The 72,089-nt window shown below is 36.4% G+C and overlaps 1 long non-coding RNA gene across 1 annotated transcript; it reads left to right on the forward strand.

Moving 5' to 3' along the window:
* The first annotated feature begins 4,363 nt into the window (after positions 1–4,363).
* Positions 4,364–43,778, forward strand: LINC02426 (long intergenic non-protein coding RNA 2426). The gene is made up of 3 exons (NR_110089.1): positions 4,364–4,800; positions 4,893–5,125; positions 43,077–43,778. It is a non-coding gene; the product is annotated as a long intergenic non-protein coding RNA 2426 (long non-coding RNA).
* Positions 43,779–72,089: the final 28,311 nt, after the last annotated feature.

Below are 72,089 nucleotides of genomic sequence, written 5' to 3' on the forward strand. Positions count from 1 at the left end.
AAACAATCTTCAATGAAACAATGTTATTTGAGAACCTGCTGAATAGCTACCTTTGAAACAATTTGTTACATATAAGTATTCAGAAGGAAAAGACTAAGAAACAAAATAATATGAAAATTAGAGGCTCAGGAGAAAGAACATAAAGGAAAGAGACTGAAGTCTTAGTCCCTGGTTTAGTTTTTTCTATTGGACAGCTAAATAACCTTGTCCTAGTCACCTGCGTTCCCTTGGCTTCAGTCTTCTTAGCAGGATAAAGGGGATGTTGGCTTTCATAAAGCAAACTCCAATTCACTCTTTGTATTGTATTGTAAGTGTGTCATTTATTATTTAGTGCCGTCAGGAAAGGAATTAATTGATACATAATGAAGGCACATGCTCAACCTTAGGCAACATTACAATGAAAAGTAAAGGATACATTTTTTTTCCAAAGAGAAATCCACCCATCCTCTGAAATTATCAAATATATTTATGGAAGGGTTACTCCAGTTTATTCTTAAGAAAGAGGAAATTGTGGTTATTCAGATTATAGCTTGTGATGTTCTGCTGTATTTTTCTTTACTAAATTATGCCTTGTCACTTCCTTTAAATATTTAAAAATTTAAATAACTGGGCTATAGTTGGGAAATAATGAAAGGCACTAGGTGACCTAAAATTGTTTAGAATGCATTCATATTCTATTATAAGAACGATAGTAAATCAAAGAAGAGTAACTAAACAAGTTGCCTGGGGCTACTTTAACTTATGCACCAATGGCAGGCACAGGATTCACGTGGTGCTTTGTCTAACTATCATTTTTCTCTTTCTACTCAAAGGCAGATGCAGCAGGATGCACTTAAACATTAGTCTTGTCAAATTGATGCTGGATTTCTCTTCTTTCCTGAAAGCAATTATACTAGCACAATATCATTATTATTGTTGAAGAAGCTGAGACTAGCTCTGTGCTCAAGATGCCAAAATAATTTAGTCACTGCCAATGAATAGTTCAGCATTTTACAAACACGGCTTTACTTGGACTAGTCTGAATCTTTTGAGATTTTTCAGAAATAAAATATAAGCCACTTGCTCAATCAACAAAAGCAATCAAAGAGAAATGAAGTCAAGCTTCAATGCAAATAAAGGTTAGGACAATAGTCATTTGGGGATAGAATAACACGAAGCTCACTACTGAGAATTATTTTAAGAACAAAGAAATGCAATTTAGTCTATTTAGTGGAAGAACACCCTAGCTAGAATTTAATCATGGAAGAAATAAACATACCTGGGCTTAAGTGCTTGAACGGGGTGTTACTCCATCAAACTTCTGGCAATATTTTTTTTTTTTTGAGACAGAGTCTCTCTCTGTCACCCAGGCTGGTGTGCAGTGGTGCAATCTCAGCCCACTGCAACCTCTGCCTCCCAGGGTTCAAGCGATTATCCTGCCTCAGCCTCCCAAGTAGCTGGGATTACAGGCACCCGCCACCATGCCCAGCTAAATTTTGTGTTTTTTGTAGAGACGGGTTTTCACCGTGTTGGCCAGACTGTTCTCAAACTCCTGGCCTCAAATTATCCACCCACCATGGCCTCCCAAAGTGCTGGGATTACAGGCATGATCCACCGCACCTGGCTCTGGCAATGAATTTTTAAAGCTACCTTTTTCCACTCCTGTTATGCTGCCTTCATTCACATACAAATTACAAAGCTTCTACTACATGCCGGTGCTTGCTGGTCATGTGGAGGATGAGGCACCTACTTTGGAAGGCTGAAAATTGTTGTGACAAAGTTATGCATAGAGTGCTAAGAGACAAGAGGAGTAACGTCTGGCCAAATTCAGAAAAATCAAAGTGAGTGTTGCAGAGGAGGAAATTTTTTGCCAAAGTCCTAAAACATATAGGAGTTAAGCCACATGAAGAAGGGAGCTCAGGCCATTCTTGGGAAGAGGATACCATTTCTGAATGATAGTTTCAGGCAACTACTGGAATACAGGCTACATGTATACGAAGAGTGAGAGAGGAAGTTAACAAGGAAGGTGTCCGATCATTGACAGCCTTGTAGGTTAAGCTGAGAAGCTTAAATTTCATCTTGGGCACTATGGGGAGTCACTGGCAGAATGTAAAGAAGTAGAATAACAAGATTTGCATGTTATAAAATTTTCTTTACATGCAGTTTTATCTATTGATACATTCAACAAATATTTATTAGCATTTACTATAAGAAATGTGCAGGAAAGGAAAATGCGCAATAAGCAATAAAGTCAGGGTCCCTGCCCTCATGGAGTTTATGGTTCCCCCATAGAGACAGGTAATCAATTGTTTATTACTCAAGGAGACCAGCTGGGAATCTATTTATTTCAATAATCATGGTAAGAAGTGAGGAGGGTCACAATTGAGGCAGTAGTAGCAGAAGTAGAAAAGAAAGGATGCATTTTTTTTAAGATAGGAGTAGAAGTAACAAGATTTAGTAATTCTGATGACCAAAACCCAGATATGATATTCTAATAATAACTATGTAGCTGATAAAGAGATTTCACCTACTGAGTGGACATTCTATACCAGGTACTGAAACAAGCACTCTGTTTTACTGAATGCTTGTGGAAACTCTGCAAAAATTATTTGTCAATTTTATCAGAGACTGAGGATGTGATAGATTTCAAAAATGATTTTAACACTTTGCACAATCTCCCATCAAAAGACAGAGCCTATTTCCTCACAAGGCTTGGTCTTGTGGCTTACTTTGATCAATAGGACACAATGGGAATGACATTCTACCAGCTTAGTCCAGCCCTGTCTCGTGGGCCCTTCTTCTGTTGTATCCCCATTACACAGAGCAAGTATAAGTGATAATAAGACCAATAAATAAAACATGGAATGAACCTCATGCATAAAGATTTCCTAAATTTTGTAAAACTTTTCAGGTTCCCCAGAAAAGACCTTACTATTACATAAGTTTTAAATCACATATTCTCTGTTTCTTGGTCCACATCACTCCCTACCTTGCCATCATGACACCTTAATTCCTCAGGAAAACTGATTGCCCATTTGGATCAGGAGAAAATGCTAATGTACATGAACAAATCAAGAAATATCGGCACCTTTTAGGATCCTCTGTTAAGTTCTTGGGGCACAAGCAGTGAACCTCTGATGATGTTTCATAGAAATCTATGAATGTAATTCTATGGACTTGTAATAGTTTACCATAATAACCATGAGCCAAGAATTCTGCTCTTTGGAGCCATTCATGGAATAATACATCAGAGCTAGAAGAGGAATTAAAGAAAATATATTCTAACTCTGTTCTTTTAAAGATGAGAAAACTGAAGTTCAGAAATATTGTCACCAGCCCAAGGTCATACAATTCATTAGTTAGAAAGATGGAATCAAATACAGGTCTTCTAAAAACTCTGACTAATGCTACTGCAATTTAAAAATAGTGCTGCCTCCAATGAATAATTGGTTAATAGCAGGGAAAATCAAAATGGACGCTTTCATCTCCCTAGGAAATTTCAAATCCTACAACATTAAAGTAAAACTAAATGAAAGGAATCTAAACAACGAAAGTACAAGAGAACATATTTTTAAAAATGAAACAGTATTTCCTTAACAAGCTACATTTCAACACTTTTCTTGAAAAGCAAAAATCAATTTTTAGATAGTTCACTAGTGAGGTAAAATTCAGTTGAGACTATTTTTAAGTAAAATTAAACATTCAATAATAGGGTTTAAACACTTTGAAGAAGTTCTTTTTAAAAATGTTGTAGAGGTATAATTAAAGCCTAAAAAAGAAACATTAGAAGTAAAGTGATTGTGATCATTCTCTTTCCCCAGGTAAGATAATCTCCAATAATCATTTTATCCTTAACTAATAGTAACAACTTCTGAAGTTTAAACAATAACTCTTATTTAACCTGCAGTTTGAGAAATACATTTGAACTACCTAAAAATATCATAAATTCAACTTTTTCTAAAGTTCTCTAAATTGTGCATCTAATTGTCTCATTCTCACAATGGCAGTTTTGGTAGTTTTTACAATTAAGGGATAAAAGTTTTCAAGAACTTTTTGAAAGTTACATAGGAGACTTGGAATAAATATAAAAACAGAACAGAGCTGGTGATTCAGTAGCTATATTGTGGGATACCCTTCCAGCCAACACCTTTCTGGGAAGCATCCTCAGACCCAGACTGATGAAGGAGTGGGCAGCCTTCTGTGCAACTTGTGACTTTCCAGCTAGCACAGTTGATGAGAAGAGAAATGAGCATATATTTCAAGATAAGATAATCTTATTTTCTCTCTTGGAAATTTATATTTTGAGATTCAGGGACACGACTTGCTGGCATTGGTTCTTGGAATTATAAGGTATTGTTCAACTGCTGTTAGAACTAGTGTCATAGAAACCTAGATTCACCATGAGTCATCAAGGGACTTAAAGACAGACGTATCTGGAGAAAAAGAGAATAAAGCTGAACATGCAGCCTCCAGCCCCAGAGAAAGACTGAGAGAGAACAGGAGAATAGAACCTTATTAGACACCAGATGTATTTCCAGCAACTGGGTTCCTTGAAATTTCTCTGGTTCATAAGTGCTTCACAGACATAATGGGCTAGTAAATTAGGTCCTTATTTTGGAACAAATTGAGAGATATATTTGGAAGTATGACAGAGATCAAGCTGTCAGCTTTAATTGGAGATAAAAGCTAAGTTGGAGAAGGGCATACTGCTAATAATTCACCCCAGATTTGTCAGATTTACCTACCCCATCACAAGCCCAGTAAAAATCACAGTATAAAGGCAAAGATAATGCATCTCTCTGCAGTCAGGCCAATTTCAAAGTGAGAGAAGAAAGAAATAGGTGATCTATACATATGCAGTGTGTTCTTCCAAATCATCAAATAATAAGTGTTGCCTCTCTTTTTGACACTAGGTCTCCTCCAAGATATTCTTATGTAACTACTCTACTTGTCACCTGGACATCAGGACTTTGGAAAACTTCCCAAGTGTTTCCATTGTGCAGGCTGTCATGAGAATATCCTCTCTCGGGAAGACTTACTAGAGAAAGAAGTAGCCATCACCAATCTTTCAAGCCTTTTGCACTCTTACCTATTGGATTTGAACAACTTATGTAAGGTCATCTTGGGTTATGATTGTCCCTCTCAGGTAAGATGTTAGCATTTTTGTCAGGACTAGTTTGCTTCCAAACCCAAGAGGCTCCAATCAAAATACCAATGACTTCTCCCTGGATTATCTGTGATCCTCTAACTCATAAGGAATATCCCACAAAAAGCTTCACAGCCCATCAAAAAAAAAAAAAAAAAAAAACAACTAACTCTAAGGTTTTCTCAGTCCAAATTATATACCCTTTACTATTTCCCAGCTAAAATTATGTCAACCTGTATTTCATTATATCTCATCAAGTTTTCTGCAATAAGATTAAATAACTTTATGATATACCAATGATAAAATAACAGCAAAAATATACTCCATATTTGATATTAATCCCCTTCCATTATGAATTTCATGGAAAGATTTAAAAATGTTCAAAGAAATTTTACATTTAAGATATAAATATTTTATTTAAGTAAAATAATTTGAAGCCTAAAGAATTTAAAGTTCTTCTCAATTTCTTATTCCATTTCATCTCTGCAAGAAGTCTTGATACTTGAAGCTATAGTATGTTTCACCTGTTATAAAAGCTATGAATGCCATAGCACTAATAAAGTTGAATTTAGCCACAGTCTCTCATGTATCTCATTAAAAAAAGAAATCAAAGATTTCTGGCGGGGTACAGAGGCTCATGCCTGTAATCCCAGCGCTTTGGGAGGCTGAGGCAGATGGATCACCTGAGATTAGGAGTTCAAGACTAGCCTGGCCAACATGGGGAAATCTTGTCTCTACTAAAAATTAGAAAATTAGCTGCGCATGGGGGCGTGCGCCTGTAATCCCAGCTAGTCAGAAGACTGAGGCAAGAAAATCATTTGAACCTGGGAGGCAGAGGTTGCAGTGAGCTGAGATTATGCCACTGCACTCCAGCCTGGGTGACAGAGTGAGACTCCATCTCATAAAAAAAAAAAAAAATTCATGCCATAAAAAATCAAATAATTAATAAAATATATCATAGTTTCATAGCCCTGGACCATTTCTGACTAATTCAGATAACCAGCCAAACCCCAATACCTAGACATTTCTTCATAAAATTTTGTTACAATAACATACTTAGTATTGTCATTAACCAGTAGTTCTCATTCCTAAATGTGTACTATAATTGTCTTATATACTCTTAAAAAATACTAGTATCTTACCCAATAACAGTTAAATCAGCATCTTTGAATGAGGAATTTGTAAAGATGTAATTTTTAAATCTCTCAAGGTTTTTTTAATTATTTTTTAGTAGCCTTAAAAAAGGCAGTTCTAAGTTTACAGGCAGTTGAGTGGAAAGTACAGGGAGTTCCCATATTGCACCAGTGTGGTAACTTTGCTACATTGATGACACAATTTTGATGAATAATTATTAACTAAAGTCTATAGGTGACACATTCACTCTGTGTTGTACATTCCATGGGGCTTAACAAATATATGACATATATCCACCATTACTTACGATACAAAATAGTTTCACTGGCCTTAAATTCCCCTATGCTCCAACAATTCATTCTTTTTTCCCTCCACTGGAACCCCTGGCTGGCAACTACTGACGTTTTCTTTTGTTCTGTCTTCACAGTTTTGCCTTTTCCAGATGAATTACCTAGTTGAAATCATTCTGTATGTAGCCTTTTCAGGTTGGCTTCTTTCACTTAGCAGTATGTATCTCAGGTGTCTTCATGTCTTTTCATGGCTTGAAAGCTCATTTCTTCTTTTTTTTTTTTTTTTTGAGACGGAGTCTCGCTCTGTTGCCCAGGCTGGAGTGCAATGGCGCGATCTCGGCTCACTGCAAGCTCCGCCTCCCGGGTTCACGCCATTCTCCTGCCTCAGCCTCCCGAGTAGCTGGGACTACAGGTGCCCGCCACCATGCCCGGCTAATTTTTTGTATTTTTAGTAGAGATGGGGTTTCACAATGTTAGCCAGGATGGTCTCGATCTCCTGACCTTGTGATCCGCCCACCTCGGCCTCCCAAAGTGCTGGGATTACAGGCGTGAGCCATCGTGCCCGGCCCATTTCTTCTTATTACTGAATAATATTCCAGTGTCTGGATGAACCACAGTTTATTTATCCATTCACCTATTTAGGGACATCTTGGCCCAGGGTATTTTAATGTCCAGCCAGAGTTAACCTCTGCCATAGACCATAGCAGAAACTCAATAGCATCTGAAGGAAGAGGAAATGGGGAAAATCTTTATTTTAGTCATAGTGAGCTGTCAGGCAGTCAGTTGCAGTGCACAGTTAAACACTTGTGTGAAACACAATTGAGTGAAAGTTCTCATTAAGGGGTTAATATTTTTCCATAAGCACCTATCATTTTAGGGGGAAGCCACCTACTCAAACTGTCTTTTCATGCTGCCATTTGAGCTACTGCTGCCTTCTTGCAAAGTCTAGAAATTTACACTGGTAGCAGCTCCAGTCACCATATGCTGTTTTACTCCCTCCCTATCTCACCTCTAAATTTAATTTAATCCCTCTTAATTCCATTTATTTTTTGAGCTCTGTGCTTTCACACTTCCTTGTGAGCAAGCATTTTAGTCCTATGCTTTAATTCAGTCATTTAATAAGGGTAAGCTTAGAAATTTTTGAAATCTGTGGCACAGGAAAGAATTCCCCTAGTCCTCTCATTTATTTGAACTGGAGAATCACCTTCAGCATATTTCTAAGGTAAACTTGTTCTGTTTTTTTTTTTTTTCTTTTTCTGTAACTTGTGACCCCAGAAGCCTAATTTGTACCAGCTTTTGCCATATGCTCCTCAGCTTTTGAAAGTCCCAGATATTGTGAATCATTTGTTTTTGTTGTTTTTGTTTTCAAACAGCTTTACTGAAAATAATTCACGTGCCATACAACTTATTCATTTAGAGTATACCATCTAATATTTTTCAGTCTACTCACTGCTGTGCGGCCATCAGCACAATTAAATTTTAGAACATTTCAACCTCCTAAAAAAAAAAAAACCTTGTTCCCATTAGCAGTCAATCCCTATTCTATACCAACCCTAAGCAACTTACTAATATATTTCATTATTCTGGCCATTTAATACAAATATGTTCTTTTGTGATTAGATTCTTTAACTTAGCATAATGTTTTTAAGAGCAATTGTGCCATAGCATGAATTAATACTTCATTTCTTTTTATTGCCAAATAATATTCCCTTGTATGGATATGCCAGATTGTATTGACACACATTCATCAGTTGATAGACATTTGGGTTATTTCCACTCTTGGGCCACTATGAATAGTATTGTTATGAATAATCATAAACAAGGTTTTGTATGGATATATATTTTCATTTCATTTGCATATATACATTGGAATGGAATTGTGGGTCATATGATAACACTATGTTTAACTTTTGAGAAACTGCCAGACTGTTTTTCATAGTGATTGCACCATCTTACATTCCCACCAGCAGCATGTAAGTGTTCCAATTTCTCCATATCTTTGCTAAAGTTGCTGTTGTCATCTTTTTTATTATAGCCATCCAGTAAGGGTTAATAGCATCTTATTGTGGTTTTGATTTGATTTTCACTAATGATGTAGAACAACTTTTCATATGCTTATTGGTCACATGTATATCTTCTCAGAGAAAATACCTATTCAAATCCTATGACCATTTTAACATTGAGTTACTGTCTTCTTTATTGAATGGTAAAATTCATTTAAATATCTGGATACAAGTTATTTATCAGACATATGTTCTCTCATTCTGTGGTTTTTTTTCCCTTGAGGATATAATTTGAAGCACAAAAGTTTTAAAATAATATGGTTTATTTTGTTTTTTTTCCTGCTTATGTTTTCAGTGTAGTATCTAAGAAAGTTTCCTAACCAATGATCATTAGGATTTACTCCTAAATTTTTTCCCAGGAATTTATAGCTTAATCCCTTATATTTAAGTCTATGATCCATTCTGAGTTTTTATGTTTTTGTTTGTTTGTTTCTTTGTGTTTATTTGTTTTTTGTTTTGCATATGATTTGAGGTAAGGTTCCAACTTTATTCCTTTGAATGTGGTCATTCAGTTTCCCCAGCAGTGTTTGTTGAAATGACTATTTTTTCACTATTTAATTTTCTTGGTACATTTGTCAAAAATAAATTGACCATATGTTTGTAATTATGCCAGTACCACACTGTCTTGATTACTGTAGCTTTGCAGTAAGGGTTGAAATCAGGAAGTATGAGCCAAGATCGTTTGACTATTCTGGGTCTCTTGCATTTCCTCATGAATTTTAACTTCAATTTGTCAATTTCTTCTAAAAAGCCAGCAAGAATTTTGACAGGGATTACATTGAATATTTCCACCAATTTAGGAAGTATTGGCCATCTTAACATTATTAATCTTTCAATCCATAAACATGAGACGTCTTTCCATTTATTTAAGGTTTTTTTTAATATCTTTAAGCAATGTTCTGTATTTTCTAGGGCACAAATCTTATACACCCTTTTGTTATACTTAAATATTTTGTTCTTTTTTTATGTCATTATGGTTGGAAATGTTTTCTTAGTTTCAAATGCATAATTTTCATTGTTAACCTATAGAAATAATTGATTTTTAGAAATTGATCTTTTATTTTTCAGCCTTCACAGGTTTTTAGTGTAATCCTTACAATTTTCTGTATATAAAATAACATGATCTGCAAATAGAGATAGTTTTACCTCCTTCTTTCCAATTTAGATGCCTTTTATTCCCTCTTCTTGCCTAGATGCCTGGGCTGGAAACTCCAATACAATGTTAAATCAAGGTGATGAGGTTGAACATCTGTGTCTGGTTCTTGATCTTAGGGTGAAAATATTCATTCTTTCGCTATTAAGTATGAGGTTAACTGTGGATTTTTTGTAGATGGTCTTTACTAGGTAAAAATGAGTGTTTTATCATGAAATGTAGTTGTAGTACATCAAATGTTTTCGAAATAACTGTATAATATTTTGTCTTTTATTCTGTCAAAATGGCTTATTACATTAATTAATTTTGGATGTTAAATCAACCTGTGTTCCTAGGATAAATCCTACTTGTTCATGTTGTATAATCCTTTTAATATGTTATTGGATTTGGTTTGTTAGTATTTTGATGAGTATTTTTGCAAATATATTCATCAGCGATACTAGGCTGTAGTTTTTTTCTTCTAGTTTTAGTATCAGAGTAATATTGCCCTCATAGGATGAGTTGGAAACTGTTTCCAGCTCTTCTATTTGTTAAAAGAATTTGTGAAGTATTTATAGTAGTTTTTCTTTGAATGTTTGATAGATTTCACCAGGGAAAACATATGGTACTTGGCTTTTCTTTCAGGAAGTTTTAAAATGATCAATTCAATTTTTTGCTTATTATAGACCTATCTGGAATTTCTATTTATTCTAGAGTAAGAGTCAGTACTTTGTGTCTTCCAAGAAATTAATTCGTTTCATGCAACTCATCTTGTTGGTTTATAGTTGTTTGTAATAGCATTCCCTTATAATCTTTTTATTTCAATACAACAATAGTAACATTCCTTTTTCATTCTTGATTTTAGTAATTTCAGACTTCTCTTTGTTTTTTATTCTTGGTTAGTTCAGCTAAAATTTTGTCATTTTTTTTTTTATATTTTTAAAAGCATCAAATAGCTACTCCTGCTTTCCTTTCATTTATAGTTGTGTGATATATCTTCTTCCATCCTATTACTTTCAAACTATGTCTCTTCCAGACAAAGCATTATTGGATCACAGTCTTTAAAATCCAATTTAAAAGTTCTTGGGTTTTGGTGAGATTGTATAACCCACATGCATTTAATATTATTGATATGTTTAGAATTATATCTGCCATTTTGCCTTTTGTTTTCTATGTGTCACATGTCTTTTTTCTTTTTCTACTTTTTTTTATACTAAGCAGCTTATGTTTAATGTAGCAGTTTAATTTTTAGTAAATTTTAAATTATATTTTGAAATATTTATTAGTGGTTCTTCTAGGACTTACAATGTATGTCTTAACTTATGAAAGTCTAATTTAGATTTATACTGATTTTATACCCATAAAATATAGAAACTTTATTCCTATATAGCTACATTCCCTCCTTATATTTTGTGCTATTACTGTCATACATACTACTTCTATAAAGCTTACAAACTGAACAATACATTGTTATAATTATTACTTTATATTATCTTAATTTTTTAAAGAACTAAAGAAATAGAAGCAAATATATATGTATAGAGCTTGTTATATTAACATTCTTATTTACCCTTGCTGTTTCTTTTTATTCCGTCTAGTGGTGTAAGATAACACTTGGTATCATTTGCTTACTCCAATATAACTTTGTTTTCACCCAGTTCCTTTGAACGTTGATTGTCAAATACATGACATTTCTTTGTGTTACATGCCAAATTGTTGTATTATGCAATTGCTTTTTGAATCAGTCAAAAGAAGAAGAGACAAGAGCATGCAATTATGCTATATTTTTCAATTAGCTACATAATTACCTTTATGGGCATTCTTTGTTTTTCTTGTAGCTTTGAATTACTGTCTATTGTCACTTGCTTTCAACCTGAAGAAGTTCCTTTACTATTTATTTTAAGGCAGTTTACTGGCAACAAATTCTCTCAATTTTTGTTTCCCTGGGAATGTCTTATCTTACCCTCATTTTTGAAAGATAGTCTTGCTAGATATAAATTTATTTTTCACTGTTTTTACTTTTAGCTTTTTGAATATGTCATCCCACTACCTTCTGGGCCCTTCTTTCTGATAAGCTGCCAGCTTGATGTAATGATTCCTTTTACTCTTGCACCTTTCAAGATTTTCTCCTTGTCTTTAAGCATTTTGACTGTGATATGTCTGGGTGTTTTTCTCTTTGTACTTATTGTGCTTGGAGTTTGCTGAGGTTCTTGGCTCTGTACGTGAAGATATTTCATCAAATTTAATAAATCTTCAACTTTTATTTCCTTGCTTATTTATTTTGTCCCTTGCTTTCTTCTCCATTGCTAGTCCCATGAAATGTACGTTGGTGTGTTTAATGGTGTCCTACATTTCTCTGAGACTCTGTTAATTTTTATTTATCCTTTATTCTCTCTGTTCCAGATTGCCTGATCTCTATTGATCTGTCTTCAAATTCACTATTCTTTTCTTCTGCTAGCTCATTTCTACTCTGCTAATGAATTTTTCATTTTAGTTATTTTACTTTTAAACTATAGAATTTTAATTTGGTTATTTTTTTAATAGTATCTATCTCCTTATTGGTATTCTATACTTGATAAAATATTGTCATCATACCTTCCTTTAGTTATTTAAGCTTGATTTCTTTCTGTTCTTTGAAAGTATTTGTAATTGCTGCTTTGAAGTTTTTGTCTACTAAGCCCACTATCAGGGACACTTTAAAGACATATTCTATAGCCAATTTTTTCCTTATTTATAAGTCACACTTTCCTATTTCTTGGTATGTCGCATTATATTGTTGAAAACTGAACATTTCAGATAATCTATTTTACCAACCCTGGATACTGATAATTCCTGGAGTTGTATTTCTTATCTGGTCGTTTAAAAATTTGCTTAGTTGCTTGACTGAAATAGTTCTATGCTGTATGTTTCCCTTACAGGGAAAAGATTCTGATATCATTGCTCACATATTCCCCCTTGTTTTTTCTTTAAGCCTGGCCACCCTGGTCAGTATAGCCACTAATTTGTCAAATGTTACATGTAAATCTCTATAGCCAGTTAGATTTTTACTCTTTACCATTAATGTGTGTTTGTGGTTTGGAAATTGCTAGCACAGTTCAGGGATTTTACATGTCTCTGCATATTCAACCAGGAACAATAGCCTAGAGGGTCTCTCTCTGGCAACTCCCGAGAGTGTGCAGTCTTGGGCAAGCACATGTTTTTTGAGAATGCCAGGAATGACTATGATATTATTTAGAATACTGGTTAGGAGTCACCTCTGGGTCAGAGTAGCTCATTATTCTGTCAATGTTCAGTCAGAGGTTGTGTTTACGCCCATTTGCCAGTGAAGCTTCAGACATGTTGATTTGTGTGAGTCTTGGGAGATGTTTTTAAATATACGCCCACATGTAGATTTCATGTTTCTGTCTGGGTAAGCCTATTACACAGGCACAGGCCTCCTCTAGAATTGTCCACATCATAGAAGGGCTTTTATTTGCTGTCTTTTTCTCTGATTGTCTCTGGTAAGCTTCTGGCTACTCTGCCATTTTGTTTGTATCAGACCTACCAATGTCTAAGCTTTGGGACTCAAAATGATGTCATTGTGGTTTTTTCATTATCACAACTGCAAAAGATGGATTATTCCTTTCCTTCTGTTTTTTACTAATAATACCTACTCCTCCTTTGTGAGTGAAATGGCCCATTAAGGCTCGGATATGTAAAGCTACATTCAGAAATTTCTAATTTACAATTCCAGATACAATTTGAGAGGATGAGTTGAAGTTGACTGCTGAAAGAAATCAGGTACAACACAAATAAATGGAAAATCATTCCACGCTTATGGATTAGAAGAATCAATATTGTTAAAATGACCATACTGCCAAAAGCAATTTACAAATTTAACACTATTTCTCTCAAACTATCAAAGTCATTTTTTACAGAATTAGAAAAAAAAATATTCTAAAATGCATATGGAAACAAAAAAGAACCTGAATAGCCAAAGCAATTGTAAGCAAAACGAACAAAGCCGGAGGCATCAGTCTACCCAACTTCTCACTGTACTAAAAGGCTACAGTGACGAAAACAGCATTTTACTTGTACAACAGACACATAGACCAATGGAACAGAATCAAAAATTCAGAAATAAAGTCGCACACCCGCAACCATCTGATCTTCAACATGGCCGACAAATACAAGCAGTGGGAAAAGGACTCCTTAGTCATTAAGTGGTGCCGGGATAACTAGCTAACCATATGCAGAATAATGAAACTGGACCCCTACCTTTCACCATATACAAATTAAATATTTAAATGTAAGACCTCAAAATATAAAAATCCAAGAAGAAAACCTAGGAAATACCCTTCTCAACATCAACCTTGGCAAGGAATTTTTGGCTAAGTCCCCCAAAACAATTGCAACAGAAACAAAAATTTACAAGTTGGACTTAATTAAACTAAAGCGCTTCTGCACAGCAAAAGAACTTATCAAAAGTAAATAGACAACCTTACAGAATGGCAGTAAATATTTGCAATCTGTGCAATATTAGACAGAGGTCTAATATTAAGAATCTAAAAGTCACTTAAACAAACCACCAAACAAAAACCAAATAACCCCATTAAAAAGTTGGCAAAGGACACGAACAGACACTTCTCAAAAGGAGATACAAAAGTGTCCAGCAAACATGAAAAAATGCTTATCATCACTAATCATCAAAAAAATGCAAATCAAAACCACAATGAGATACCATCTCACACCAGTCACAATGGCTATTAATCTAAAATTAAATTTTAATCTAAAATGGCTCTCTGGTGCCATCTGGAAGTAAATTATCTTTGTGAATAAAAGCCTAAGCCTTAGTGTGTAAATTTGGCTGAGAAAGACAATTTAAGCAGGTGAAGAATAATTAATCATCTTAATGTCTAAAAACCTTTTCAAGAAATCCTGAGGTAGGCAGAATTCTAAGATGCCCTCCACCTCAGATTTCTAGGCCCTGGTTTACACACCTTCTCCCAGTTATTCAAACACTAATATATGTGTTGCTGTGAAAAGATTTTGCAGATGTAATTAAAATCTTTATTCAATTGGCTTAAATTAGGAAAATTATCCTAGGTGGGTCTGAGCTAATCAGGTAAATAATTAAAATAAGATGAAGTGCTAGAATTTCCTTTTTAAAGAATGAATAGGCCAGCCACGGTGGCTCATGCCTGTAATCCCAGCACTTTGGGAGGCCGAGGCGGGCAGATCACCTGAGGTCAGGAGGTCAGGACCAGCCTGGCCAACATGGTGAAACCCATCTCTACTAAAATACAAAATAAAAATTAGCCAGGCATAATGGCAGGTGCCTGTAATCCCAGCTACTCAGGAGGCTGAGACAGGAGAATCGCCTGAACCCGAGAGATGGTGTTGCTGTGAGCCGAGACTGCGCCACTGCACTCCAGCCTGGGAGCTGAACGAGACTCCGTCTCAAAAAAAAAAAAAAAAAAAAAATGAATAATATTTTATTGTATGTTCATGGCACATTTTCTGTATCCATTTACCTATCAATAGACACTTAGATTTTTTATCTTGGCAATAGTAAATAATAGTTCAATGAAGAAGAGAGTACTAATATCTCTTTAAGATCTTGACTTCAATATAACCAGAAGTGAGATGGCTGGAGCATATGGTAATTCTTTTATACAATATTTTGAGAAGCCACCATAGTGTTTTTAATAGTGGCTGTACCATTTTTATATTCCCATGAATAGCATACAAGGGTTCCAATTTCTCCACATCCTCACCAACACTTGTTATCTTTTGATTTTGACTAATAGTCATTTCAACAGTTGTAAAGTAATATTTCATTATGGTTTGAATTGTACTGGTACTTAGTGATGTTGAACATTTTTTTCATATATCTGTTGGTAATTTGTATGTCTTTGGAGAATTGTCTATTGAAGCCCTTTGTTTATTTTTTAGTTTAGTTGTGTGGGCTTTTTGTTTGTTTGGTTATTTTGTTCTTGCTGTTGAGTTATAGGAGATTCTTATATGTTTTGGATATTAATCCCTTACCAGATATATGGTTTTCCAACATCGTACCCATTGTGTAGGCTGTCTTTTTACTCTACTGAGTATTTCCTTTACTGTTAGAAGCTTTTTAGTTTGATATATTCCCACTTGTCTAATTTTATTTTATTGCTTGTGCTTTGGGGTTCATATCTAAATCATTGCCAATAAAAATGCCATAAAATTTTTCCCAAAGTTTTCTTCTAGGAGATTTATAGTTTCAGGTTTTACATTTAAGTCTTTAATCGACTTTGAATTAATTTTGGGGTATGGTGTAAGAAAAAGGTTCAGTTTCATTCTTTCCATTGTGGGTATTCACTTTTCCCAACAGCATGCAACATGAATGAACTTGGAGATCATTATGCTAAGTGAAATAAGTCAGTCACAGAAGGACAAATACTGCAAGGTTCCATGCATATGAAGTACCTAAAATAGTTGTACTCTCAGAAACAGAGAGTAGAGTGTTTTTTTCCAGGAGTTGGGGAAAGGGAAAATGAGGAATTGCTGTTTCACAGGTATATAGTTTAATATAGGCAAGATGAATCATTTCTAGAGATACACTGTCCAACATTTCGCTTATAATTAATGATACTGTATTGTGCACTTAAAAATTTGTTGTGTAGGTAGATCTCATGCTAAATGTTCTTATTACAATAAGTAAATACACAATTAAATACAATAAAATAAGATGAAGTATGGTACAGCCATTATGAACAACAGTATAGAGGTTTTTAAAAATAATAATAATAATAAAATTACCATATGACCCAGCAGTCTTGTCTTCTAGGTAAATATCCAAAGAAGATGAAATCGCTACCTTGTAAAGCTACCTGCATTTTCATGTTCATTGTATTATTCACAATAGCCTGGATATAGAAACAATCTAAATGCCCATTGACAGATGAATAAAGAAAAATGGTGTGTATGTGTGTGTGTCTGAGTGGGTCTGTGTGTAACAGGATATTATACAGCCTTTAAAAAGAAAGAGATTATGCCATTTGCCACAACATGAATGTACTTGGAGGACATTATACTAAGTGAAGTAAGCCAGACAGAGAAAGAAAAATATCACATAATCTCGCTTATATGTGGAATATATACATGAGCTCAAATACATGGAGATACAGAGGTAGATAGAAAATGAAAGTTTTTACCACAGGCTGGGCATGGGGAAAGAAATAGAGAGATGAAGATTGAAAGATACAAAATAGCAGGTATGTAGGATAAACAAATCTACAGATCTAATGTATAAAATGAGGACTAAAGTTAATAAAACAATTTCACTGGAGATTTTTGTTAAATAAATAGATTTTAACTTCTCTTGTCATTTAAAAACAGTAGTTATATGAGACGATAGATAGGTTAATCCACTTTACTATAGTAACCACCTTACTTTCTCTACATATTCCATAACATAATGTTATAAATCTCAAATATACACAATAACATTTATTTTAAAAAATAAAGTGAAGTATGAGAGACATGCTCTCCTGTTGGCCTAGAAGAAAATGGAACTTGTCATGAGTTCTACAGCTACAAAAAAATGAATTCTGCCAGAAAATTAAATGAATTTCAAGAGGTCCTCAAGTTGAAGATAAGAATGCAGCCCCAGATAACACTTTGATTCCTAACAGTTTTATTTCAGCTGTATGAGAACTGAGCAGAAAATCCAGCCAATCTATGCCATGACTATTGACCCATGGAAACTGTAAGATAGTAAATTTGTATTTTTTTTTTTGCTACTAAGCTTGTAGAAATATGTTACACAGCAATATAAAACTGATCCACTCTCTTTTCTATAATTGAGTCCTTGTTTCTGTGGTGCCAGATTGCTAAGGGCAGTATTGCAGTATTGTCTGCCTGCAGTTGTTAAGGCTGCTGCTGCAGTTCTACACATGTAAAAAGATCCCCTTGCCTGCATAAAAGTCACTCACCTATATACAAACTGCCACAAGCCTGTAACAAAGCCTTCATAAAGCAGGGTAAACTGGCACGCTCATAAGCCTATTTCCCCAGCCCTTATAAAAGTCGAAATTCAAAACAAACTCCCCAGCCTTCATAGTAAAAAAAACCAACTGCAAAACCAGAAACACAAACTTTAAGAAACATGTAAGACTGCTGAAAAATCAAAGTCAAAAGCTACGACAGGTCCCACTTGCTAACCTAGGGCTTAAAAGAGCCATCAAAGCCCAACCTGAAGATTTCCAGACTTTGGGACATGTAGAAATTCCCAGGCCTAATAATATAGTCAGATAACAGATTTATAAAAATCCTGAAGATCAGAATGTCCTTTTTAACCATGATTACTTTCATTTATAAGTGTGTGGCATGTGTGTTTGTCTGTGTCCCTATATGTGTGTGTGTGTGTAACTATGTTTTAGCAAACTCTTTAGGGGGAGAATAACCACAACATATGAAATCAGGCAATAACTTATAATCATGAGGCCAGATACCTTATTCACCATTTTAGTAGAACATCCATTAGATTTTAAATTGACCACTACAGAAACTCACTGTTAGGCTAAATAACATAATTAATATTTCCTCCAATGCCAAACATAGTCCTTTTGGCATGTCAGACATTTGATTTATGTTTTTTTAATTTTTTATTTCTATAGGCTTTTGGGGAACAGGTGGTATTTGGTTACATGAGCAGGTTCTTCAGTGGTGATTTGTGAGATTTTGGTGTTCCCATAACCCGAGCAGTATACACTGAACCCAATTTGTAGTCTTTTGTCCCTCACCTCCCTCCCATCCTTTTCCTGGAGTTCCCAAATCACATTGTATAATTCTTATGTTTTTGCATCCTCATAGCTTAGTTCTCAGTTATGAGTGAGAACATAGGATGTTTGGTTTTCCATTCCTGAGTTACTTCACTTCAAATAATAGTCTCCAGTTCCATCCAGGTTGCTGCAAATGCCATTAATTCATTCCTTTTTATGGCTGAGTAGTATTCTATTGTGTATATGTACGTGTGTGTGTGTGTGTGTGTGTGTGTGTGTGTGTGTGTGTGTGTGTATCCCAAAATTTTTTCATCCACTCATTGATTGATAGGCATTCAGGCTGGTTCCATATTTTTGCAATTGCAAATTGTGCTGCTATAAACAGGCATGTGCAAGTATCTTTTTCATGTAATGACTTATTTTCCTCTGAGTAGATACCCAGTGGTGGGATTGCTGGATCAAATGGTAGTTGTACTTTTAGTTCTTTAAGGAATCTCCACACAGTTTTCCATAGTCTGGGGTAAATACCCAAGATTCATTGTCTCATGACCATGGAAAACTAGGATGCAGACACAAAGAGTGAGGCTCAGAGCAGAAGTTTAATAGGCAAAAGAAAGAGAAAAGCTCTCTCTGCTGCAGAGAGAGAAGTACTAGAGAAATGGGTTGCCAATTCCAGGGTGAAATGCAGGTTTTATAAATGCTTGAGGAGGCGGTGTCTGATTTACATAGGGTACAAAAGATTGGTCAGACCAGGCATGCCATTTGCATAGTGTGCAAAAAGCTGGCCATCCCCACCCTAATTTTTTATTATGCAGATGGCTTCTCTGCCTGACAAGCACGATGTTGCCCATTCCTTTACTGCGCACGTGGTGACAAAGAAAAGGGAAGATGGAGCCTCCATATCGAACATGCCTGGCCATCAGGTAGCTCTTTTCTGTTAGCACAGCTGCTGGCATTCACCTGTGCAAGCTTCCAGCTTGCTTATCTACGTTTGCAGCTCGATTTTTCAGACTGCTCTTTGATAGAAAATAAATGATTCTGGAGCTACTTTTTTGTTAAAAGGGAAATTCCACTAAGGACTTTTTTACCCTCAGTCTCTGCCTAAATAATTTCTATCTCCTGTATCAGTTGTACTATTTACATTCCCACCAGCAGTGTAGAAGTGTTCCCTTTTCACCACAACCACACAAACATCTATTATTTTTTGTTTTTGATTGTGGCCATTCTTGCAGGAGTAAGGTGGTATCACATTGTGTTTTTGATTTGCATTCTGCTGATCATTGGTGATGTTGAGCATTTTTTATATGTTCATTTGTCATTTGTATATCTTCTTTTGAGAATTGTCTACTCATGCCCTTAGCCCACTTTTTGAAGGGATTTTTTTTTCTTGCTAATTTGTCTGAGTTCATTGTAGATTCTGGATATTAATCCTTTGTCAAATGTGTAGATTGTGAAGATTTTCTCCCACTCTGTGGGTTGTCTATTTACTCTGCTGGCTGTTCCTTTTGCTGTGCAAAGCTCTTTAGTTTAATTAAGTCCCACCTATATATCTTTGTTTTTGTTGCATTTGCTTTTAGGCTCTTGGTCATGAAGTCTTTGCCTAAGCCAATATGTAGAAGGATTTTTTGGATATTATCTTCTAGAATTTTTATAGTTTCAGGTCTTAGATGTAAGTTCTTAATCCATTTTGAGTTGATTTTTGTATAAGAGATGAGGGTCCAGTTTTACTCTCCTACTGTGGCTTGCTGATTATCCCCAGCACCATTTGTTGAATAGGGTGTCCTTTCTCCACTTTGTGTTTTTGTTTGCTTTGTCAAAGATCAGTTGGCTTTAATTATTTGCCTTTATTTCTGAGTTCTCTATTCTGTTCTATTGGTATAGGTGTCTATTTTTATACCAGTATCATGCTGTTTTGGTGACTATGTATAGTATAGTATATTGTACTTATAATATAGTTCATAGTTGGGTAATGTGATACCTCCAGATTTGTTCTTTTTGCTTAGTCTTGTTTTGACTATGTGGGTTGTTTTTGGTTCCAAAAAAAATTTAGGACTGTTATTTCTAGTTCTGTGACGAATGATTGTAGTATTTTGATGGGAATTGCACTGAATTTGTAGATTGTTTTTGGGAGTATGGTCATTTTCACAATATTGATTCTATCCATCCATGAGCATGGGATGTGTTTCCATTTGTTTATGTCATCTATGATTTCTTTCAACAGTGTTTAGTAGTTTTCCTTGTAGAGGTCTTTCACCTCCTGGGTTAGGTATATTCCCAAGTTTTTTTTTGTTTTTTGTTTTTTGTTTTTTGCAGCTATTGTAAAAGGGGTTGAGTTATTGATTTGATTCTCAGGTTGGTTGCTGTTGGTGTCTAGCAGAGCTACTGATTTGTGTACATTAATTTTGTATCCTGAAACTTTGCTGAATTCATTTATGAGTTCTAGGAGCTTTTTGGAGGAGTCTTTAGGGTTTTCTAGGTATACAATCCTATCATCAGCAAACAGCAACAGTTTGACTTCCTCTTAATCTATTTGGATGCCCTTTATTTTTTTCTCTTCTCTAATTGCAATGGCTAGAACTTCTAGTACTATGTTGATTAGAAGTGGTGAGAGGCCGGGTGTGGTGGCTCACGCCTGTAATCCCAGCACTTTGGGAGGCCGAGGCAGGCGGATCACGAGGTCAGGAGATCAAGACCATCCTGGCGAACACGGTGAAACCCCGTCTCTACTAAAAATACAAAAAATTAGCTGGGCGTGGTGGTGGATGCCTGTAGTCCCAGCTACTTGGGAGGCTGAGGCAGGAGAATGGCATGAACCCGGGAGGTGGGGCTTGCAGTGAGATGAGATTGCGCCACTGCACTCCAGCCTGGTGCCTGGGTGACAGAGCGAGACTCTGTCTCAAAAAAATGAGAGTAGGCATCCTTGTCTTGTTTCAGTTCTCAGAGGGAATGCTTTCAACTTTTCCCTGTTCAGTATTATTTTGGCTATGGGTTTGTCATAGATGGCTTACATTACCTTAAGCTATGTCCCTTCTATGCCAGTTTTGCTGGGGGTTCTAACCATTAATGGATGCTAGATTTTGTCAAACGTGTTTTCTGCACCTATTGAGATGATCGTGTGCTTTTTGTTTTTAATTCTGTTTATGTGGCATATCACATTTATTGACTTGCATATGTTAAACCATCCCTGCATCCTGGTATGAAACCCACTTCATCATGGTGCATTATCTTTTTGATATGTTGTTAATATCTATGGCTAAGAGACCTGAAGACGGTTCACATCAAATTACTCTGTGCACAACCTCCCCTCCAAGTACCAGCCCAGAGCCTGGTAGCCCTGCCATGTGGCTAGATCCAGAAGAGAAATAGGAACCACTACAGTTCAGCTCTCAGGAAGCCACATCTCTAGGAAAAGGGGGAGCATACTACATCAAGGTAGCACCCTGTGGGACAAAAGAATCTGAACAGCAGCCTTGAGCCCCAGATCTTCCCTATGACATAGCCTACCCAAAATGAGAAGAAACCAGAAAAACGATTCTGGTAATATGACAAAACAAGATTATTTAACAAATCCCCAAATCACACTAGCTCACCAGCAATGGATCCAGACCAAGAAGTAATCCCTGAATTGCCAGTAAAAGAATTCAGAAGGTTGATTATCAGCTAATCAAGGAGTCACCAGAGAAAGGTGAAGCCCAACTTAAGGAAATAAAAAAAAAATGGTACAAGATATGAGGGGAGAAATCTTCAGTGAAATAGGTAGCGTAAACAAAAAACTATCACAACTTCAGGAAACAAAGGACACACTTAGAGAAATGCAAAATGTACTGGAAAGTCTCAGCAATAGAATTGAACAAGCCAAAGAAAGAAATTCAGAGCTCGAAGACAAGTTTTCAAAATAACCCACATCAACAAAGACAAAGAAAAAAGAATAAATAAAAATGAACAAAGCCTCCAAGAAGTTTGGGAGTATGTTAAATGACTGAACATAAGAATAATTTTTTTTTTAATTTTTTTTTATTTTATTTTTTTTTTTTTTAATTTTTTTTTTTAATTGTTCCTAAGAAGAGAAATCTAAAAGCTTGGAAAACATATTTGGGGGAATAATTGAGGAAAACTTCCCCAGCCTTTCTAGAGATCTAGATATCCAAATACAAGAAGGTCAAAGAATACCTGAGAAATTCATTGTAAAAAGATAATCACCCAGGCACATAGTCATCAGGTTATCTAAAGTCAAGATGAAGGAAAGAAACTTAAGACCCATGAGGCAAAAACACCAGGTAATGTATGAAGGAAAACCTATAAGATTAACAGCAGGTATCTCAGCAGAAATGCCACAAACTAGAAGGGATATGAACCATACCTTCAGCCTCCTTAAAACAATTATCAGCCAGGAATTTAGTAGTCAGTGAAACTAAGCTTCATAAATGAAGAAAAGATGCAGTCTTTTTTAGACAAACAAATTCTGAGAGAATTTGACAGTATGAAGCAAGCACTACAAGAACTGCTAAAAGGAGCTCTACATCTTGAAACAAATCCTGGAAACACTTTACAACAGAACCTCTTTAAAGCATGAATCTCACAGACCTCTACAATCAAAATACAATAAACGAATTTAAACGAATTTTTTAAAAACCCAACGTATTCAAGCAACAAACAGCACAATGGGTGGGACAGGACCTCATATCTAAATACTAACATTGAATTAAATGGCCTAAATGCTCCACTTCAAAGATACAGAATTGAAGAATGGATAAGAATTCACCAACCAACTATCTGCTGCCTTCAAAAGACTCACCTAACACATAAGGACTCACATAAACTTAAGGTAAAAGGATAGAAAAAGACATTCCATGCGAATGGACACCAAAAGCAAGCAGGAATAGCTATTCTTATACCAGACAAAACAACCTATAATGAAACAGCAGCTTAAAAAGACAAAGAAGAATATTATATAATGATAAAAGGCCTTGTCCAACAGCAAAATATCACAATCCTCAATATATATGCACTTATCACTGGCACTCCCAAATTTATAAAACAATTACTACTAGACATAAGAAATGAGATAGACAGCAACACAATAATAGTGGGGGACTTCAATATTCCACTGACAGCACTAGACAGGTCATCAAGACAGAAAGTCAACAAGAAACAATGGACTTAAAGTATAACCTAGAACAAATGGACTTAATAGATATTTACAGAAAATTCTACCCAACAATCACAGAATATACATTCTATGCATCAGCACATGGAATATTCTCCAAGATAGACCATATGATAGGCCACAAAACAAGTCTCAATAAATTTAAGAAAATTGAAATTATATCAAGTACTCTCTCAGATCTCAGTGGAAGAAAATTGGAAACCAACTACAAAAGGAACCTTCAAAACCATACAAACACATGGAAATTAAACAGCCTGTTCCTGAATGATCATTGGGTCAACAATGAAATCAAGATGAAAATGTAAAAGTTCTTTGTACTGAACAATAATAGTGACACAACCTATCAAAACCTCTGGGACACAGCAAAGATGGTGTTAAGAGGAAAGTTCATAACCTTAAATGCCTTCATCAAAAAGTCTGAAAGATCACAAATAGACAATCTAAGGTCACACCACAAGAAACTAGAGAAACAAGAACAAACCAAATGCAAGCCCAGCAGAAGAAATTAAGTAACCAAGATCAGAGCAGAACTAAATAAAATTGAAACAAACAAAAAAAATAAAGAAGATAAATAAAACAAAAAGGTGGTAACCATTAGCAAGATCATTAGCAAGATTAACCAAGAAAAGAAGAAGATCCAAATAAGCTCAATTAGAAATGAAATGGAAGATATTACAACTGACACCACAGAAATACAAATGATAATTAAAGGCTACTGTGAACACCTTTATGCACATAAACTAGAAAACCAAGAGGAGATGGATAAATTCCTAGAAATATACAATCCTCCTAGCTTAAATCAGGAAGAGTTAGAAAGCCTGAACAGACCAATAACAAACAGAGATTAAAATTGTAATTTAAAAATTACCAAAAAAATAAGTCCAAGACAAGACAGATTCACAGCTGAATTCTACCAGAGATTTAAAGAAGAATTGGTACCAATCATACTGACACTATTTCACAAGACAGAGAAAGAGGGAACCCTCCCTAAATCATTCTATGAAGCCAGTATCACCCTAATACCAAAGCCAGGACAGGACATAACAAAAAAAGAAAACTACAGACCAATATCCCTGATGAATATAAATGCAAAAATTCTTAACATAATTTATGTTTTCACTTTAGTTAAATCACACCTATTCTTAAGGAAACCAACTGTAATATAATTTAGTCTGAAAATGATTAAGAAAAATGTTAAAATCTACATAGTTTTTGATGAAAATCAATATATTATAGTACAAGTTGTTAAATTTGTTAAAATGGTTATTATATTTCTTAAGTAAATATGCAAATATAATAGAAAAAAATCCTGATCATGACTGCATCAGTCAGGGTTCCATAGATGTATGGTAAGTAATCCATTTTCTCATTGAAGGAGTCAACTAAGCAAGTCCAGTAGCCATTGATCAGGCTATCTAACAGAAGCTGAAACTCATGGGTGTGGACTGAAGCTGATGTCCATAGGCAGAATTTCTTCTTATTGACTAAAACATTCTGAGGCAGTAATTAAGTACATGATCACACAGAACCTCACCCTCTATAGATATTTGATTAGGGATATTCAATAGCATTATTTTGCATGTTTCTTTTACCACATTATGCCATGAAGTGCTGGTGTCCTTTTTAGCACTGAAAACTGAATCTTTAGTTACTTTCAGTCTAATTAGATTAAAGAACTAATTCAGAAGTTTCATGCTTAAGAATCTATTTAGATTAAAGAACTAATTCAGAAGATTCATGCTTAAGAATCTGTTCTTTTGGAACCACTTTCAGCATGAAGATCTTTATTGCTGCTGTAACAAATTATCACAAACTAGTGGCTGAAAACAATACACATTGTGTTACACCCTACAGGTGTGTAGGTCAGAAATTGGTATTACTGGGCTAAAATCAAGGTGTCAGCAGAGATGTGTTCCTTGTCCTGCCATATACTCTAGGGGAGAATCTATTTCCTGGCTTATTCAGATGTTGCCAGTTTCAGTTCCATATGACTGTAAAACTACAGTCTCTTTTTCCTTGCTAGCTGTGTTGGCTAGAGGCTCTTCTTAACTCTTAGAGATTTCTCTTGGGTTCTTGAATGTAGACACCTACATCTCAGGACCAGTAAGTAACAGGACATTGAATCCACTTTATGCTACTATTTCTTTGCCTCACTTCCTGTCTTCCTCTTTTGCTTTCTAAGATTACCATTATTAATAGATTTCTTTCTTTCTTTCTTTCTTTTTTTTGTGAGCAACAGGGCTGTTTATTTCACCTGGGTGCAGGCGGGCTGAGTCTGAAAAGACAGTCAGCAAAAGGAGATAGGCGTGGGGCCGTTTTATAAGATTTGGGTAGGTAAAGGAAAATTACAGTCAAAGGGGGGTTGTTCTCTGGCGGGCAGGAGTGGAGGTCACAAGGTGCTCAGTAGGGGAGCTTTTGAGCCAGGATGAGCCAGGAGAAGGAATTTCACAAGATAATGTCATCAGTTAAGGCAGGAACAGGCCATTTTCACTTCTTTTGTGGTGGAATGTCATCGGTTAAGGCAGGAACCGGCCATCTGGATGTGTACGTGCAGGTCACAGGGGATATGATGGCTTAGCTTGGGCTCAGAGGCCTGACATTCCTGTCTTCTTATATTAATAAGAAAAATAAAATGAAATAGTGGTAAAGTTTTGGGATGGCGAAAATTTTTGGTGGTGGTATGGAGAGAGAATGGGCGATGTTTCTCAGGGCTGCTTCAAGCGGGATTAGGGGCAGTGTGGGAACCTAGAGTCGGAGATATTAAGCTGAAGGAAGATTTTGTGGTAAGGGGCGATAATATGGGGTTGTTAGAAGAAACATTTGTCATTTAGAATTATTGGTGATGGCCTGGATACGGTTTTGTATGAATTGAAAAACTAAATGGAATAAGAGAAGGAGAAAAACAGGTATTAAAGGTCTAAGAATTGGGAAGACCCAGGACATCTAATTAGAGAGTGCCTAAGGAGATTCAGCATAGTCCTGCCAGCAAGGATGATTTATTTACTTTAAGAGTTAAGAGTGGCAGTTTGGGGATAGCACCAGGAGATATCAGCTGTGATGGCTTGGAGAAACAGTGTAAACCGGCAGTGTAAACAAGAGCAGACTCTTGGTATTCAGTGAAACCTTTATATCCCTTAGGGTCCTCAGTCTTCAGGAAAGGTAGAATGGACTAATGGTCTTTTAAAAACTCACCTTACCAAGCTCAGCCACCAACTTAAAAAGGACTGGACAATACTTCTACCACTTTCCCTTCTCAGAATTCAGGCCTTTCCTCAGAATGCTACAGGGTACAGCCCATTTGAGCTTCTGTATGGATGCTCCTTTTTATTAGGCCCCAGTCTCATTCCAGACACCAGACCAACTTGGACTGTACCCCAAAAAACTTGTCATCCCTACTATCTTCTGTCTAGTCATACTCCTATTCACCGTTCTCAACTACTAATAGATTTCATTTTTAAAGAATCATTTTAGATTTACAGAGAAATTAGACAGCACAGGAACTTCCCACGTAAGTTCTGCCCCCACATCTTCCCTGTCTACAGTCTCCCTTATTATGAACATCTTATGTTAGTATGGCCCATGTGGTATAATTAATAGACCTAAACTGACACCTTATTATTAACTAAAGTCCATAGGTTATTCAGGTTTTCTTAGATTTCCCATTCCAGGATTCTATACAGGTTACCACAACAGATTTAATTGTCACATCTCCTTAGGCTCCTGTTGGCTGTGACAGTTTCTCAGACATTCCTTATTTTTGATGACCTTGATAAGTTCAGGGAGTTTTGGTTAGATGCATTGTAAGATGCTCTTCTATCGGAATTTGTCTGGCATTTTTCTTGGGATTTTACTGGTATTGTGGGTTTTAGCGGGGAATACCACAGTGATAACATACCATTTTTAATTACATCATAACAAGAAAATATGCTATCAACATGATTTATGGCTATTCATCTTAACCTTGATCTTGTGGCTGAGACTGCACTTGTTAGATGCTTCCACTGTAAGTTACTCTTTTCCTCCTTTTCTCATACCTTAGTCTTTGGTATTAAACCTCCCATGTGCAGCCTATACATAATGAGTAGGGAGTTGTTGTCCCCCCTTAAGACTGAAGTTTCTACATAATTAATTTGCAATTCTTTGCCATGGAAGATTTGTCTTCTCTTCCTCACTTATGAATTTATTAATCATTATTTTTTGTCAATATGAACTCATTTATTTTATACTGTGAGTTACAATCTAATAATACTTTATTTTGCTTCTCAAATTTCTGCAGTTTGGGCTGGATCTTATGTAATATAAACAAAAATCTTTATTTGCTTAATAATTTTGTTATTTAATTTATTCTTGAATTTATTATGTAAGGAATAAGGATTTTAAAAATATTTATTTTGAACTTAATATCAAGGAACTCAAAAGTAAATAAAATGTAGGAAAAAACTTATTGATAAGTCAGTTAAAGACCAATAACAAATGTTACAGCAGTAAAAACACTTATTATAGCCTCAATCATTCTGGAACTCACTTTTAAAATCCTTTAAAGTTATGGCATTATAAATTGATGTTTAAGGTGTCCTAATATTGATATCAAGAATTTATGTCCTTCATTTGATCCTGACTACTACTTTGCAAAAGACAGTATCATCTTATTTAGATTTAGATCATTTGGTAGCCTTAAGAAATTATCTGACAATACCAACAAATACAAAAGCAAATATCATTGATAAATTGATTTGAGATGTGAAGAAACATTTTCTTACATCTATTTTACATAAATCATTGCTATAGGCACACTGCATTTTAAAAAAACAAGGTGATAGTGTAACTTAAACAAGTTCAAAAGCTAGTAAAAACAATAAAATATATCCCACAAAACAATCATATAGACAAAATATAGGTGCCAAAGGGAGATGTGACCAAAATACTTTGAGAAAAAAAGAGACGAATATGAAGGGTCAAAAATGAGGAAGAAAGAGTGTTGGAATTTAAGAGTATTGACTCCTAATTCTATTCCCACTACCTTCTCCTATTAAGCATAATTTGACGTCAAGACCATCCAGTTATTTAAGAAGCAGGCTGCTACAATTATGTTGATTGCAGGGCAACCAGGTAAATGAACTTTCATGTTTTTCAATTCATGGTCCTTACAGTCAGCCAGTATAAGAAAAGTGCATTCTCTACATACTTAATCCAATTAGAGCCTAATCATATATCTTGTGTGCAATGTTTCTAAAGAGATACAACAACAAATTCTCCTCTGCTCCAGACACAATGTATATGTGACACATCACAGCACTGCAAACTCAGGGACTCCAGATGGTGTTACCACAACATTTGAAGACTGAATTACCAAAGTATGTAAACCAAAATAGACCACTAATAGGAGCAACATATACAATCAGTCAAAGTGCACAAAACAACATAAGGAATCACTACTCAAAAAGGGAAAACATTTAACAAATGTCAGAGATGAGAAAGTATATGGGATAAGTGTAAATACCATCCATTACACTGATAACTCCAACATCTAAGTCTCCAGTCCCAATCTTTTACACAAATCTACACCCTTACAGGACAACTCTACTTGGCTGCCAGCGAGGCATTTCAAATTTAACATGTTCCAGACAGCATTCTTGATTACCCATGGAATCTCCTGACCCTGAATTTTCCATATCAGAAAATGATGGTATCATTCACTAAGCAGGTTTGGTCAGAAAACTAGAAGTAATCCTCCATTCTTCTCTTTTAATTATATCCTAAAACTAGATCTCAATCAATTAGCAAGTTTTATCAACCTCTATTTAAAATATATCACAAATCTTATTTCTGACCACCTCCACCTTTACTACCCCATTGCAGCCAATATGATCTCTAAATAGCACTACTATAATCATCTTCTAATGGTTTCCCATGTTTCCACTCATGTTCCACTCTGTAATTGGTTTTAAATGGCATTCTGAGCCATCTGTTCAAAACGTGAGTCAGATCATGACACTTCTCTGCTCAAGTCCTGCAATGTCTTTTAATCACACATAAAACAAAAATCGAGATTTTACATTCGTAGCTGGAACAAAACTAAATCACCTATTATTTCCAAGGATTCTTCTGCAAACTAAACTCTGTGTGGTTTGCACAGTTGATCTCACCAAACACTGGATACGTGCGTGCCTTGATCTTGGACTTCCCAGACCCTAGAACCTGAGAAATACTTTTCTGTTGTTTAAGCCTTCCAGTCTATGATAATGTGTTATAACAGTCCAAACTGATTATTGGCCAGCACTTAGTCACACAGCTACATCAACTGCAGAGAAAGCTGGGAATGTAGCCTGTATATACAACCACATGGCCAGCTAGAACCTGTAAGCTTGAATATTAAAGAATGAGGTAATGAAGAGATATTGTTGGGCTTCTAGTATTTGTCATAAGTTCTGTGCCATATCTTCCTACTACTTAGTAAACTATTGTGTTTTTATTCACTTATTTTCAATGTATTCAATATATCAAAAAATTACTTCTTTCTTTGTCACACCCCTCCAATTTACTATTTCCTTAATGGTCAGATTTGATATAGGTATTAGAAAACACTTAGATTAAATTAACTTCTATTATATAATGTAAAGATAATGAATACTACATATTCAAGGACTATGTATTATATTAGGCAATCCTCACATTTCTGTAAGGAACTGCCTGAGACTATGTAATTTATAAGAAAAAAAGTTTAATTGGCTCATGGTTCTGCAGGCTATACAGGAAGCATAGCAGCATCTGCTTTTGCGGAGGCTTCAGGAAGCTTCCAATCATGGCACAAGATGAAAGGAGAGTAGGAACATCACATGGCAAAAGCAGGAGAAAGAGAGAGACGGTGGGGTGGGAGATGCCACACTAATTTAAACCACTAGATCTCATGTGAACTCAGAGAGAGACTCACTTATCACCAAGAGCATGGTTCAAGCCATTCCTGAGGGATGTGCCCCCAAGATTCAAACACCTTTCACCAAGCCCCACCTCCAACAGTGGAGGTTGCATTTCACCATGAGATTTGGGTGGGGATAAATATCCAAATTATATCACATATTATATTACATTTTAAAGAACATTTTCATTTAAAATTCTATTTAATTGGAGCATACTGAAGATTCTAACACCAAATATGGAAGAAATAGAAAGATACAAATTAACCATAAAGGAATTTAGTTTGATTTTCCAAATCCATGCTTCCCATTATCATGATCAGGAATTTTACTTCTATGAATGGGCAAAGAATCTGTATGTCATGACTTTTTTATTTCTCTGTCTTTCACAATCTGGGACTGAATGTTATTTTGGAATAAACCATTCTGTCTTGGAAACCATTATCTATACTTTGTGAGTAATAAACATGAAGGCAAGGAACATAGTAATTGCTATATAAAAATCATTTCATAAAAAGTATTTACAGTCAATTGATCTTTGATAAAAGAACACCCAATGGGGAAAGGATAATACTTTCAATTAATTGATCTGGAAAAACTAGATATCCCCTCATATGTTTAGGCTTTGTGTCCCAACCCAAATCTCATACTGAATTATAATACCCATAATCCCCACATGTCAAGGGAGAGATCAGGTGGAGGTAATTGGATCATTGGGGTGGTTTCCCCCATGCTGTTCTCATAATAGTGAGTAAGTTCTCATGACATCTGATGGTTTTATGTGTTTGGTAGATTCTCCTTCATTCATTCTCCTTCCTGTCACCTTGTGAAGAGGGTGCCTTGCTTCCCCTTTGCTTTCTGCCATGATTGTAAGTTTCCTGAGGCCTCCCCAGGCATACTGAACTGTGAGTCAATTAAACCTCTTTCCCTTAAAATTACCTAGCTTCAGGAAGTTTTTTAATAGCAGTGTAAGAATAAACTAATACATCCACATAAAGAAGAATAAAATTGAAACCTTATCTCACCCTACCTACACAACTTAACATGGATTAAAGACTTAAATATTAAGACCTGAAATTGTAAAAATGCTAGGAAAAAAAAAAACAGAGGAAAGCTTCTTGACCTTGATCTGGGCAATAATTTTTTCAGCTATGACCTCAAGAGAATAGGCAATGAAACAAAAATAGACAAATGGCATTACATCAAACTACAAAGCTTCTGCACCACAAATAAAACAATTAACAGAGCAAAAAGACAACACATGAGTGGGAAAAAATATATGCAAACCATACATCTGATAAGGGGGTGATTTCCAAAATATGTAAAGAACTCAAACAACTTAATAGCAATAAAGCAAATTAAACTTGACTTTTTTTAAATGGGCAACACACCTAAACACACATTTCTCAAAACAAGATACACAATTGGCCAGCAGGTGTAGGAAAAAATGCCCAACATTACTAATCATCAGGAAAATGCAAATAAAAACCACAGTGAGATATCACTTCACACCTTTTAGAATGAATGCTATAAAAAGGCAAGAGATAAGAAGGATAGAGAGAAAAGGGAACCCTTGTACACTGTTGATGAAGTGTAAATTAGTACAGCCATTATGGAAAACAGTACGAAGTTTCCTCAACTAGCCATAGAACTACCAGATGATCCAGCAATTCCACTTCTGGATATATACATTTAAAGGATATGATATCAGTATTTCAAAGAGCTATCTACACTTCCATGTTCATTGCAGCATTGTTCACAACAGACAATATAATGGAATTGGCCTAAGTGTTCACTGATAGATGAAGAGATAAAATGTGGCATATATAAACAATGGAATACTAATCAGATTTGAAAAATAAGGAAATCCTGTAATTTGTGACACAGGGATGGACCGGAAGGACATTATGCTAAGTGAAATAAGCTAGGTACAGGAAGATAAATATTTAATGATCTCACTTCTGTGTGAAATCTAAAAAACTTGAACCATTAGAAGCAGGGAGTATAATGGTGGTTGTCAGGAGCTAGGGTTTGAAGGGAAATAGGGAGATGTTGATCAAAGAATACAAAGTTTCATTGAGGTATGATGAATAAATTATGGAGATCTATCATACATCTACAAAAGCCCCACATTATATTTAATGTTAAGAAACTCAAAGCTTTCCCACTAAGATTAGGAACAAGAAAAGGATATTTCCTATCCTTGCTTTTCAACATCGTACTGTAAGCACTACATGCTTCCACTGCTTTTCAACATTGTACTCTAAGTTCTAGCCAAAATAATAAGACAAGAAAAGGAAATAAATGTATACAGATTGGGAAGGAAAAAAATAAAACAGTTTTTATTCACAGATGATATAATTGTCCATGTAGAAAATCCAAAAGCTTAAATAAAAAAAAACCTTCGGGAACTAAAAATTAATTATAGCATGTTTGCAGAATACAAAAAGATTAATCACTTTCCTATACAGAGTCAGCCTTCTGCATCTGCTAGTTCCACATCTATGGGTTTAACCAATTATAGACAAAAATACTTGAAGAAAATGGATTGTTGTGTCTGTACTGAACATGTACAGATTTTTTTCCTTGTCACTATTCTCTAAAAAATATAACAACTGTTTACACAGCATTTTCGTTGTATTAGGTATTATAAGTAATCTTGAGAGTATTTAAAGTATATGAGAAGATATGCACAGGTTATATGCAAATAGTACAGCATTTTATATGAGACTTAAATATTCAAGGATTTTGGTATCCATAAGGAATTCTGTAACCAATCCCCCACCAATACTGATGGCTGTATTAGCAATAACATGTGAAATTTGAAATTAAAAACACAAACCATTTAATTAACACCCCTCAAAATGCAAGAGTTAGATGTAAATCTAACAAAATATGTACAAGATCTATATGAAGATAATCACAAAACACTAATGAAAAAAGTCAAAGAACTAAATAGAGAGATATTACATATTCATGGACTTAAAGATTAGATACTGTAAAGCTGCCTGGTTTTTCCTTGATTTATAGATTCAATGCAATCCTAATCAAATTCCCAGGAAGTTATTTTGTGGCTACCAATGAACTGATTCTAAAGCTTATATGGAGAGACACAAGACCCAGAATAGCCACACAATATTGAAGGAGAAGAACAAAGTTAGAGGACTGACATTACCTGACGTTAAGCCTTATTATAAAACCACAGTAATCAAGATAGTGTGATATTGGTGAAATTATAGACAAATAGATTAACAAAGCACAATAGAGAGCCCAGAAATAGACTTATGCAAATAGTCAACTGATCTTTCACAAAAGAGCAAATGCATCACGATGGAGAAAATATAACCTTTTCAATAAACAACTGAATATACATACACAAAAAATGAATCTATACACAAAACAATTAACTCAAATGGATCACAGAACTAAATGTAAAATCCAAAAACTCCTAGAAGAGATCATTGGAGAAAATCTAAATGACCACGTGTTTGGTGATAAACTTTTAGATACAACGCTGAAGTTATAAACCATAAAAGAAAAAAGGTGATAAGCAGCACTTCATTAGTAGTAGCAAGACACTTTTGAGAGAATGAAAAGATAAGCCACGGATAGGAAGAACGTATTTGCAAAAGACATATCTGATAAAGGACTGTTATCTAACATATATGAAGAATTCTTGAAACCTAAAAATAAGAAAACAGACAACCAGGTTAAAAAATGGTCCAAAGCCCTTAACAGAAACTTCACTAAAGAACATATGCAGACGGAAGATAAGCATATGAAAAGATGCTCCACATCATATATAATCAGAAAATGCAAATTAGAACAACAATGAAATACCACAATATACCTTTTAAAATGGCAGAAATCCAGAACACTGACAATACCAAATGCTGGTGAGGATGTGGAGCAATCATAACTCTTATTTATTTCTGGTGGGAAAGAAAAATGGTTCCAAAATAAACTTTGGAAGATGGTTTGGTTGTTTCTCTACAAAACTAAACATACTTTTACCAAACCATCCAGCAATCACCCTTTTGTATTTACCCAAAACAGCTGAAAACTTATTTACATAAAATCTACACACAACTATTTATAGCTGCTTTATTCATAGTTGCCAAAACCTGGAAGCAAATAAAATGTCCTTCAGTAGGTAAATGGATAAACAAAATGTTACATCTAGACAATGGTATATTTTTAGTGCTAAAAAGAAGTAAAATACCAAGCCATGAAAAGACATGGCATAAATTTAAGTGCCTATTACTAAGTGAAAGAAGCCAATATGAAAAGACTACATACTGTCTGAATCTGCGTAGATGATATTCATATATATATATACATATATATATTATACTTTAAGTTCTAGGGTACATATGCACAATGTGCATGTTTGTTACATATGTACACATGTGCCATGTTGGTGTGCTGCACCCATTAACTCGTCATTTACATTAGGTATATCTCCTAATGCTATCCCTCCCCCCTCCCCCCACCCCACAACAGGCCCCAGTGTGTGATGTTCCCCTTCCTGTGTCCAAGTGTTCTCATTGTTAAATTTGCACCTATGAATGAGAACATGCAGTGTTTGGTTTTTTGTCCTTGCAATAGTTTGCTGAGAATGATGGTTTGCAGCTTCATCCATGTCCCTGCAAAGGACATGAACTCATCATTTTTTATGGCTGCATAGTATTTCATGGTGTATATGTGCCACATTTTCTTAATCCGGTCTATCATTGATGGACATCTGGGCTGGTTGCAAGTCTTTGCTATTGTGAATAGTGCCGCAATAAACATACGTGTGCATGTGTCTTTATAGCAGCATGATTTGTAATCCTTTGGGTATATACCCAGTAATGGGATGGCTGGGTCAAATGGCGTTTCTGGTTCCAGATCCCTGAGGAATCGCCACACTGTCTTCCACAATGGTTGAACTAGTTTACAGTCCACCAACAGTGTAAAAGTGTTCCTATTTTTTCACATCCTCTCCAGCACCTGTTGTCTCCTGACTTTTTAATGATCACCATTCTAACTGGTGTGAGATGGTATCTCATTGTGGTTTTGATTTGCATTTCTCTGATGGCCAGTGATGATGAGCATTTTTTCACGTGTCTGTTAGCTGCATAAATGTCTTCTTTTGAGAAGTGTCTCTTCATATCCTTTGCCCACTTGTTGATGGGGTTGTTTTTTTCTTGTAAATTTGTTTGAGTTCTTTGTAGATTCTGGATTATTAGCCCTTTGTCAGATGAGTAGATTGCAAAAATTTTCTCCAATTCTGTAGGTTGCCTGTTCACTCTGATGGTAGTTTCTTTTGCTGTGTAGAAGCTCTTTAGTTTAATTAGATCCCATTTGTCAATTTTGGCTTTTGTTGCCATTGCTTTTGCTGTTTTAAACATGAAGTCCTTGCCCATGCCTATGTCCTGAATGGTATTGCCTAGATTTTCTTCTAGGGTTTTTATGGTTTTAGGTCTAACATTTAAGTCTTTAATCCATCTTGAATTAATTTTTGTTTAAGGTGTAAGGAAGGGATCCAGTTTCAGCTTTCTACATATGGCTAGCCAGTTTTCCCAGCACCATTTGTTAAATAGGGAATCCTTTCCCCATTTTTTGTTTTTGTCAGGTTTGTCAAAGATCAGATAGCTGTAGATGTGTGGTATTATTTCTGAGGGCTCTGTTCTGTTCCATTGGTCTATATCTCTGTTTTGATATCAGTACCATGCTGTTTTAGTTACTGTAGCCTTGTAGTATAATTGAAGTCAGGTAGCGTGATGCCTCCAGCTTTGTTCTTTTGGCTTAAGATTGACTTGTCTGCCCAGATGACATTCTATAGAAGTCAAACTATGGAGACACTAAAAAGAACATTGGTTACCAGGAGTTAGTGGGAAGGGAGGGATACATAGAGCAGAGAGGGTTTTCAGGGCAGTGAAACTACTCTGTATCATAATAATGAATACATATCAACATAAATTGATCCACAGCCATAAAATATATAGCACCAAGAGCGAACTCTAGAGTAGACTATACACCTTGTGTAATAATGACATGTCAACGTAAGTTCACCAGTTGTAATAAGTGTACCACTCTGATGGGTGATCTTAATAATAGGTGAGGCTATGTATGTGTCAGGGCAGATGGGGATATGGAACATTGTTGTACCTTCTGCTTAATACTCCTGTGAACCTAAAACCACTGTAAAAAACAAAGTCTATTTTCGTAAAAAGTTATGAACTCACAAAAGGTGGATGAATATAAAAACAATTATGCAGCTTAAGAAGCCAGACCACCCCCTGCCATAGTGTTAATATCTTCTTGTTTACTGATTCAATTTGTTTCAACTTCTAGAAGACATAAAATAATCTCTAATGGGAGAAATAAGATCAGTATTTGCTTATTGATGAAGAAAGACGATGGAGGAGCAGATGAGACAGATTATAAAGAAGCACAGAGAAATAATTAGAGTTGATAGATGTGTTCATTATCCTGATTGTGGTGATAATTCTTTAGCGATATACATATGTCAACACATTAAATTTTACACTTTAAATATGTGAAAGACATATTGTGTTTTAATAATATCTGAAAAAGATGTTTTAATACATTTTTAAAAGCAGACTCAATAGTATCATTGGATTTTAATATGAAAGAAAAAAGGTGAAAGTTACCATCATGGAACAGTTCATAATATCATGGAGACTTATGAACATGTCTTGAATATGAATGCCGTCTGTCATTTGTGTGTTAGAGGGAAACAACTGTTTCAGACTATGCTGGAAGTTGGGACAATACACAGGATAAGACATGGTTCCTTTACTTCAAATTCTCATAGGAATTGCAGACAACAAATTCTCATAGGAATTGCGGACAACAGAACTCATCATTCTCCATCTCAAATTGTGAATTTCTAAAGGAACACAGTATTCTAGACTCATAAACTATTAGAGATGGAAGCAACTTAAGTTCACATAGTCATACCTAGCTATGTTCAGAAGACAGAATTTTCTAGACAAGCCACAGTAAACTCACAAGAGTGCACAGAAATATATTGGCATGGTTGGAACTAAAACTCACCTCTCTGGCTCCCAGCCCAGGATTGTCTCCATTACATCAGTGCATCATTTCCCTTTTACTAAACACTACACCCTAAGCATAGTCAATGGTCCATATATTTGCTTACCAACTGATGATCCTAATTGACAAAATGTACCAAAGGAGGCCCTCCAAATTATATTCTGTTCAAAAGGTTAAGGGGCAAATAGTTCACAAAGATAAGAAATACTGGGAAATCCTGGATTTTCTTTTTAATTCCTTTTTTCTGTTTGGGATTAGACATATTTACATATAAATGTTCTAAAATGAACAAACAAACAATGAAGAGCTATTTCTCTACATACAATAAGAAAAATTAATTTGCACTGTGGTGGGAAAAAATCCAGAATGGATTGCTAAAATGTCAATTTATGAATTAAGACTATTAGTAGAGATTAAATCAGCCTGATGAACAATCAGTGGGAGACTTTTGAGAAGCTCTATGCTATTTATAGTAACGGCTCTGAAGTTTTGCTCTTCATTTATATTAGGTAACAAAATTACTACTGCAACAGAAGCACTTTATAGGATCTATGGCACTTGGCAGCAAAAGAGAATTGATTCCAAGCCAAGGAAATGACAGCACAGTATAGCTGGTGCTGACTTGAAGGAAGGAAAAAAAAAGAAGAATGGATAATAATAGATGCATATGGGCAGTGAAGAAAAGTGCAATCAGCTCAGATTAATTACAAGTTCAGTACATGTGCAAGGGACAAATTTTGAAGGTGACCGAGATAAAAAGGGATGGGCATTTAAGCTGGCTGTAGGGAATGGATAAATTTATACAAAAAAAGAAAGAAAGAAAAAGAAAAGCCTCTAAATTCACATCAGCAAGGACAAAAGACCTGTCATAAGAGACATGTCATGAATAGTTCTATAAGCAGGAAGAACTAATCAAAGTAATCACAGGCCCTGGCACATGGAGAAACATTTAATCTGTCCAAGGGAACTACCTTTAGTTCTTGTTATATGTGATGTTCATTTTTCATAGGTCATTTTGGAAAAGGTATCATAGTGAACAGTATACTGATGACTTATTGAGAAAAAAATGCTTAAAAATGTTAATAATAATGTAAACTACAAACCTTAGTTTCTAATAGAACTATACTCTCATATTCCAAGGTCATACATTAACTAAATTCACCCTTCTAGATCATAGTCCATACTTATTAGTATGAAGAAAACAAAACCAACCAACCTCTTTGGCCAAAATCAACAGCACAAAATACAGGAACTTTGATTATATGAGAGATCTTCATTCAGAGCACGACTATTATTTTAGATGATTTTATTAAGATCGTGTTCTCTAAGGCAGATACGTAGCAGCAAGTTCTACAGGGGGAAGATCTGCTAAATATAGTTTAAGAGCAGAAAAATGTGTATAAAACCATATAAGCTGAGAAACAGTCACAAAAATTATAAATATAGACAAAAAACCTTAGCAGAGGCCAATTAATGTAGAAGAGAAACATACAATTCCACACCTCAATCGATCATGATGCCATCACATGCTATTATTATATAAGATGATTTATGTTCAGAGTGATGACTCAAAGTCATTGAATGAATAAAAAATCATTTTCTGTGTACTCCACAGCAAAGCCAGGAAAGTGAAAAGTACATTATAGAAAAGCCTCCATGCAAGATTATTAAACTGAAAAAATTATTGCCTTGAGTATAGAAGTTATCTGGAAAATTCCCTTATGTGAAGCACCTCATTGGTAATGAGGTATTTTCTACACAGGCCACAGTAAATTCACCAGAGAAAAAAAGAAATATATATTAGTCATATCTCTTTTGCATGGAAGTGAGAAGAAACCCAATTAAAATGATTACATAATTTTTTGACCCATGTACCTGAAAAGTATAGTGGTAGGTTTGTGTTCAAATATGGCTGGACAGAGGTACATACAATTACCAGGAGTCTATTTTTGTTAATCTCTTGACTCAGTTTCTTTAACTTTTTATTTTAAAATACATTTAGAAGTTATAAGAACATTGGGAATTATATTAGTCCATTCTCACACTACTAATAAAAGCATACCCGAGACTGGGTGGTTTATAAAGAAAAAGTGGTTTAATGGACTCACAGTTCCACATGTCTAAGGAGCCCTCACAATCATGTTGGAAGACAAAGGAGGAGCAAGGTCACGTCTTACATGGTGGCAGACAAAAGAGTGTATGCAAGGGAACTCCCATTTATAAAACCATCAAATCTCATGAGATTTATTCACTACTGGGAGAACAGTATGGGGGAAACCCCCCACCCCATGATTCAATTATCTCCAACGGGCCCCACCGTTGACATGTGGGGATTATTACAATTTAAGGTGAGATTTGGGTGGGGACACAGCCAAACTGTATCAGGAATATATTACAAAGAGTTCACACATATTCTTTCCTTAGTTTTCTCTACTGTTAAAAATTTAGATAGCCATAATTTTAAAACCAGGAAATTAACATTGTTACAACACGACTATTAAACTACAGATCTTATTTGAATTTCATCAGGTAGTTTTTTTCCCTGAAAGTCTTTTTTTCTTTTCTAAGATCCAATCAAGGCTGCCACATTGCATTTAATGCTGTGTCTTTTTAGTCTCTTTCTATTTGGGACAATTCCACCGTCTTTTCTTACCTTTCATTATCTTGGTACTTTTTATAAGTACTGGTCCATTATTCTGTAGATGTGCCTGAATTTGTCTTTGTCTGATGTTTCTTTATGATTAGATTGAGGTTTTGCACTTTTGGCATGAATAACAGAATTATTTTTCCCCTATAAGTACATATTATTGGGGGAACACAGTGCCAATATATATTATTCCTGTCGATGTTAACCTTGATTACTTGGTTAAGGTTTCTCTACCAGGTTTTTCCATTGTAAAATTAACATTTTCCCCTTTGCAATTGATAGATAACTAAAGGGAGACACTTTGAGACTATGTTAATATCATTTTTCTCTTCAAACTTTCACTCAATGATTTTAACATCGATTGGTGAATATTGACAGTGTAAACCAAAAAGTATCTGAGATGGGACTCAATCAATTTAGAAGTTTATTTTGCCAAGGTTAAAGACATGCCTGGAAGAAAAGAACATAAAATCACAGAAACTGTCTGTGGTCTGTGACTTTCTCCAAAGATGAATTTGAGAAGTTCAATATTTAAAGGGGGAAAAGTGGGCTGGAGGGGAAGGAGGGAGTGTATGGTAATCCACAAGTGCAATAGAAAGGGAGCAGGCAGGGGAATAATCAATTACATATTCCTCTAGTACTTAGTAAATTGGCACTTTACATAAGATAGGGTGAACATAGAGTAGTTACCTGTGGAGAGATTTAACCTTTAACCTGTAGCTATCTGCTTAGCAACAAAAGGAAAAGCAGTTTTTGTGTGACTCAGTTTTCAGCTTAATTTTTTCCTTTAGACATAGTGAATTGTTTCCCATGTTTTTATTTTCCTTTCACAACCGCAACAATTATTCTGTGATGTTTGCCTTGGCAATGTTTCTTCTGCCCTAGATTCATTTTCAGAAAGACATTGCTGAAGAAATAGTGACCAAAAGTAACTCTAGACTTTAGTTCAACCAGCTCAGCAATCCCAATAAAAAGATCACACCTTTTTCCCCAGTTACAATGGTGCTACCAATTGTTTCCTTTGTGGGGGCATGTACTATACAGTGCTAACTCGATTACCATAGCCAAAGGGAAGGCCACTGTCATAGACAAGGCCTGGCTTATGTTACTCTTTCTCAAGTTGGGGGCTGGGATTGTCCCACTGAAACTACACAAAATGAGAATGGAGACAAGACTTCGTAGGTTAAAAAGAAAACAGCAAAAACAGTGACACAAAATTTGACACAGGTCAAATCAACAAATATCCACTGCACTATGATATAAATTATTATTCCTGATGTGGCCTGAGATCTAAGTTTGTGAAAAACAATTATGGAAACCCATTAGTATCCAAAAATATAAGCATTTAACTTTACCTTATTATCACAATGTGAAAGAATGCAAGTTCTTGGTCACCTATTTTAGTGTTTCCCAACCTCTACAGTAGCTATAATTTAAGATTTTCTTCTTCTCTGTCCTTGATAGAAGCAGAAAAAATAGCCATAATTGTTCTTACCATTAAAATAGATCATTAGTAAAATGCATGGCACATAGATAACTGGTCAAAAATGTCATTGTTATTATTATTATAACTATTATTAATATATTAAACTTGATATATATTTATGAAGTGCCTGTTTTATACAAGACAATAATAGATTATAGAAAACTGAAATAAGAAAGGATAGCTGATTATAGAGTACAGTCAATAGTGTGGGAGATAAAATATGTAGAAAACTCTAATACCAGGTAGAATGTAGCAAGTTTCTATAATAGATGCATAAGTACTATGGTTATAATACATGTTTATGTGTTTTAAATATTAAGTACCTCCTTAATCTTTTCTTCTTCAGGCAAAACAAAACAAACAAAACCCAAAGGACCACATTTTCAACTGGCTTTCCTTAAAAGATTAGCTCCCAGACACATTTAACTTAGGATATAAATTGGATGTCACATTAACCAGCAACTGAATAAGCAGAGCAAAGTACACTTGACTTCATTATTTTTAATATTTTAAATACAAAGACTTAAAAATTATAACAAATAATTCAGTCAGTGTTATTTTCCAGATTTAAGACTATAGTCCCTTTATGCAAAATATAAGACCTTCTCTGCATTTTTTCTATACACACAAAAAAATCAGATTATTTGATTTCTTTTTCACAAAAGGCTTTGTAGTTTAGAAATAGCTTTTGAATTAAATGACCAGATTGTTGCTAAGCAACAGTGTAAAACAATTCTTAGATATGGAGACATGTCTAAAGTATAAGCATGTCAGGCCTATGATAATGTCTGGGCATTTTGTGGACTCAGCTCATATTATTTGCAAAAATAAATATTTCTGTATTATCTTTCAAAAATGGTTATGTGTGTGTGAGCTGGTGTATTCACAGAAAGTGGATGGATTGAGGATGAAATAGAAAGCAAAATCTCAACCACCATTGGGTTAATTTTAATTTTTCAGTTCCATTTTGGCCCTGTTCACCTGCCAAGATATAAAATGTTTTTAATTACTTTTGGTTTCTTTGTTGTAACTCCTGAGGCATTTCTAAGACAACTATTCAGATATTCTGGATTAATGACCCTGTTCTGGAAATAAGGTCTTTTACAGATAATATTTCTGCAAAAATATGACAAGAAGCTACCCTCTGACTTGATAATATATATTATAACTTATAAATTATTGTATAATAAATGTAATTTTATTATGAAGGTACAGCAGTACAAATTCAGTAATTTATTATATAAAAAATGTCGGGTTTTGCTAATACCGCAAAAACCAGTAACACAATTGTCACTTCTTTCTTTTTCAGTGCTTTTGGAGGTTATATTTGTCACTTCTTAAACTAAAGGAAAAGACTCACTTTTCTTATAAAGTTGGAAGTAGTAAATCTGTTCCTTTGAAACTAGAGAAATATGTCCCTGCCTATGAAAACGCTGTTCTACTTTTGCAGAGGTAGCTGTATCATAGAGTGAATGTGGCAACTGATATGGCCATCACTGTGAAGAGCTGGGTACACACATCAGCCTCAGGACACCCCCTGCAGTCCTAACTTGGGAACGTAAACCTCAGCTATTGCAAGTAAACCATTTCTGCTTCATTCACATGAGAACATTTCCTTCACAAAAGTCACATGGACAAGACAAAATAAGAACTTACCTAAGGAAAAAAAAATGTCTTTGGGTAACTACTGTGCTAAGCTACTTTCTGCAGAGGTTAGGTACTATAGACATTAGGATCAGGAAAAACCAAGAAACAAACAATTGTGACTAAATTTTTCTCTAGGAGACACGGAAAGGAATTTGTTCAGCTCTTGAGAGATAAATGTATGGAGACAAATACAGAACAGCAAGAAAGTCAGAAGAACCAGAGAGACGGTGTGCAACAGGAGGCTTTTAAGAAGCATCCAACAGCAACTGTCTCCTTTCTAGTTATTTCTATTACTTCAGCCTTACCTCCTCCAACTTCAGCACCTCATTATAATATCCTTCCCAATCAATCTTCTATGGAACTACTTTAGTTATGAGTGTTTTCTTGTAGGATATTTCCCTGTAAGTCTTGTGAATGGTGGTAAGTTGGGTGGGGTGAAACACAGCATGTACAGAAACCTGAGCTCAAGGATAGAGAAACCATAACCACAGAAGCCCCAGTAAATTCATGCAACACTTGGAAAAAAGGCTTATGTTTCCACATATCATGGAATTGGAGGTTTGAACCTATCTCAAGTGACTTCAGAGGAGCAGGAGACTTCTACCCAGAGAATATCTAGCATATTGATATAAAGTTTGAATATGCCTTATCTGAAATGCTTGGGACCAGAAGTGTTTCAGATTTTAGATTTTTTTGGTGAATTTTAAATATTTGTATATACATAATGAGATAGCTTGGAGATGGTAGCCAAATCGAAACATAACATTTATTTTTTATATATATCTCATACACATAGCATGAAGTAATTTTATGAGATATTTTAAATAAGTTTATGCATGAAGCAAAATTTTGACCAGGAATATGACATGAGGTCTTCATGGAATTTTTCACTTATGGCATCATGTCAGCACCAAAAAAGTTTTGGATTTTGGAGTGTTTCAGATTTTGAATTTCCAGATTAGGAATGTTCAACCTGTAATATAAAGAAGTTTGATGTTTTGGGTTATTTTATCCACAGTATTTGTTGAACTGCCATTTTAGATAAATATGTAGAACAAATATAAGTTGTCACATATTATGGAGACATAAAACACAGGCAATAATATATTTGCTGCAGGAATGCCTTGTGCTTCCTACGTCTTTGAGATGCAGATCGCTGCCTGTTCAAATAAAACCAATCAGAACTCTAATTATATGATTATGCAATTCTTGAATTACATTAAGGTCACATTCAGATTGCATTTTATACCTGTAATTGGCATACTAGTTAATATGGTACTTTATACAAAATATAAACCAATTGAAGTGGTGTTTAGTGAATTGTGATAAAATAATAAGCTTAGACCCATGGAAAAAAGTAATAAGAAAGAACAGAACACATTTATATTTTGCAAAAAGCCAAAACAGCCCACTTTTGAATAGCACAACTTGCCTTCTTCATGCCTTCCCTAACGCTGGGTATTATTTTGCTTTTGCTGTTCCCAGACCCCAATATTTCCTTACTCAGAAAGCAAAATGATATCACAAAGATTATTTTATTCATAACCCTTTTTTGATTCATAAACTGGAAGCACTTTCAAAATTGAAGCTAAATTATTAGGAGGAATAAGGCAACTAAAATGTTTCCTCGGGTTATGAAGGGAGTAGTTACACATTCATAAATTACACATCATTAACTATGTAGTCTAGCAACCAAATCATGTGAGAGAAGATGTGACAATTTTTTATATTTTAACAAATATGACTAATTAAGAGGTAGACATTTTCTATCTAACTCAGAAGCAAACTTACCACCACAACTCCAGTTGTATTTTTTGAAAGGAGTTTAGTGTAAACTGTATTTGTAAAGTAAAATCTTCTCTTGGCTCCAATCTACTCCTTCCACCTTACTGTGATTCTTGGAAGCATTTTCAAATACAATGTGTTCCTAGGCAACTTCAACAAAAGAATTATATGTATTTAATTTTTAAAATGCTATAAAGTTGCCCCAGTGATATTGTCCTTGAGTTTGATGATATAAAAATAATGCATGTTCTTACTTAGACATATTTATTAGATATTGCTAAAAGTCTTGAGAATAAACTTTACTATGACTATATTAAATTTAACTTCCAAAGGAACGAAGAGACATTTCCTCATGAGGATTTGTAATTTAATATAGAAGAGTAATTTAGCGTAAACTCCAGAATATGTATAGTGTAAATAAAGAACTAGATTAGGTAGTAAGAAATATAAGGATTACACCCAATGGTGCATACATAGACACACACCCACAAGCACACACACATGTAGAGAAAGACACACACCCACAGGCTGTAGGCCACTTTTTCACAGAAGAATTTTGTTCACTGCAGAAATAGTAGATACCTTAAATACCTTAAAAGATTAAGATATCTTTGGTAAATAATGAAGAAAATAATTTCATCACTGGAAATTATTATTTTATAGAACAGATTATAGAAAGGGTCTATAAGAAGCTTGTCCAACCCCTAGCCTGTGAGTTGCATGCGGCCCAGAACAAATTTGAATGTGGCCCAACACAAATTCATAAACTTTCTTAAAACATTATGAGTTTTTTTTGCCACTTTTAAAAGGTCATCAGCTACTGTGTTCGTGTATTTTAGTGTGGCCCAAGACAATTCTTCTTCCTCCAATGCGGCCCAGGGAAGCCAAAATATTGGACACTCCTGATCTGTAACATATAATTTAAGAAAATAGTAATACATACAAAACAATTTTTAAAACATACCCAGGTCCCATTTCTGTAGCTCATGAATTTGATTTGGACTGGGTTTCCTTCATTTGCATTTAATGTTTTTACTTCCAGCTGGCTATGCACTGTATGACAATGCTCATTTTTGCTTACCTTATTAGAAACATTTATCTTCACAGTGTGTATCAACTGAATAAAATGACAGATACTCTGCCCAGTGTTTCCTCTCATTATGCTCTACTTGACCATACAAATGGTAATAGAGGTAAAACAGATACACAGGCCTCCAAAGCTGCATCAAAAGATGTAAAATTTCTTTGATCTTAACATCTTAAGTGAAGGTCCGATAAGGAACACATTACTCTATAATTTCCTTAAGAGTAGGATGAGCATGAATGAGCACCTGTCTTTTTTATTGTTTTATCCTGACCACCTAGTTGGGTTAAACATAGAAGATGTACAATAAAAATATGCCACATTATTTATAAATGTATGTAGTGGTTCAGAGATGCCAACTCCAAATAAGTGGGAAATGATTTTTTATGGATTTATTTTGAGATTTAAAAAAGTCAGATTCACTTCTATTCATGCTAAAGATTTAATGAATGGACTATAAAAAGATGTTTAAGACAATTCTACTTTCGATTTTTAGCAATTTCAATAACATGCCTTTTGAAACTGAAGGCAAAATATACCTTCTTGCAGAAATACATGTTATTGGAATTTTTCACAGATTGCTGAAAGCTCTAAGGGCTGAGATATAGTATTAGTTATCTCTTCCCTAGCACTCTTAACTGAAATATTCAGGTGCTCTATAAGAGTAGGGTTTTTGGGTGTTGTTTATACCATTCTGGAATGACTTAGTGGTGATAATTGCAAAATATTGTGAATACACCAAAAATCACTGATTTTACACTTTAATATTGTTAATGTGTTGAACTTTATGTTATATGAATTTTATCTCGATTTAAATAAATGAAAAACAAAAAAGTGATTTGAATGGAGAAGGCATTTTATTAAAATTTTGTAGTTAATTCTTATATTTAAAACAATTCCAACTTTAAAAAATTGCCTGCCAATTGATTAATAAAATAATAAGATGTGGCAGCCACTCACTCAGCGCCTCCTCTGGAGAGAGCATAATTGACACACACATCCAGCTACTATGTCTTTGAATTTCTATCTAGTCAGCAACTATATTAGTCTGCTAGGGCTGCATAACAAAATACTACAGACTGGGTGGTTTAAACAACAAAAATTTATTTTCTCACAGTTCTGGAGCCTGGAAGTCCAAAATTAAGGTGCCAGCAGGGTTGGTTTCTGGTGTGGCCTCCCTCATTCACTTGCAGACTGCACCTTCTCATTGTGTTCTCACATGGCTTTTCTTTTGTGGGATGTACAGAGAGGGAAAGAGAGAGAACTCTGGTGTCTCTTCCTCCACAGATGAGGACAACAGTCCTTTCATATTAGGACCTTACCTTAAGATTTTATTAAAACTTAATTATATTCTGAAAATCCCTATCTCTAAATACAGTCACACTGAGAGTTAGGATTTCTAAATATGAATTTTGGAAAGGCACAATTCAGTGTATAACAGCTCCAGACATCCCAGTGTGGCACTATTCCTCAAGGGACCAACTGACCACATGGTGGAAATCAACAGCATTGGGCCCTTTCCATCCTGAGAAGGGCAGTGGTTGATTCTCACAGGGTTAGACACCTACTTAGGATGTGCATTTGCCTTTCCTGCTTGCTGTGACTCAGTTGCCACCACCAGCCTGAGGCTATTGATACAGACATACCCAAGACTTGGCAATTAAAAAAAAAAACAGGTTTAATCGACTTACAGTTCCACATGGCTGGGGAGGCCTCACAATCATGGTGGAAGGCAATTCTCCATAAGAGCCCCAGCCCTGCAGCAAAATTCTGCCTGGGCATCCAGGCATTTCCATACATCCTCTGAAATCTAGGTGGAGGTTCCCAAACCTCAATTCTTGACTTCCATGTACTTGCAGGCTCAACACCACATGGAAACTGCCAAGGCTTAGGGCTTCCACCCTCTGAAGCAACAGCCCGAGCTGTACCTTGGCCCCTTTTAGTCACGGCTAGAGCAACTGGGACACACATCACCAAGTCTCTAGACTGTACACAGGAGAGGGGCCCTGGGCCCAGCCCATGAAACCATTTTTTCCTCCTAAATCTCCAGGCCTGTGATGAAAAGGGCTGCCATAAGAGTCTCTGACGTGCCCTGGAGATCTAACATTCAGCTCCTCATTACTTATGCAAATTTCTGCAGCTGGCTAGAATTTCTCCTAAAAAAAAAATGGGATTTTTTTTTTCTATCACATTGTCAGGATGCAAATTTTCCAAACTTTTATGCCCTCTTTCCCTTTTAAAACTGAATGCCCTTAACAGCACTCGAGTTACCTCTTGAATGCTTTGCTGTTTAGAAATTTCTTCCACCACATACCCTAAATCATGTCTTTCAAGTTCAAAGTGCCACAGATTTCTAGGGCAGGGGCAAAATGCTGCCAGTCTGTTTGTCAAAACATAACAAGAGTTACCTTTGTTCCAGTCCCCAACCAGTTCATCATCTTCATCTGAGACCACCTCAGCCTGGATTTCATTGTCCATATCATTATCAACATTTTGGTCAAAGCTACTCAACAAGTCTCTAGGGCGTTCCAAACTTTTCCACATCTTCCTATCTTTTGAGCCCTCTAAATTGTTCCAACCTCTGCCTGCTACCCAGTTCCAACGTCGCTTCAACATTTTTGGTTATCTTTACAGCAGCACCTCACTCTACTTGTACCAATTTACTGTATTAGTCAATTTTCACACTACTGATGAAGACACAACCAAGACAGGGAAATTTACACACACAAAAAGAGGTTTAATGGACTTACAGTTCCACATGGCTGGAGAAACCTCACAATTATGGCAGAAGGCAAGGAAGAGCAAGCCACATCTTACATGGAGGGCAGCAAGCAAACAGAGAGAGCTTGTACAGGAAAACTCCCCTTTATAAAACCATTAGATCTCATGAGACTCATTCACTATCATGAGAATAGCATGGGAAAGACCTGCCCCCATAATTCAAATACCTCCCTCCGGGTCCCTTCCACAACATGTGGGAATTCAGAGATGCCATTCTCTGGCATGGCTTTGCTGAATTTCTGATTTTTCTCTACCACTTATCAATGTCCAGAAGTTGAAAGCCAAGTTATCTTCATGGTGTATCCCTCTTACTGGTGTTCCCAATAGTGACAATACATTAGCCACCAGTGGCAAAGAATGCTCTCTATGTGGAGATTGTCCCACTGTGCCTCACACCACAGGATGTGAGCATATCTTCTGGTGTTTCTGTGCTAAAAGTAGTTTATTACTTGACATGTACTTTACTTGCCCTAAGGGTGGCACAGAAGTACATAAGTCTGCAGCCACTGAAATCAGGAATTGACATGTCAGAGGTAAATGCTTTTTGGAAAATAAAATTCCTTCCTCTGAGGAAAAAAATTCACTGTGTTTAAATTCTTAATATTAGTCATCCTAAGTACATCATTAATGTATCCTTTATAAGGAATGTGCTGCCTAGCCACTGACTTCTGTTCCTTTCAAGGCATGACTAAATCCTAATCACTGGAAACCATGTGATTCTAAATATATTATGTAAATGTTAACGTATTATGTTAATGTATTTGGGTGGGAACACAGCCAAACCATATCAGCATCCAACCAGCAGAAACACTTCACAGCAAGGAGATATGGGAGTAGTACCATGCCCATGGGATTGACTAGTCATAACACATCCCTCATCATCCAGAAATAACAAGCTTCATAGAACAATGGAATGACTGAAGCTCTAGCTTGGAGGCAACACTTGAAGAAGACGTGTGGGGGTAGGGCATCCTTCATGATGTTGTATGTGCATGAAATCAGGAAACTCTATATGATAATGTGTCATTAATAGGAAGATTGCGTGGGTCTGGGAACCAAGGGGTAGAAACATGACTGGCCCATCTTACCATGACCCTTACCATCACTACCAATGACTCCTTGGAGAATTTTTATTCCTGTTGAAGTCCACTCTGAAATCTGTATTGTTTGCTGTTCTAGTCCACAAAGGTCCTGCCAAAGGACACAGCAAAGGTCTCATTGAACAAGATATGCCTGCTATCAAGGAACTTTGGATTTCTTGTGCCCAAGAACAAGCAAATAAGAAGAGAAGTCATTGTTTCAGCAAGGATAATTGTGTTCATCAGAAGGAGGTAGGGATGCTGTTACACAATGGGGACAAACTGGAATACATATGGAACCCAGGTGTCTCTGGTATTCCCTAGCCCCTTAATAACTGTGATCAAACATATGCAGCAACTCCAGCCTAGGGAGGGTATAATTATCAAGAACTCAGACCCCTCAGAATGAAGGTTTGAGTCACACAATCCAGTAAGCCACCAAGGCCTGATGAGGTAGTATCTGAGGGTGCGGGGGATTCAGAATGAAGAGTGGAGGAGGACAGGTTGACTAGTTATTGCCTCTAGATCAATAGCAGGGATACAGCCTATTGTTCAAACTACTAACTTTCTTATTTTAGATGTCTCTAAAATCTAAAAGATTGTGGTATGACAGGCCTAGGCCTACAAGAACCATGGAGGAGCTGCTCCTGGAACATGCATGGAGGGATAGATGTGTGAAAACATATAAGGAGATGTTGACACAAAGTGTCTAGTCATAAAAGAAAGATAATAAGAGACTGCAAGAAAAGGAATAATGATTAACAATAGAGATTATAAGGGATTTTTACACAGTTATATATTTTTACTCCTTGTAAAATTGTCTAGAGAGAGCAAATATTTATGTAATTAAATAAATCCATGGAATAGAAATGTTTATAGAAAGATTGAACAGCACGTCCAAAGACCCATGGGCAGAAGAATTTTAGGTGAGGGGAAGGAAGATTCTAGGGGATAGCCCTAGGGCAAAATACTTTCCAATCTGCCCAGACTGTGATTCAGGCAAACAATAGATAGAGCAATGTCCACCTGGGTCCTCTGCTGAGAGGGTAGAAAATACTCTTCTTTCTCCCAGATGAAAGCTACAAAGTCCACCTATCATATTATCTGCATTCAAATCCTCATTCCACATTAACTATCGCTACGTTCTTTTCCTCAGTCTCCTTGTTTGTAAAATGGAACCATAGCTGCACTGCCATAGAAATTTGTTTTGGGAATAAATAAGATCAATGTGCTTAGAAAAGTGCCTGGCACACAATATAAACTCAATTCATGTTATCATTTTCTCATCATGGTTTTTCACAAATTATCTCATTACTTTGAAAAAAATATGAGGTTAAATTATGAAGTAGTTTTTCTATCAAATATGTGGTAAAACAGGAAAAAAGACAATAATACTGAGTTTGGAAGGCAATTTCATTCTAATGATTTTCTGGTTTATATAATCACATTGTGTAACTCCAGATTTCAGGGTTTGATGGTTTTGAAACAAACTTTAAAATAATATAGACAAGCAAAATCTATATAATTTTCAATTAAGAGATTCAACTGGAAAGTACTCAAGGTTTTCAAGTGTAACTGTTGAGATTTGACAAAGTGAAAGGTAAATCTTACAGAATGCCCTATTGTGCTATATAGTTGAGCTTTCTAAAACTAAGAGTGATATATTTCCAGGATTCCAATTTTCCATGGGAAAAACCCCACTATCACTGAGTGAAGAAGATTTTGGCACTCTCAGTCCTCATTATCCCAGCTGCTTAAGAGTAGAGGAAGAAGACCTTCCCAGGATGGCCACTCACCACCTTGGTAAAGCACCACTGAGATTCATATCTAGAATTGTCTCTGTAAGTCAGTGCACTTTTTTTTTCATTCATTAAAATAAGCAATGTTGATTGAGAACCGATTATAACAGAACAGGTCTGTCATAGAAACAGGAGATGAGGCAATCAAAAGACAAACTAGCTCACTCCTTCAAGGAGTTTACATTCATCAGAGGAAACCAAACAGTCAATAGGTAAACTAAGAAATAAACTAGTTGTTGTAATCAGTTTTATAACATAAATAAAAGAATAATGTGATGGAGAACGATTGCATGAGGTCACAGGAAAGTAGTCTAATATAGGCTAAATGTTCAGCAAAGCCCTCTTAAAAGGTGTATTTAAGCCAAATTTGAATAAGGAGAAAGAACTAGCCATTTAAAGATTCAAGGGGAAGGTTTCATGAAAGGGAGGAGTAAGTGCACATGTTTGAGAGGGAACAAATATTGGCTACTAGAAGAATAGAAGGAAGAACTCTATTAGTCCCAGATAACAAGGGACATAGTGCCAGGAGGTGAAGTCAGAGGAGGAGGTAGGTATCAGGCCAGGGAAGAATTACAAGTCATGACACTGAGTTAGAGTTTATTCTAAATGCACTGGGAAGCTATTGGAGGGTTCTAGGCAGTGGAAATGGTTTATCCACCATTTTGGAGAAGTTAGTTCCTCCACAACACTTTAACTCTTTAGCAGTTTGACAAAACTTAAGTTACGGGACCAGTATTTTAAATTTCAGTATATAAATAATAAGGATAAATTTATGTATCATCAAAATAAAGCAACAAAGTTTGCAAATGATCAAATATAGAATTCAATGATCATATTGCATGAAAAAATATTAAAGACAATATCAACTGAGATAGACTTTTGAGTTTGCTTTTGAGAAGTTATTGATCTAAAAAAGGCCTTAAAAGAAAGCCTTAAGCCTCAGATGTTAAATGAAAAACCATCCTGCTCATAACCTTCTTTTTACCTCTATCTGGATAAAAGAGCAGAGCAGAAAGTATTGTCTCCTTTAGAAATGTCCAGGTTTAGAAGGTCCAATTTGTTTGTTTGCTTTCTTTTTTTTTGGAAAGTCACATTTCACAGGATTATCCTGATGCTTGTGAGAAACAAGGATTTAAGAATATCAACATCAGGCCAGGTGCGGTGGCTCACGCCTGTAATCCCAGCACTTTGGGAGGCTGAGGCAGATCACCTGAGGCCAGGAGTTCAAGACCAGTCTGGCCAACATGGTAAAATCCCATCTCTACTAAAAAAAAAAAAATACAAAAATTAGCTGGGCACAGTGGCAGGTGCCTGTAGTCCTAGCTATTCAGGAGGCTGAGGCAGCAGAATCACTTGAACCCAGGAGGTGGAGGTTGCAGTGGGCAGAGATCACACCATTTGCACTCCAGCCTGGGCGACAGTGAGAATCTGTCTCAAAAAAAAAAAAAAAAAAAAAAAAAGAATATTAACATCTGCAGCCATACTTCCTAAGTTTTCTTCTGATTGACACAAAATACATTCATTCTGCAATGTGCTTTCAAAAAATGTCACCATATACTCGGGAAACAACTCTAAAATGAATCCCACCTATGGTAGGGTATCTTTGAGTCAGACAGGCTAAAGGTTCCCATGGACTCCTATATGGTATTTACATCTCTAATGTAGCCATTCTATGTCATTTGGAACTTGTTAGTTGGAGGGGTGCTGACTTTATGTATGATTTGTTTATATGTTGCTTTGGTCCAGAAAGAACTTTCAAGAAGATATACTGTGAAAGGCACAGGCCATACAGCAAGGTAAAACTAGCTTTAAAAAAAGACAAGAAAAACAAAGTAAAGAGAAAATAAGGATGAGGAAGTAAAATGGAGCCAGCATGAGCTTAACACAAAATATATAGCATTAACCTTTATGGAGGGTTCACAAATTAGCTCCAAGCTTTCCAGAAGAATGATATTTATTCAGCTACATAATTGTTAGTGTCTTAAGACAAAAAAACAACTAGCTTTGTCAGAGGCATTTGAACCAGAGCAATCCCATCTCAAATAGGGGCTGGGTAGAATAAGGCTGAGATCTACTGGGCAGCATTCCCAGAAGGATAGGCATTCTAAGTCACAGGATGACATGGGAGGTTGGCACAAGATACAGGCCATAAAGACCTTGCTGATAAAACAAGCTGCAGTAAGGAAGCCAGCTTAAGACCCACCAAAACCAAGATGGTGATAAAGTGACCTCTGGTCATCCTCACTGGTACACTCCCGCCAGCACAATGACAGTTTACAAATGCCATCGCAACATCAGGAAGTTACCCCATATGGTCTAAAAAAGGGAGGCATGAATAATCCACACCTTGTTTAGCATATAATCAAGAAATAACCATAAAAATGGGGATCCAGCAGCCTTCTATACAGTGGCCTATAGAGTAGCCATTCTTTTATTCCTCTACTTTGTTAAAATATTTGCTTTCACTGTACCGTTTGGACTTCTCCTTCATTCTTTCTTGTGCAAGACTCAAAGACCTTCTCTTCCCTCTCTTGGGGTCTGGATCAGGACCCCTTTCTGGTAATAGTTTCTCAAGGGGAACAATAACTCTTCCGAGATGAGAGCAAAACGTATCCTGCAGACTCTTATAAAAGATCCTTTTTAATGCACTGAATGACATTCTCAATAACATTCTAACAGCACATGTAAGATTCATGGCATTGTTTTTATAAGAAGATGGATTAATAAGCCTTCTATATCTATACATGCTTCAATAATAATATTTCTTTGCTTCTTCTTTTTTTTTTTTTGAGACAGGATCTCACTCTGTCGCCCAGACTGGAGTAAATAATAACATATTTTATTTCTTATTTTAAACTGCTTTTTAACATTAAGAATAAATAAACAGTTCAGCTTGAGGCCACGCAGGGTTGAAAATAATGTCTATGAATCGGCCCCAGTCTCTCGAAATGCTCTTTACTAGGATGGACACTTCAGCAAAGGTGAAAAGATACAACAATATATTTAATGAGACTAATTCAAAGAAAGGAATAATCACAGTGTGGAGGGATGTGTGGGAGACAGATTTACTTCCTTAAGTTTCTGTTATTAGTGAATGGGAAAATGATGACTCTGAAACAGAAAGCATAGAAACATGCTCTGAAGGGTGCTTGGGGCCAATTCCACTTCCTTCATAGAAGAGGTTCTAGATAAGAAAAAAACAAAGAACACAAATGTTCATATTATTACCTGGGTCAAGGACTCCTTTAAGATTCAGACGAAAACTACTACATATCCATTGACTGATTAAGTGTGTCAAACCTTAGCTCTCAGCCCACCCTGGCTTTAGAAAAATGTTGATGCCGAGGTTTTACAGCAAGGAAAAAAAAATCTGAAATCCTATTTTCTTGCTTTGCCAATCTAAAAAATAAGAGGGAGCTGGCAAATGGCAGATGCCTATGTGTGGAAGGTGAGTTGAAATGGTGATGGCTATGCTATAGCAGCAATGGGTCTGCTAAGGATATTGGCAAGTGTATCAAAGGCAGCTGGTAAAGAAGGGTTCGAGGGATCCTTATCAAAGACTATGACATTGGCACAGCACAAGGAGGCAGAATTTGCCTCCACTGGCTATCTCAATCCTTTGCTTTTTTTTTTTTTTTTATGCAGCAATGCCAAGAATTCAATTACTATGAAGAATACAAGTACAGAGAAGAAAGGATAGGGGGTAAAGTTACTGGATCTTGTGTTTGGAAGTACAGAGTGAATAATCTGAGACCTAGCATTCTTCCTGCAATATGTACACAGAGAGGAAGGTAAGAAGGACGAATATTCTACTAAGAGTTAAATTGAGAAACACAAACTCAATTCTTTAGGCCAAAATCAACTTAATACATTTGGCAAATACAATACATTTTTAAAAATTATTTATCACTATTTGAAATGTGTACATTACATAAATACCTACATTTCATGCTTCTTCAAAATAAAATCAGAAGATCTGGCAATGCTAGACTCTGAGTTTTCTAAGAAACAGTCATACCCTCACAGCACCAAACTCTGTTGTTTTTCCAGCACTGAGGTGGGGTTATCTTCAAGCTTGAGCAATGTTTCTTTCCACTAGCCAGGCTGCCTAGTTCATTGATATTACCTGCCTCATTCCTATAGTCATTTGAGTTTGTAAGCTGGCCCACCCCAAACCCTGGACTAACATATTATTTTTATTCACCAAGTGTGACAGGCATGAGGTGCACCTCAGACTTTCAACTCTAAGGACCTTAACTGGCCAAAGCCTGCTGCACTCTGAATCTACCATATTTTCACCAAGGGTGTGCCTCTTATTGGCTTCTCCAAGCCAATGACTGAGCACACGAGGATCCTGAAACAAGATTATTCCTGAAGAACATAGGTCTCTTCTTATACCCAGCTTTGGCTCTAGGACTCTCTGATGATCATGCTGAACCTTCTTACATTGCAGAGCAAACTGTTTCCTTTCAACCTCTTTTCACAAGGGGTCAGATTTTCATCCCCCAGTTTTATCCAGCTCCCTCCCCATTTCTGTCACAGAGGCATTTTTTTTCCAATAAAAGCCTTGCCTGTAAGCCCGCCTTAATGTCTACCTCTTGTTGGACCTAGACAAACATAAGAGGTACATAAGTTGAGTGATCCAAAAAAACCAGGCCATTAAATGGGTAAAGAGACTGACTCACTCGCCACTCAACAGTTGGAGAGGAACATCATTCTCCTTTATAAATGAGAAATGGATACTCCTTGGCACAAAGTGCTAGCACATTGCCAATGATGTTACCTGTAATGATAGAAAGACAAGGAAGGAAGGAAGGAAGGAAGGAAGGAAGGAAGGAAGGAAGGAAGGGAGGGAGGGAGGGAGGGAGGGAGGGAGGGAGGGAGCAGGGGAGGGGAGGGGAAGGGAAGGGAAGGAAGGGAAAAGGAGAAGAAGGGAAGGAGGGAGGGGGAAGGGGGGAAGGAGGAAGGGGAGGGGAGGGGGGGGAGGGGAGGTAGTCTCAATGGAAAGGAGTTCCTTGGCAGGTGAAATGATGTAAGCATTTGAAAAATATTGGCAGAAATGCCTACAAAGACAGTAGAGTTGGCTGAGTACTGCTAAATTGTACTGATTTCCTGAAGAAAGGGTCTGTTATACAAAGGGCCCTGGTAGAGAAAACCTGAGAAGTTACATACGGTTCGAGTACATCTGGATGGAGACTACTTACTTGGTCAGATTCTGGTCTAGCAAAAGAGGGACCCATTCTTCTCTGGTAAGAGTTAGCACTTCACTGTGCTGAAATATGTTGCAGGAACCTCTCTCCCATAAAGCATCAAGTGTCCTTCCACCTCCTCTCCTGGCCACCAAGCTGTTGACCAGTGTTAAATCCTAGCATAACCCAGTGGAAGATGTGCTGAGTCTTTTAAGGGAGGATAAAGACAGTATGCAATAAGGAATTGCAAGAATTCGCTGTCATTAATGAACAGGATCCAGGAGAGCTCTCCTGAGATAGAATTTTAAGAGTGCTTGATTAAGAGTGCCAGAATTTAAGTATAGATAAGCAAGAGTTCATTGACTGAGGAAGTATGACATTTTCTTGGAATTTGGGATTGAATACTCAATCAAGGACACCATCAGTAGAAACAAAATTGTTTCTTGAGTAGCTCTTAGAAGCTTGTAGGGCGCTAAGGAATTTTAGCCAACACTTAGTGAAGTATACCGTGTTACCCTGGCAGATGGTAGACAAATGAATTAAGAGGCTAAAAAAAGTGGGCATGCTAAAATGGATATGTTATGTAAGGGCAGAAGACCCACTAGAGAGCCCAGAAAAGCACTATTCACCGAATATTTAAGGAATTTTCTAGCACAAGTTTGCTAGCACAAACTAGGTCCAAAGTTCCACCATATCCTCTTATTAGAATAGGAATGTATGGAGAGCAAGTAAAGAATGGAGTGCAGGCTAAATTCCAACTCACAGTGTGCCCATGGAGCCTAGGAACCCAACCCAGTGGTCAGTTCCCCAGTCCCTAGGGAATATTTATATTGGGCATACTGGCCATGCAAGTCCTTAGTTTGGAGAGTAAGAGCTATCATATCAGGAAAGGCCAAATGGAAACTTCTGAAGCTCTCCACCCTCCGCTCATCAACCTTCAGCCAAATAGTAAAATAAAAACCAACATCATATCCCAGGGGTTATGAGGTTATGGCAGAGATTAGCAGTACAATTAAAGACTAAGGATACAAGTGGGATGCTCCATGTTATATCGCTATTTAATTCACAAGCCTGGCCGCTGAATAAATGGATAGTTATGGAGAATAGCTATAGACTATATTTAGATTTAATGAAGTCATAGCAACAATAGCAGCTGCTGCTCTTGATGTGTTATCATTGCTGAACAAATTATTAAAGCCTCAGGTATATGATTTGCAGCCATTACTTTGGTGAACATGTTCTTTACCATTCCAATTAGGAAAAAGAATAAGAAATAGTTGACATTCATACAGAAGGGACAACAATTTTCATTTATGTGTTTGCCTCAGGGCTATGTTAACTCTTCTATTCTCTGTCATAATCTAGTCTGAAGAGACCTGTACCACCAGGACATTGCATAGAACATCTCACTCCTCTCTTATACCAATGGATATCATGTTGATTGGATAGGATGAGCATGAGAAGGCTAGTATTCTAGAAGCTGTGGGGAGACACATGTACTCCAGAGTATGAGAAACCAATCCTAGGCAGTTTCAGAGACGTTTCACTCCTGTGAAATTATCAGGGGTCTAGTGGTCAAAGGCATGTTGAGTTTCTCCACAAATAAAAAGACATTGCATTTCCTACCAAAAAGAATGAAGCCATAGTGTCTGTCTGGTAGACCTCTTTAAGCTGTGGAGCCAACACATTCCACATTTAGGAATTTTGCTCTGGCTCACACACCAGGTGAAGCTAAGTCTTCCAACATTGCATAGGGCCTGGAGAAGGAAAAGATGCTGTAGGAGGTGCATGTCTTGATGCAATCAGCCTTGCAACTTGTATCATGCAGTCTGGCAGACATTATAGTATTGGAGCTGTCAATGATGGGAGAAGATGCAATGTGGAGCTTACGGCAAATTCATAAGAATCAGATGCAGGCCACTGGAATTCTGGAGCAAGGCCAAGTATCCAGAGGAGATAATTATATGTTTTGATAAGCTGAGAAGCAACACTTGGCATGCTTTTGGGAACTGGTAGAAACTGCATGTTTAACCAATGTGGCTTCAAGTGAATATATGTCCAGAACTACTCATTATGAGTTAGCTTCTTTCAGACCTGCCAAATAAAACAGCCCTATCAGCAGTCCATCACAAGATGGAAATAACACAACTGAAATCAAGCCTAAGGCTGGACTAGAGGGGCTACAGTGGCAGATAGAAAGAGACATATGAACATCAAAATTATAGACTCCATTTACCTAGGTAAATCTACCTCTGATTGTGCAACTTATTAACAACAGACCAAAACTGAGCTGCAGATATGGCACTCTTCTTTAAGAAGATTGTCCAGCAAGTTTGTGGCAAATTGCTACATCCACCCACTTCAATCCTGGAAGGGCCAGTGGTTTGTTCTCACAGGGAAACATACTTATTGTGGGGTGGGTTTTCTTTTCTTCTTTGCAGAGCATCAGTCAATATTATCACTGAAGAGCTTATGCAATGCCTAATGCGTAGGTATGGAATCCCACACAGCATAAAATCTGGCCAGGAGATTCTTCTTACAATATAGAAGGTATGAGGGTAAACCCATGTCCATAGAATCTACTGGCCAAATCCTGTACCACACTTTCCAGAAGCAGCTAGCTGCACACAATGCTGTACCAGTCTTCTAAAGGTGGAACTAAAAGAAGCACCCTGGAGAGATGACGCATTGTCCTACAGGACATAGTATATTCACCAAATCAAAGACCATGGTATAGTGCTGTATCCGCAGTAGGAAAGATATACAGGTACACAGGTCATTCCTTTAAAGGGTGGAAGCATGAGTGACTCCACTTATCAATCCTTCCAAACAGCCATTGAAAGATCTTGTGCTTTCTGGCCCCATCACTCTGAGTATTTTAGTGCCAGAGATCCCACTGCCCAGGCAAGAAACATTCTTGTCAGGATACACTACAAGGGACCACCTGGGAAGAGGAGTAGTGATGACCCTGATCAGCAGAAGGTAGAGCTCATTCTGCACAATGAGGACGGGGAATAGTATGTGTGGAAAACAGATGTTCCACTTAGGTACCTTGTGGTGCACCTTTGCCCTATTCTTACTGTGAACAGACATATACAGTAAACTTAAAATGAGAAAGGTATGATTATCAAAAGGTTCAAGACCTCCACTGACTTGAGGAAAAGCAAAGTATAACAATGGCTTATACTATCACAGTGGAACTGATCTCTAGCCACACTCTAACCCGTATAGCTTTCTGACCTAATTCTAGTTGCCACACGTAGTAAACATTTGCCCTGTACTTGAAATGCTCTTTCCCAAGATATTAGCACAAGTGCCTTCCCACCTCTTTTGCCTTTATTCAAGTATCATTGAAATATGCCTTTATTAAAACATCATTGTTTCCTGGTTATCTGTACTTAATTTATGCTTTATTTTTCTCCATGGTGCTTATTATCACCTAAAGCACAACATAATTCACTTATGTGTGTATTACCTCTTTCCCTAACACAAATGTAGGTTTAAAAGGACTTGGATTTTTCTTCGTATACTGCTGTATCTCCAACCACTAGAATAGTGCCTGGTACATCATTGAAGATCTTATTGAATGAATTAATGAATCATTATCATTACAGAGAGCAATTGTTATAGTGTGAAACAACATATGTGGAAGCTAGACTAAAAAGGGTACAGTGTAAATGGACACAGAGAAAATATTATCATCATCATTATCACGACAACTAACATTTACTGAATGCTTATTATATTCTAAAAAATTTGCAGCTTGTTTTACATGCATTTTCTTATTTAAATTTCCCAACTCTGTGGCCTGGATTTTAGTATTATTTCCATTTTCTCTGTGGCTTAGAAAGGTTAAGTATCTTGATCAAGATGGAGGTAATAACTGGCAAAAATGTTCTTCAAACTAGATTTGTCATCAAAGCCTGAATTCATAACCTGAATTCTCAGATGAACATGGAAATCAGAGAACAATTTTAGAACTTTGTACTATGCCAAATAAATGGAAGAGGACAGAGCAATATTAAAATAATTCAACAATAAGAAATTATAACATTTATCAGTAAAAAAGAATGGCTTAATAAAAATGTAGGTGATGCTTTTAAAGAGATCAGGAAAAATACCAAAATCTGAGAAAATAAAGCCTTAAACTCCATTTTGTATGTATATATATAATTTTCTTTCTTCAAGAAGGTACATAATGACTATATGCTCTTCCATCAGTTTTTGAAATCAATTTTAAAGGAAGCCTAATTAAAAGAATATTACAATAATAGCAAAATCATCACAAAGACAGGCATTAACAATATTGTAAGTCCAATAAAGAAAATAGAGATTTTTATGGATATATAAATAATAACGTATGTTCTGGAATACCACAGCATGAATTTTTCTTTCTTTCTTTTTTTTTTTTTTTTTTTTTGAGACAGAGTCTCACTCTGTCACCCAGGCTGGAGTGCAGTGGCGCGATCTCGGCTCACTGCAACCTCCGCCTCCCAGCTTCACACCATCCTCCTGCCTCAGCCTCCTGAGTAGCTGGGACTACAGGCACCCACCACCACACCCGGCTAATTTTTTGTATATTTAGTAGAGACAGGGTTTCACTGTGTTAGCCAGGCTGGTCTCGATCTCTTGACCTTGTGATCCGCCCGCCTCGGCCTCCCAAAGTGCTGGGATCACAGGCGTGAGCCACCGCGCCTGGCTCATAGCGTGAATTTTTCAAATCACTAGTTCCAGTCCTTGCTATTTAAACACACACATACACACATGCACACACCAAATGTAAGTTTATTGTGCTTTTTCCATTTTGTCATATGAAGTCTAATTGAGACCCAGGTACATGATGTCATAGAAAAATCTGCTAGGTGAAAAGCAGACAGCTAAACAGTTTCAGTTGCTTCAGAAACGTTCAAATTTCAAGGACTGTTATTCTGTTACTTGAATAAAAAGCAAATGAAAGCTCTACAGAAAGGCAGCAAATCATAATCACAGATATGGAAGGAACTTATGTCAAGGCTAGGAAATAATGGTAAATATATGGATTGTGTACAGAATAATACCAGTTAACATGAAAATAGGGGAAGCATGCCTTTTGAAATTGTCCAGCACGCACACACACACACACACACACACACACACACAATTGAAAACCTCTTGAGCACTAGATCTTGTGAGGTTTGATGTAGAGATAAAAGCATTTTTCTTTGCCTTGTAAGTCAAGTAGCAGAAATACATACATATATGGCAAATTGAAGTACTATATGAGAAGTGGAATAGGTATAGATAGAACCAGGGTCCTAGATTTAAAAAAAAAAATAGCTGATTTTGGCCGGGCACGGTGGCTCACACCTGTAATCCCAGAACTTTGGGAGGCCAAGGTGGGTGGATCACGAGGTCAGGAGTTTGAGATCAGCCTGACCAACATGGTGAAACCCAGTCTCTACTAGAAATACAAAAATTAGCCAGGTGTGGTGGTGCATGTCTGTAATCTCAGCTATTCAGGAGGCTGAGGCAGGAGAATCGCCTGAACCTGGGAGGCGGAAATTGCATTGAGCGGAGATCGCACCACTGCACTCCAGTCTGGGCAACAGAGGCAGACTCCGTCTCAAAAAAAAAAAAAAAAAAAAATTGCTGATTTTAAAGGAAAGATTCACAAACTATGTAAATTTAGGGAAATGAAGGATATTAGGGGATAATGTTGGTCACGGAAAAATCTTGACACTGAAGAGCCACAGTGAGACATTTAGTATGGCCAGAGCACAGGCTGCACAGTGAAATGAGAGGTAGAAGATGATATTGGAAAGTGATGTGTTTGCTTCAAGTAACAAAGGAAAGACAAAGGACATTTTAAACAGAAAAATGACATAATCAGTTTAGGTATTAGGTTGGTGCAAAAGTAATTGCGGTTTTTGTCATTAAAAGTAGTGTCAACCTAATATTTAGAAGATCAATATAGAGGTGTGTAAGATGTACTGGAGTTATAGCAGATGAAAGACAGAGACACCGTATGCTACAAGTGAGCCAGAATGAGGATATGGTCTAAGCCAAGTTTCATACACTGCTCTAAACCGATGTGTGACCTGTTTGGTTGTTATAAGCAGCAGTGAAATTAAGCAGATAATATGGATGGCATTCAAAATATACTTATTGACTGATACCCATCTCTCTTTATGCATGTATGTTAATGGTACAATTCTTTCAGCCATTTAAGTTTGTGGGCTCTGGTTTAAATTTAGGAGTAACAGAAGAATTAGAGAGGAGAGGTCACATGTTTTTCCCTTGCTGCCTCAGTTAAAGTTGATTTTCCAAGAACAGCATGTCTGTGATGTTTTCCTTCATCATTAATAAACACATTAATATTTTCCATAGTTCAGATAACAATTTTGAGCAGTATTAGAATTATGAACATCTATGCTGTAAGGCCATTTTAAATTAGAAGCGTTTGAATCCCAGCACTTTGGGACACCGAGGCAGGAGGATCACTTGAGCTCAGGAGTTCGAGACCAGCCTAGGCGACATAGGGAGAGTCTGTCTCTACTAGAAATCAACAAAATTAGCTGGGCATGGTGATATGCACCTGTAGTTCGAGCTACTTGGGAGGTTGAAGTGGGAGAATCGCTTGAGCCTTGGAGGTTACAGCTGCAGTGAGCCATGATGTCCCATTGCACTCCCAACTAGGCAACAGAGCTAGATACTCTCTCAAATATATATATATATATGAAATAACCATATATATGGGTTTTAATGGATATTGCTACTCAGAGTGTTATTTATTTCTTGAAGATTATCAGTACTTCATTATATACTAAACATTTAATTCTTGGGTTTATTATTGATGTCTTCTGATCCTACACAAATTATTTAGCATTTAACTTTAAGTCACATTCCCTGGCAAACAATTACTAGAAGAAGCACAGAAAGATGTTTCACAATCAATGAGCCAATTTTAGGCCAAGCAGTCAGTGAAATCCAAACGTGAGAAATCAATCCACAGTTTGAAGAAAACAATGGAAAGCCTGATGTAAGTTTATTTTATGATAACTACTTTGTCCTTCACAGTGAGAAATAGTTGAGAACTGTGGAGGTTATTATTAAAGGTACAAAATCCCATTCATCATGTACGTCTTTTTCAGAGATATTGATTTTGATGGCAACATTTCACAATGTACTTTGAAACCAAAATCTTCCCCAAATAGCATATTCTATCAATTCAACACAAAGAGTAAAGTGAAACAAATGCTACAATTCTGTGATCTCTACACAGAAAACAATTACGCAGTTATTTTCTGCTGTGAGATCATCTGTAATTGCAAAAGGCAAAAAAGTTTTTTTTTTCTACTTTGTTTTGTTTTTCACTCTTCTATTGGGAGAGAAAGTGAAACCATATTTCCACTAACATTATTATCTTCAACAAATATGTACTCTAACAGTATTGATAAGAAGAGAATTAAGATTTTTATTATTATTATTATTTTTATTATACTTTAAGTTCTAGGGTACATGTGCACAACGTGCAGATTTGTTACATATGTATACATGTGCCATGTTGGTGTGCTGCACCCATTAACTCGTCATTTACATTAGGTATATCTCCTAATGCTATCCCTCCTCCCTCCCCCTACCCCACAACAGGACCTGGTGTGTGATGTTCCCCTTCCTGTGTCCAAGTGTTCTCATTGTTAAATTCCCACCTATGAGTGAGAACATGAGGTGTTTGGTTTTTTGTCCTTGTGATAGTTTGCTGAGAATGATGGTTTCCAGCTTCATCCATGTCCCTGCAAAGGACATGAACTCATCATTTTTTATGACTGCATAGTATTCCATGGTGTATATGTGCCACATTTTCTTAATCCAGTCTATCATAGATGGACATTTGGGTTGGTTCCAAGTCTTTGCTATTGTGAATAGTGCTGCAATAAACATACATGTGCATGTATTTTTATAGCAGCATGATTTGTAATCCTTTGGGTATATACCCAGTAATGGGATGGCTGGGTCAAATGGTATTTCTAATTCTAGATCCCTGAGGAATCGCCACACTGTCTTCCACAATGGTTGAACTAGTTTACAGTCCCACCAACAGTGTAAAAGTGTACTTATTTCTCCACATCCTCTCCAGCACCTGTTGTTTCCTGACTGTTTAATGATTGCCATTCTAACTGGTGTGAGATGGTATCTCATTGTGGTTTTGATTTGCATTTCTCTGATGGCCAGTGACGATGAGCATTTTTTCATGTGTCTGTTAGCTGCATACATGTCTTCTTTTGAGAAGTGTCTGTTCATATCCTTCGCCCACTTGTTGATGGGGTTGATGTTTTTTTAAATAAAAAAGCTGTGCCTTTTCACAAACACAGATGAAAATGCCATTTCGACCTAAATTAAGTTGCTAATTGCATACATTATTTGTTTACATTGCAAAATCCTTAATGTGAGAAAAAAACATGCAATGAAAAATATAATTTGGAAAAAAGGATGAGGTAGCGGGGGGCTAAGGCTCAATTTTGCACAACTGAGCACAATATAACTAGAGCTGCAGCACAATTAATCACCATTAAAAGATAGTTTAATTAGATTGACTTCTTACGGTTAAAAAATGAGTATTTGTTCATTGGGTCATTAATATACAACCAGTTTTTATTAATACAATTTGTTCATAAACCTTGATTATATAGTGGGTATTTTCCTGTTAATTAATAACTGATAAATCTCCATTTCACTTTATATAGATATGGTCTAAAAAAACCCCAGAAATCTACCATCTTAATGCTGGAAAGGAGTTGTAATTTTACAATTGAGAAACCTCATGGCAATCTCTTGAATATTAATACTTAATATTTGTGGAAGGTTTTCTTTATGGCTGGCACTTAACAGGCTCTCTCTTATTAAGCCTCACATCAACTTCTGATCCAGTACCAATACTGGATTTACTTAGAGGGATTCAGAGAACTCAAGAAACCTATTAAATGCCACAAAACTTAACGTTAGTTAGGTTTTCACATTAACATTCAATTAACATTTGAATTTACATAGTTTAAGAAACTAAATTCTTAAAGAGTATACCATACTACCTTATAGCTCGCAATAAAAATTACAACCAAAAGAGTTATGTAGCATGAGAAAAGTGTAAAAAATGTCCATATCTGAAATCTCTGTCACTAGAAATTTTTTCATTTTTATTTGCTTGATGGCAGAAACCACCATCACTTTTGCAGCAACCTACATCCAGCATGTACTGCTCAAATGACCTGTGAATGAGTGACAAAGTTTTAACTTAAAACTGGTTAATATTCAACTATTTGTTTAGTGATCCTATGAACTAATTACCTTTAGTCATGAGTTGCTTAAAGACAGAGATTGTTCTGAGAAATACTTGGTAAGGTGATTTTGTCATTGTGGTTACCCCATAGACTCTAGAGTATGCTTACACAAACCTAGATGGTATAGTGTACTACATATTTAGACTATATAGTATAGCCTGTTGCTCCTAAGCTACAAACCTGTACAGCAGGTTACTTTGCTGAATACTGTAGGCAATTGTAACACAGTGGTAAGTATTTGTGGATCTAAACATGGAAAATGTACTATGAAAATACAGTATAAAAGATTAAAAAGAACACACCTGTATAAAGCATTTGCCTTGAATAGAGCTTGTAGGACTGGAAGTTGCTCTGGGTGAGTCAGTGAGTGATTGATGAGTAAATGTGAAAACCTAGGACATTACTGTGCACTACTGTAGACTTTATAAACATTGTATACTTAGGCTACATTAAATCATAAAAAATAAAGTATGCGATGATTTTACTATGGCTACAATAACACTAGGCAATAGAAATTTTTCAGCTTCTTTCAAATCTTATGGGACCACCGTCATTGACTAAAACATTGTTATGCAGTGCATGACTGTAATTGGAAGTTATGAGTTTTCTTCTTCCTGTATCTGTCTCATATGCCTTATGATAGGCTAATTTTTAAAAAGCAAGTCCATTTCTAGTTTAGAATTTTTAAAAAACTTTTCACAGGTGTATTAATCCATTCTTATGCCACTATAAAAAATTGCCCAAGACTGGGTAATTTATAAAGGAAAGAGGTTTGATTGACTTACAGTTGTGCATGGCTGAAGCAGCCTCAGGAAACTTACAATCCCGGCAGAAGGGGAAGAAAACACTTCTCTCTTCACATGATGGCAGGAAAGAAGAGTGCTGAGCAAAGAGAAAAAAGCTTATTATAAAACCATTAGATCTTGTGAGAACTCACTCACTATCATACTACCATGAGAACAGCAGTATGGGGGTAACTGCCCCCATGATTAAATTACCTCCCACCAGGTCCCTTCCAAGACATGTGGGATTATGGGATGATATGGTTTGGTTATGTCCCCACCCAAATCTCATCTTCAATTTTAGCTCCCATAATTCCCATATGTTGTGGGAGGGACCCAGCGGGAGATAATTGAATCATGGGGGTGGTTTTCCCCCCATACTGTTCACCTGATAGTGAATAACTCTCATGAAATCTGATGACTTTGTACAGGGTTTCCCCTTTTGCTTGGCTCTCATTTTCTCTTTTGTCTGCCATCATGTAAGATATGCCTTTTGCCTTCCACCATGATTGTGAGGCCTCCCGAGCCATGTGAAAGTGTGAGTCCATTGAACCTCTTTTTCAGTATAAATTACCCAGTCTTTATTATGTCTTTCTCAGCAGTGAGAAAATGGACTAATACATGGGAACTCCAATTCAAGATGCGATTTGGGTAGGGACAGAGAAAAACCATATCAACAGGTTTATTGAGTCACACATATACAAAAACTCACAAAAAAGCACATGAATTTGGACATCTACATACACCCATGATACCATCACCACAATCAAGATATTAAATATATCCATTGCCTACAAGAATAACGTTGTGTTGCTTTATGGGTTTGGATTTGTGCATGTTTTGATTTTTGTGTGATTTTTTTTTGAAGGGATAAGAAGAATACTTAATATGAGATCTACCCCCTTGAACTTTAAATATTGTTAACTACAGGTACTATGTTATACAGCAAATCTCCAGAATTTATTCATCTTATATAACTGAAATTTTACAACCATTGCACAACAGTTCCCTATTTTACCCTCCCCCATCAGGCCCTGGCTGATAGGGTTTGTCTCTGTGTCCCCACCCAAATCTCATCTCAAATCTTAATCCCCAGGTATTGAGAGAGGGGTCTGGTGGGAGGTGATTGGATCATGAGGGTGGTTTCCCCCATGCTGTTCTTGGGATAGTGAGTGAGTTCTCACGAGATCTGATGGTTTTAAAAGTTGCAGTTTCCCCTGAAAGCTCTGTGGCTCTTGCCACCTTGTGAGGAAGGTACCTGCTTCCCCTTCTCATTACGCCATGATTGTTAGTTTTCTGAGGCCTCTTAGCCATGTGGAACTGTAAGTCAATTAAACCTCTTTTCTTTATAAGTTACCCAGTATTGGGTAGTATCTTTATGGCAGTGTGAGAACAGAATAATAAAGAGAATTGGTACTAGCAGAGTGGGGTACTGCTATAATGATAAACTGAAAATGTGGAAGTAACTTTAGAACTGGGTAACAGGCAGAGTTTGGAACAATTTGGAAGGCTCAGAAGAAGACAGGAAGATGTGGGAAAGTTTGGAACTTCCTAGAGACTTGTAGAACAGTTTTGACCAAAATGTTGATAGTGATATGGATAATGAAGTCCAAGCTGACATGGTCTCTGATGGAGATGAGCAACTAATTGGGAACTGGAGTAAAGGTTACTCATGCTATGCTTTAGCAAAGAGACTGGCAGCATTTTGCCCCTGCCCTGGAGATCTGTGGAACTTTGAACTTGAGAGGGATAATTTAGGGTATCTGGTGGAAGAAATTTCTAAGCAGCAAAGCATTCAAGAGGTAACCTGACTTATGCTGAAAGCATCCAATTATATGCGTTCACAAAGAGATGCTTTGAATTGGAACTTAGCAAAGCATAAAGGTTTGAAAAATTTGCAGCCTGACCATGTGGTAGAAAAGAAAAACCCATTTTCTGGGGAGGAATTCAATTTTGCTGCAGAAGTTTGGATAAGTAACAAGGAGCCAAATGTTAATAGCCAAGACAATGGGGAAACATGTCTGCAGCATATGACAAAGACCTTCACAGCAGCCCCTTCCATCACAGGCCCAGAGGCCTATGAAGGACAAATGGCTTCATGGGCCAGGCCCAGGGTCCCACTGCCCTGTGCAGCTTTGGGACATGGTGCCCTGTGTCCCAGCCACTCCAGCTCCATCCAGTGCTAAAAGGGGCCCAAGTACAGCTTGGGCCATTGCTTCAAAGAGTGCAAGTCCCAAGCATTGATGGCTTCCACCTGGTGTTGTGACTGCAGTTGTGCAGAAGACAAGAGTTGAGCTTTGGGAACCTCCAGCTAGATTTTAGAGGATGTATGGAAATGCCTGGATGTCCAGGTAGAAGTCTGCTGCAGGGGCAGAGCCCTCATGAAGAACCCCTGCTAGGGCAATGCAGAAGGGAACTGTGGGTTTGGAGCCCCTACAGAGAATCCCCACTGGGGCACTCCCTAGTGAAGCTGTGAGAAGAGAGCCACCCTCCTCCAAACACCACAATGGTAGATCCACTGACAGCTTGCACCATACACCTGCAAAAGCCACAGGCACTCAGTGTCTGCCCATGAAAGCAGTGGTGGCTACCCAAGCTACCCCTTGCATCAGCATGGCCTGGATGTGAGACATGGAGTCATTAGGATTTAAAGACTTCCCAGCTGGGTTTCAGACTTGCATGGGGTCTGTGGCCCTTTATTTTGGCCAATTTCTCCCATTTGAAATGGGAATGTTTACCCAATGCTTGTACCCCCATTGTATCTTGAAAGTAACTAACTTGTTTTTGATTTTGCAGTCTCATAGGCCAAAGGGACTTGCTTTGTCTCAGATAAGACTTTGGACTTGACTTTTGGGGTAATGCTGAAATGAGTTAAGAATTTAGGGGACTGTTGGGAAGGCATGATTGGTTTTGAAATGTGAAAGGACATGAAATTTGAGAGGGGCTGGGGCATAATGATATGCTTTGGTTCTGTGTCCCCACCCAAATCTCATCTCAAATTGTAATTCTCACATGTAGAGGGAGAGACCTGGTGGAAGGTAATTGGATCATGGAGGTGGTTTACCCCATGCTGTTCTCATGATAGTAAGAAAATTCTCATGAGATTTGATGGTTTTAAAAGTGGAAGTTTCCCCTGAAGACTCTCTCTCTACTGCCACCTTGTGTGGAAGATGCCTGCTTTCCTTTTGCCTTCCACCATGATTGTAAGTTTCTTGAAGCCTCCCAGCCATGCAGAACTGTGAGTCAATTAAACCTCCTTTCTTTATAAATTACCCAATCTCAGGTAGTATTTTTATAGCAGTGTGAGAATGAACTAATATATTGGCAAACACCAGTCTATCCTTTGCTTCTAAGTTTGAACATTTTAGATAACTCCTATAAGTGTATCTAAGAGGTATAAGTGTATTAAATACACTTATAGGAGGTATCTAAAATGGTCATACTCCTATAAGTATAATGGCTATACTCCTATAAGTGTATCTAAATCATGAACAATTTGTCCTTCTCTATCTTATTTAACCTAAAATAATGTCCTCCAGTTTCACTCATATTGCAAATGTGTGTGTGTGTGTGTATACATATATATATATATATATATATGTATACACACACACACACACACATACCACATTTTCCTTATTGATTTATCTGTAAATATTTGGGTTGTTCTCATATTTTGTTACTATGAATAATGCCATAATGAATATGGGAACACACATATTTCTTTAAGATCTTGATTTTTTCTTTTTCTTTCAGATACATATTTCCACACTGTTTTTCATAGTGCTTGGACCATTTTACATTCCCACCAACAGTGTATAAGGGTTCCATTTTCTTGTGCTTTTTATTCTGCACTTGATCAACATTTTCATTGTTTATGCCATCTTGTGTTTAATTTAACTCACACAGTTACACAAATGCAAGATATAAAAATTGTATTAATGAGGCAATATGTGCCTCAGAGGTTCAATTATTATTGGATCTTTTGGGTCACAAAGCCCAAGGAAAGGATAGTGGGCACTACAGCATACACCTTTCCCACAGAGACCTCTCCTGCTAAAACCCACTCAAAGTTTATTATGCATTACTTAGCGAACAGGTCAGGGCAGCACACTGACATGTGGCCTGTATTATTGCCAAAATCCAAAGAGGCTCAACAGGGGTTGTTCTTCTTTGTTCATGGTTGAGTGGCATATGACACAGAAATTTGCCTTTTACTTTAGAGAGTATTCTGGCATGCCCCAGACTTCCTGGACTTAAGGATCAAGATATGAACATCTTCCAAATTTTATGGAGGAATTTTTCTCTCATTCTCTAGCATTCATGTTTTACTAACCATTTGGGTACTCCCTATTTCATGATTACTAAATCCAACGGATCTGGGATGTAAATAAAATACAGAAAAACCAGTATATTCTCTAGGGCTACTCTAATGGAAAAAAAACTAAAAAGTAAAAGGGGAATGTTATGGTGTTGACTTTACTACAACAGAAGGAGATCAGCAATGAGTTTGACAGTTTATTTTAATTGGTTTCCTAAACAAGCCAGAATGAATATTGTCTAGTTTTCGATAAGAAAATAACTTCAGCATTGATGAACTGGCTCCACTCAAGTATTTTACTTTTTTTCTAGACAATGGAAATCAATAGATAATGCCTATAGATAATTTATGTCTTTCAAACTTATGGTACATTGAAAAGAACTAAAGGCACATCTGATGGGTTGGTTCTGATCTAGGATACATTTAGCTTATAATGTTTAGTAATTCTTAAATGTGTGACAATATTCCCTAATAAGTTTTCCCCAGTTATTCCCCTCAAGCAATGTATAGCACAAATTAGTAGAATATGATGGGAACTTTA

The sequence above is a fragment of the Homo sapiens genome, chromosome 12 (assembly GCF_000001405.40).
Source record: "Homo sapiens chromosome 12, GRCh38.p14 Primary Assembly".
Lineage (NCBI taxonomy): Eukaryota > Metazoa > Chordata > Mammalia > Primates > Hominidae > Homo > Homo sapiens.